Source organism: Ylistrum balloti, unplaced genomic scaffold (assembly GCF_031769215.1).
Source record: "Ylistrum balloti isolate Yb309-2 unplaced genomic scaffold, AGI_CSIRO_Ybal_v1 Utg369850, whole genome shotgun sequence".
Taxonomy (NCBI): domain Eukaryota; kingdom Metazoa; phylum Mollusca; class Bivalvia; order Pectinida; family Pectinidae; genus Ylistrum; species Ylistrum balloti.
Genome location: NW_026782003.1, coordinates 1,110,420 through 1,179,756, shown reverse-complemented (window position 1 = coordinate 1,179,756; position 69,337 = coordinate 1,110,420). Strand labels below are relative to the sequence as shown.

Below are 69,337 nucleotides of genomic sequence, written 5' to 3'. Positions count from 1 at the left end.
TGTATAAAAGGACATGAATGTGACTGACAATATAATGTTTATGTTCAAAATTTGTAAAAAATGGCAAAAATTAAATGCACACAAAAAAACTATGTTATACAGTATATCCAAAGTTTTGTACAATATTACTAACCAATGCCAGACTTCGGAAAATTTTTATGTTGGGGATTGGTAAATTTATTCTTGTGTAGAGGGTGGGATAGTAAGATCAATACATGCTGAAAGACCAATGCTGTAAACGTGATATGGTGCATCTATAAGGTCTTCATTGTGTTTGATTCTTATGCTTGTTACGGGAGCTGTTATGAATCTGTGATTATCATTGTTTTAGCTCTTTTTATTGGACTTACGATATAATTCAAATTAATAAATGATCATCAGTTACGATTCAACTTCATTATGTGTTATAGTTTTAAATCCTTTGAATTGTTTGAACGTAATTTAAGCCATTCTGTCCCAAACTTGTATTTTATCTGATCTGTTCACATGCTTGATTTTAATACTAGTATTTAGTATTGAATGCAAATGAAAATATTATAAATGGTTTCATTAAAGCTATGTATTTTTTACTTCATTCATATTTTTCTGGAATATTTGTGCAAGTTGTTGTGTCCATTGTCTACCAATATGAACCACTTGTTCTGAATCATACTAAATTCATATCAAATGTTGTAATTATAACGTCACACAGTTTAAATATGCTTAAATTTTCATCAGAATTTCTTTAATGGTATAAGTGTCAGTATAAAATGTGTAAATGAAATCCTCATCGTTACATCACATGGAATGTATTCCCATACATACATAAAATCTCAGTAATGTGTGGCATAAAAACATCAATTAAAACCTGAACGTCCCAGTGAATCTCGGATTACATTAGTATAAAACTGATTTCCCAGACTAAGAATTATGTGTAAACTTGATTTGAAATTCATTATTTTTGTCTGGGCATAGATTAACAGCCTAATCACAATGTTTCTAAAATTAATGCACGGGATATGATTGAGAAAAAAGGTCAAAGTGGTCTGTATCTAACATCTGTTCTGCAGCTAACAAAGAGAAGGTTTTAAGTTTATTTTGGCAAACTAGAAAATTCCTCACCCAGCATGCGTGTAGCTAGACAAATACCATGACTTCAATCCTTTAGATTATTGAAAAGAAGTTGGTTGAAGGTTTTAACACATTGGACTCCTGTGACCTAGAAAGTGGGTAAATATTATTAATTTGAACAAACTTGAAAGTCATTATCATGCCAACATATTATCAGAAAAACATCATGACCTTAGGCCTTTTGATTATTGAGAGGAAGCTGTTATTACACACCTGACTGTTGATGACCTTTAAAGTTTAAAGTCAAGGTCATTCATTTGGACAAACTATAACGCCCTTCATCCAAGCATGTCATGACCCTTGACATGTTGGTTATTGAACAGAAGTTATTTGTAGAATGTTAGAAAATGGTTATATAATACCAGAATTCATAATTTTAGGCTTCAAAAACTGCTATCAATGCAAATTTAACCATCAATCCTAAATTAAAATTAACATCACCATCATGCTGAATTCTACATGATGCAAAAACTGATTAAAAGAGTAAATTGTGAAATACAAACAGTTAGCACCCAGTTATCTACATAGGGAATCTAACATAATTTACATAAATAATATGAACCCTGTCAGTCTTTTTAAGTAAAGGCAGGAGAATTACATTATTACCAGTAAGAAAAATATCACAAATAAACACCAACAACTGAATGTATTGTAAAACAGTAACAAGGGACAAATATTGCCTGGGGTAGAATAAAACCATGTTTACAGCACTGATTACTAATGGTTTTATATCACTCTTTCTTCCTTGTGTTTAATGCAACACATAAATAAAATAAAACACTTGTATCTTATGATAATACAATGAAAATGTGTAAAAGAATTACAAGAATAGATTAACAATTCATTTCAATTGTACAACAATTAAATATGTTTGTCTGCTGCGTGTCAGGGCTATTTTGAGAATGGGTCTTTGTGTTGTAGCTGGTGACTACCTTAATGAACGATATACAATAGGACCATCCATCACCAGGGTTTAATATCCTATTGTCTCCAAGGACACAACCATGTCTGCACCTATTGGTTTGTTTCTTAACTTTCTGAGAAACAAAAACCACCACAGGTATGAGAGTTGTTTTATACATTCTGCTACAAACAGGAAAAATGAATCATTATTAAGAAATTCAGTTCATTCTGTATATTTAGTCCTGAATTCAGCCCAACACTAAGGACATTTGTAGTTCATTCTTCAGTTATATACAAATCTGTTTACCTGTACATCTCACTGTACATAAACATAGCCTATACATAACATAAGTAGTACATTAATAATAATATATTTAATACATTGTTAAATACTTTTATACACTGATTTTTACCTCCTTAATTACATGATAGGCATTGTAAATTGTAAATCCCATTACACAATATTCCTTTAAAAAATGGTAGACATTTTCTTAACTTAAATACATGCAGGAAATCATTACATGATTCTTGCATGGTAAAATACCTCAACCATTCTGACTAATACATTTTCCATGTTAAAACAACCCTCTCCTCCCAACAGGAGGTAAAATAAACAATCTGTCGTAGATGAGAGGTTGGTGACATGAATTAATCTCTTTGTAGTAACCTTATGGTATGGTGTCTTCTGGAGATCAACAAAAGTTTTTTTGAAACAGGAGTTAATCTCTTTGTAGTAACTTATGTTATGGTGTCTCCAGAGGATCAACATATACATATTATATTGGAAACAGATCCCTACAAAAAGTATGAAAATATAAAACAAATATAAATTTTATTGTGATTAGTGAAAAATAAAAATTGCATTAATATACATGTATATCTTTTGTAATATTTAAAGGAGTTGCACTCCAACATAACATGACACAGTAGAACACACTCAGTGCTATAAAATACAGATCTAGTGGATTGGTTTACAACAGATCTATATTACAAATATCACATAGGTATAAAAAAAGCTATTGTTTTTTTCAATCTCTGGGTAAGCCTTCCAAAACGAAAGTAGAGCTGCCATGTTGTATTATAAGGGGTTGAAGAAGAATTTCCAATGCCCTAATTATTACAATGTTAGCAGTATCTTAAGGTTGACAAACAGATCTACAATGATTCATTTACTTTAAATGTCACAACATGGCATCATACTATCAAGAAAAGGATTTTTTTACAAAGACCGACAAAAAATTTTCTTCTGACTAGATTATTGGGCGATACAAAGTAGCACTATAAGCAAAATGACCATCACATGGTTATATTTACCTAGGAGAAACACTTCAATATAACAGCTAATTTAATAAATCAAAATGGGCACATGCCAGTACATATAAAGCAGAAAAGCGTCTTTTGATTATTGAAAGCAGGTATTAACATTTATAAAAATTATTTCCATAGGTCATACCAATTGTAACCGTAATTATCCTTAAAATCAACTCCTTTCATGTTCAGAATAAAACGTAAATGTAATTAATTCTTAACTACACATATGAAACTTGGAGTTAAAATAAGGCAGTTTTTTCAGAGTTACCTGAATTACCACATTTTGTAAACACACTAAGCATATTACTGCACAAAAAAAAATCTTAAATAATGCATACACTACTATGCAAATGCAACTTTTGACAACAGAATCTTCAAAACAATGGAACTAAAAATGTGTGTGATCCAGCCTTTGTGAAATAGAATTTGAGTAGAATCTTCAGTCATCAATTTCAATACTCGTATTAATCTTACTGGTAAATCATTCTTCTTCAAAGCATGCATTTTTTGCCAACACCAAAAGCTCTTTCACTGCTGAGGTGAAATAAATTTCTGCAGAAACGGGGATACAGAGATAGTTCTAGGTACTATACACTGGTTCTAACAACAAATAATGATAGAAGGAATATGTTTGCAGGCTATCACAAAATATTATCTTTCGATTCTTAAACTACATGTTAATAGCAAAATATTTTCACACATCCCTGAACTTATAACCTAGTATCAATTTTACCTGATACAACTGCCATTTAGAAGATGTGTTAATGAGGAATCACTATAGCAACATATGAACACCTGACTCTTGGCATCCCTTATGAAAACTGTGTGCCCATTGTATATGTTTTGCTATCTTGTGAATATATTAATTAGACTACTATAGAGGTAAATATTTTCGAGAATTTAATTTTTTTGCAAAAAAGATTTCTATGAAAATGCATGCTTCAAACTTTAGATAAAACCATGAAAATTACAACGTATGAAAACAAATATGTTTACAGTATATTACTGTAACACTAGCTACGATGGCACCAGCTACAGGCTAGGATTATAGTGGTACAACAGTCGCTAGAAATGTATCATGAGCGTGAATCTTTAAGAGGATTGGTTCCCTTAGTTTGTAAGGACCAAGAAACTTCCCTTCAAACGTCTCCGTAATGTTATAACCACCTTCATTGTTCAAACCAAGATCGTTCAGTGTAATATTAATGGGTGCTGGCATTCCATAAGCAGATCCATTCAGTAGAGCGATGGCATAACTTCCTTTCTTCATGAGTGGTTTTACCCAGCCTGTAACAACTCCTTGCTAGAAAAAAAAGAAATCATAGATACATTGTACACAGTAATAACTTACATGTTCACAATGCAGCACATTTAAAAGCTCCTCGAGCCATTTTTTGTTTGTTTTTGTTTTTTTTAACTTAGTCAGATTTTGATACACTTTATGGGATGTCATTAGTTTTTTTTTTAAAGTTTCATATCATTATTTAGACATGAGAATAAATGTTCATAAATTCAGAAACAGTTCAAAGCTATTGTCATATAGGTGTCATACAAGTAAAGTTCCAGATTTTTTCAATACCGAGATTAATATTTTTCTATAAAATATTTGATAATTACATCAGTCCATGGACGCTGCCACACATTAGTTGCCTGAGCCCCAAGGGGGTCTTGATTGATATCAATAACACGCTTGTTCAGTAGAAGGTTTCGGGAAGATGATTTGATGTTTCTCAGGTCCACAGACATGAACAATGGAGCAGCAAACATGGCCCACATCCCAAACTGTGACCTTTCTTGTCCGTCACTCAGACTGTAGTCCCCAACTATCATCTATCACGGTAAAACTTATTAGTATTAAATGAAATACATGTTAGTATAAAATTGATAGTTTTTGTTGCATAAACAGCTTTATCAACAAAAACTTATTGTAAAAGACTTATTATAAAATGCAAGACTAATGGCATAATGTATTATGATATTTGCTAGTACAGTTGTAGTGTACATCGATTGACTAAAAATTGATACAAGGCAAAATATAATCTATATACCAGCAAGATATCACAAACCCTAAAGCATGTATTTTAGAACTTTGTAATTGGAACATTTAGTACATGTACTAATACAACGTAATCCCAAATTACATAGTTACCTCGTCTGGGTCATTCCAGTGACCAGGACCTGCAAACTTGGAGAAGCTGTATACGTCTTTAGAGTAGAACTTCATCACTTCGTAAACTCGTTCCCAGCTGTCGGTGATGTCAATGGCATTCCTCCATGAATTACACAATTTGGCGACCCCCGCATAATCAGAAAACTGGGGGTAAAAAAAACCCAAACAAACAAAATTCTATAAAAGCTTACCATCATTGTGCAATTATGAAAAATGAGACACTAAAACGTTCAAATTGACTTGGTTTTGTACTTACCTGTTCTCACCAAAATGTAGAATTATTTTGCTTCGGTTTTATATCATTAATTCTCATTACCTTTTCCACTAAGTCCTTTCTGTTCATATTTATAAAATTCTAGGTTATCTGAAAGATGCTGGGTTTTATTATAGTAAATGACTTACCATCTCGATCTTTTGTAAGATATTGTAACTAGAGATTTTTAACATCAAATTTTGTCCTTCACCTTTTAGGTTATTTAGTTGCAATAAAAGTAAATTTGTTTACAAGCAGATGTAACATATTTTTGTTATGGTGTCTTTGCACTACATTTCTTATTAATTAATAATTATCTGCAAGTTATTATATTCCAATAATTAAACAGATTTCCTTTCTGAATGATGCAATAAATTTCAATTTGACCTATACAAAAATATTCTCTTTTGATATGAAAATAACACAAGCACCCTAAATTGTTACATACCATATCACCAATACAAGCTGGATAACTACATGAAAATGCTATACGTCTCCCAGTTTGATTTAGGTAAAATCCCATCACTTCGTATCCTGGAAAAAATTACACCAACACATTAATTCATCTGTATACCTGCCAACAGGGGTTAGATATTTTCAAATATCTTAATTTTGTGGGGACAGATTATGCTAGAATTGTATCATAATACATAGTATATACTTGAAAAACAGTAAATTTGCAGACTTTAAACCATTGGACTTTATATGTGAAATACATACCTGTCACCATATCAGACCCTCCCTCACAACAGTCCATCTTAAGCATGTCAATTCCCCACTCTTTAAGGCTAAGAGCATCCCTCTGGATGGAGAATTTGCTCCCTGGAAAACCCTTGCAAGTTTCCAACCCCATGTCCAAGTAGATTCCAAGCTTCAGACCTTTAGAGTGAACCTAGTGTGACAAAAAAAATCAGTGAAGTAATCATGGCAACTGCCAAATTGTATGAATTTTCACCAAGCACTTGTGTTTCCTCCAATATTCAGACCCCCTGCATGTTTTCTCGGAGCCGACAAGAGCAAATGTATCTAAAAAAAGTTTTATGATTGTTTTAAAAGGAATGAAATTTAATTTCTAAATTCTGATATCATGAATGGAGTTATCATATCAGCCATATGATTAATACAACACACAGAAGTAATCTAGCATGGAAGAGATATCAAAATAAAAAATTACTGAAATAAGCACGGAGAGATACATACATAATCAGCCAGATATTTGATTCCATGTGGGAACCTATCCTTGTCTGGTTGTAAGATTCCCTGTGAGTCCCGCTTTGTACTCATCCAGCAATCATCCAGAGAGATATATGTATAACCAGCATCTCTATACCCATCCTTCTCCATTCTGTCTGCCATCTCCATTATTAACTTCTCACTGAAACCGTTTCAAAGTTTTAGTTGCTCTGTTGATAATTTCAGTTGACTGGGAAAAGTGTGGATATAAATTGACCCCAAAAGAAAATAAAATGGTCAATAATATTTCATTAATGAAAAAGTATTTATCCTGCATTAATCCAATGTCTAGTAGCAAGTCCATTGGTGTCTTCGTCAGCATCTCAGTAAAAATCTTAGCAAACACGTTTCATTACCTATAATAAGCTCTGGTGACCCATTACTCTGAGTCATCTTTCATACAAACTCCCTGTGCCTATAACAGGATAGGTATAGGTGTACAAAAACATATTTAATGTGGTTTTGATATGGTTTTCTCCCAAAATAACACATCTTTTTATGCTATAGATTTTGGCTTTGCTAAAGGAGGAAATTATCAGGTGAAATCATAGTTGAGTAGTATGCTTTGGCCACATTATAAGATTTCCACTAATATAATAATGTTATCTACGATATTATGTTAGAAAAGCTTACCTGATGCAGTTCTCTGGATCATTCTTACAGTCCAAGTTACATCTAAACCTTTCCCACTGCATCCAGCCCATGGGAGGAGTTAAAGCCAAACCGTTGTCTAAACAGCTGACAACAGGTGCCAGGAACAACATGATAAGCACACTTTGAAAAGCCATGGTAGCCCCAGATCTAGAAAAAGACATGTGTAATTGAATTATATATTTTTAAGCACATGTGGCTAGTTATATGTACATATACCAGTTTACATAAATGTTGACAAAATTTCCTTGTCAAAGCATGCATATGGTCTAGTGTTAATATGCTATCCTGTTGGTCGGTGGGTCACTAATTTAAGCAACATACTTTATTCTCTGACTGTTACAGTTGTCAGGCTGAGCTACAAATGAGCACATTGTTGGACGTGCTTGATATGTTGTGCACAAGCTGTGAGCATGAAATGGTAGTACTACTCCTAACATGATTATAACAATTTGAGACTGCTTTGAGATATCTATATTGTTGTCATATGGCAGTATGTAAAGACAAAAAAAAATGCTGATGCAACGAAAACCATTCAAACATGTTTTTTTCATTAGTAGTCAAGTTGTCTTTTAAGTTACTTCAAAAAATGCTGATGAAACGAAAACCATTCAAACATGAACTCTATATATTCTTCCAGATTTCGGAGTATATCGGATCTTCGGATTAACGGGCCTTCGGAGTAACGGGTCACGGGGTGTCAGCACTTATCGGGACAAACTGATTCATCTAGCTTATTGAAAATGATATAGGTATATATTTAATGGATTTGCGCATTTGATATCGACCTCAAAAGTCTATTTCTATATCATATTTGTCAGATACCTAATTTGACTGTGTACTTGCGACTATATTTCATAAGCAAACACATTTTATGCCATGGCACAACCGGCCAACTTTCTAAATGACAACTGCGCTAGGCCTGGAGGCGGATCGACACTGACACAATCGACCATTCACACAGTTCAACGGGAAAAAATATCTAAAGTAGCAAGTAGAAGGTTGTATTCACAAAAACGCTCATATTGCCAAGATCGCATATTTAAAGACAGGAATACAAACCACTGAAGTCAACTGCGGCAGCCTTCAACCGGAAGTTTACAATATTTCGGTCAATACAAATTTCAGATTGTATGTCGAAACAGGTACATTAGTCACGATTTACAAACAAATCAATCATATTATAAATTGGTACTTATGATATACTGATAATATTTTATTACATTCCAAGCAAATTTTTAATATTATGTGATTACTCGATATATTTTTATAATTTATATGTGTATTTTCTCCGCTAATTTCTTTAACTCTAAAATTTCGTCACATGATTATACAACGCACATGACTTGTGATAAAAATAACTCCGTAGACAACCGTCCTTTCCCAGTCTACGGTAGCGTAAGGTAAATGTCACCTAGAGTGCATTTCAGTAAATAGGCGGACCTGATTTGTCTGAAAAATAGAGTGCGTTACGCCCAGGCTTTATGCACTTTTGAACTGGCGAAAGGGAAATTGTTCCACCTAAATGCTAACTATAGTAGGCGAATCATGTGATATCTATGACTAGTTCTGTATTAGTAATTATACAAGCTCTCCGATTTGTACTCTGAACATCGCCGATTTTTCACGTGATGATAAGTCAAATATTTCCATCATAATGTACAAGAGGGAAGGAAATTAAATTTGCATAGGGAAGAGGGTTTATGTTTCTTGAAAATGGATGCAGATATATATAAATGCTATTCACACACCCCTATTCACAAACAATGCTTCGTTCTGTTGTCATGTAATGGATGCACTCCCTAAATCACTTTGAATCAGAATTTATATGTTGCCGCTATCCGTTTTATGAGAATATATACTGCAATACTGTTTAAGTTTTCTTGTGTGTTTTTATTTTAGCAGCAACAATTAAAGAAACATATATGATGCAGCTGTCATCTCTATTCCTACTGCTGTCGCTTGCCATCCTCTACAGGATAGGACAAGACCAAGTGCTGTCCCTGGAAAATGGCTTGGCCCTGACCCCTCCTATGGGCTGGATGCACTGGGAGAGATTCAGATGCATCACCAATTGCACTGAACAACCAAATGATTGTTTGACGTAATTACAAATTCTGTGTCTCAACAGAAGAAGCAAATCACTTATAAGAATTGTGTGCCTTGCTTTGTCAGCTAAATGCTATACAATACACATTGAAATGTTGATCTGTAAGACAATAATATCTATAGCACTGATGTATTTGTGTGGATGTTTAAATAATGTAAAAGCTGATATAGCAGTAAGTTCATGGTTACAAAGTTACGATAGGTATACTGGTCTGTCTATGTGTCTCTTTTTCTGTCTTTTGGAGCATACTTGTTCAGACAACTACTTACAATTATGGCTCCAACAGATCCTGACTCATTGGAACTTATAGTTCAACTGTATTAATATTAATTTTTCCTTTCTGTCAATGTACTTCCAGGAAGGATTAATGGCATTCACTCGGTATCACTCTCAGCTTTTAAAAACTTTCTGCATGTGCTCAGGGTCTGTCAATTTTTCTTTTGTGTCTTCTTTCATTTCATTGATGTGCTTCAGAGTTATGTCCCCTCCAGAACATCTTTGTAACAAGTTTATCAAAATTGATGCGGCTTCATAAACCAGTCCAGATAAAAATTTTTGTGTTTGAGATGTGCCTGAAGTAGTTGTGCAGTTTCAATTTATTTTTTTTTTTATTTAAGTTTTCTTCTACAGAATTTCCTTTAATGCATCATTCTACAGAATTTTTTAAAGGTTGATCTCCTCTTGCTAGTAATACTTGTGTTGCTAATGATTTTACATAATTTTCTTGCGGACTTCTATGAATGGCTTTGTACATTTGGAAGCTGCAAGTATAAGTGGCTTAACTGGTAATTATGAAACAAAATGTAAAAATACATTGACATTAATTTTTTTCTGTAGGGAGGACCTCATCAAGGGTCAAGCTGACAAAATGGTGTCTGAGGGTTACCTTGATGCTGGCTATGTGTATCTGTCCATTGATGATTGCTGGATGTCCAAACAGAGGGACAGCAAAGGAGCACTGGTGGCTGACCCTGTCAGGTTTCCTAATGGCATCAAGGCTCTGGCTGACTATGTATGTCTGATGATATGGTCTTGTTATAGGTTCACATTTAGAAGTAGTTAAAAAAAGATACTATGGTTCTGAAAGCAAGCCAGTTTAGAGAACTAAGTTTCTTTCATTATATGATTTAGTGTGAATGAAAGAACATCTACCTGTTGGTGTGTGTATTTGAGATTTATTTAAACTCAGTCAAGGATTAATATGCTGAAAAAGACTTATTTGAAGTAAAATCAAAATAAAATGTTAAGAAATGTCGGCCTGGGACTGAAGGGAAGCAACATTCAATACATAAAAAATGAATTTGTTTTATTTTTATTTTTCATGCATAACTGTCAAACTTCAAAAAAAGAAAAAAAATCACAAATTATTTTACACCAAAATTCTTCAATTTAACTTAAGTATCTCTCTTGTGATTTCAACACTGTCGAACAATTGATTATGTCTTTATTTAAATCAGCTTATTTAAAATTCATTACATGGATGATTAAATTCTGAACAAAAAGAATTAACTCTTTAATACTTGTATGAGCACATGCCAATAATATATATATGTATTTAGAGATACAGCTTTGTATATGATCAATGAAGTAATAATGACAGCACAGACAAGAAAATAGTTAAATTTCAAGACAGTCTGCTGCTTTATCAAGACGCAAAATTTTCCACAAGTTACATCATCTGATAACTGGTAGGCCGGTTGTATCCCTTATTAGGAAGACAAAAACCATCCTATGGTGATTCAGCTCTGTTATTATAAATACATGAGATAACTATTGATCTTTAGCTCTGCATGCTTTAATTGATTAAAGTGAGATGATTAAATATTGATAAGTTACATGTTTACTAATATGTTTTCATTTTAATAGATGTTGCAGAATAAATAAAGATTCAATTGAAAATTTATGTAACTTTGATAGATACAACTCAGATTTTACTTTTTCATTATTTTACTTTAATACACACATAACTCCCAAGAAAATAAGAAAAAGGTTTTGAAAGAGAAATATGCTAATTGTTTTGTGTGTTTTGTTATTAGATTCACAGCAAAGGTCTGAAGTTGGGGATCTATGAAGACTTTGGTAAAGCGACATGTCAGGGGTACCCAGGGAGTGAGTTCTACCTGGAACAGGATGCCAAGACATTTGCAGAATGGGGTGTTGACCTCCTTAAACTAGACGGCTGTAACTCTGATGTTCATGACATGAAAGATGGTAGAGTATATCTATTTTTCTTCATAATAGTAATATCATGCTATTTCATATTACAATATGTTGAAATATTCTTATAAGAAGGCCATATCAGAGCGATGTGACTTCAGACTTAACATTTTACCTTTTTATTATGCTCGTTAACAGTAATGCTTTGAATGTAATGGTCCAATTAAGTTTCCGTGTTATTTTTTTTCCCAACTTTTGTGTTCTAGGATATGAAGCTATGGGTGGATACCTTAATCGAACAGGACGGCCAATATTGTATTTATGCTCCTGGCCAGCTTATGTACAGAAAGATGCGGCTTTGGTAAATTTTTACTTTGCTTCTGGAGCAAAAAACAAATCGTTAACCATGTTTGCATGGAAAAACCGGAAGTAATAAGGCATGTGAATTTCACATTTAATGAGACCATTTAAGTCCTCCCATGATATTTTCAGAGAATGGTGTTAAAGTAAACTTGATGCAGGCCATCAGAAATAGTTCAAAGATTGTATGGTTTCATAAGTATGTAATTAATGCATACTGCTATAGTATGGAACCAGTCCACAAGACTTAATCTTTGTTACACTGAATGGCAGTGGTAAAGTAATTTTCATTTCTACTGAAACAGCAGTCTGTTAATAACCAGGCCAGGATTTACACCGTACACTTTGGCTCATAACATTGCAAAACTGCAAAATATAAACCAGTGATCTACAGTGCTTAAGGCTACCTGAATTAGCTTGTTTACTCATCAATTGAGTTTGGTGACTCAATAATCCAGGTTAAAAAGTCTATATTTCATCAAATGGCTCACTTGTTTTTACAATCTATATAGCACACACTGTTTCATTTGATGGTATTCACCATATCATCTTGATTTTGGTGCTCACTACTTCAACCTGACTTAAGTACTCACTATTTCAGCCTGACTAAGGTTCTCTCCAGTCTGGTACTCTCATTTTTAGCCCAATTTTGGTACTCAGTATTTAAGTCTGACTTTAGTACTCATCATTTTAGCTAGAAAAAGGTTCTCTTTATTTTAGTTTGCTACTCATTGCTTTTGCCTGACTTTTGTACTTGTAATTTTAGCCTCTCTTTTGTACTCGTAATTTTAGCCTGATTTTGGTATTCGCTGTTTCAGACTGATTTTGGTATTCACTATTTTAGCCTGATTTTAGTATTCACTATTTCAGACTGATTTTGGTATTCACTATTTTAGCCTGATTTTGGTATTCACTAGTTTAGCCTGATTTTGGTATTTGCTATTTTAGCCTGATTTTGGTATTCACTAGTTTAGCCTGATTTTGGTATTCGCTATTTTCGCCTGATTTTGGTATTCACTGTTTTAGTTTGGCTATGGTACTTTTTAATTTCAGTATGGTTCTCAGTATCTTTGCTACTCACTTTTACAGACAGACTACCCAGCATTTAAGAAGACGTGTAATCAATGGAGAAATTTTGATGATATCCAGGATTCTTGGGACTCCCTGTACAGTATTATAGACTACTACGGGTCAAATCAGTATAACCTATCGGCCTTTGCTGGACCTGGGTCCTGGAACGACCCTGATGAAGTATATTTGTTTTCTTTACACCATTTTTTATATGTTCTGAAAATTTTTATATCAATTTATGATATTGATTCTAGACCTCTGTTATCTCTTAAATCATCGATTTTTTTATAGAACAGGATTTGCTGCGTTTCATGATCTAAGATACAAAAATATAAGATATGTTGTTACATGTTATTCTATTATCCAAAGTTGAAAAGTACAATCACTTTAACATTTGAAATAATTTTGAGTAAAAAAATTTTGTGTGGCATTGTTTTCTCAAAAAAATAAGGAAAGTCTTATTCTGCTCGATTCTAACTGAAAATCAGCACCTTAATATTCATGCTGTAAGTTTCCAGTTAGTACTGAGCTAAAACTTTCCAAGGTATTTATCTTTTTTTTTATTTTAAGATCAACATTTAGTTATAATTTCAAACTTTCCATTTTGCAGTTGATTGTTGGAGGCTTTGGTCTGAGTCAAAACCAGGAGATGGTCCAAATGGGCATGTGGGCCATGATGGCCTCGCCCTTGTTCATGTCCTTAGATCTTCGTAATGTCAGACCCGAGTCCAAAGCACTTCTCCTTAACAAAAATCTCCTTGCTATCAACCAGGATCCTCTGGGAAAACAGGGTGAACGGCTCTGGAAGGTAAGTCCTATTAAAGGAAAGCAACCTCACATTTTTTACTTGGCAGTGTTCATTGGTGAATGTGTCTCAAGATATAATTTGAAACAATCAACATTGCTTAAAAGGGGTCATTGATCATTTTCATTTCACTGAATAATGGCCATACATGTCGTCATTGTGAACCAAAAAATCCATGTTATAATTGATATATTACCATATTTAATATCATTAAACCCATGTCTGATAATAAGCCCACCCATATCTATTGTTTTAGGACACCATCATTAGATGGTAGGTTGTTCCAATCACCTTTTGTCCATGGTCTGTCACCTGTCCATCATCCATCCTTGCAATCACTATTTAGCCCTGCCCACCACAGTCCCTAGTTGTTTCCATTCAATTCTGAGACTGATCAGTGAAACAAAATGACTGACAGATGGCTATCATTGGGATAACCATTTCTAGAAACCTCATATGAGAAGCATTGGAAAGATATTTTTCAATTGTTTGGTGTTCCCTTGGTCCTAAGTTGTGCTCATTCAATAATGTATCTGCTAAACAAATGAAAAATGGCTGACAGACTACCAACGTGGATTTTGATAGTTGAAGTTTGTTTTCCTGATTTCTTAGAAAGTTTTTACTTGGTCTTTAGATTTCTTGTGTATGATTCTTTTTTTTAACAAATGATTAAGAGGGAAAAGGGAACATTTTGAAAAGCAGAGAAAAAGATAAGTTTTTTCATAGAATTTATATAGGTCATTTATTAATGGGCGACTGTTTACTGGCATATTTGTTTGGATAAAAATCAGAAATAAAAGAATCCGCTGATGGACCGCTGGTTTCAGTGGTATTGTCATTTATTATAAAACTCAACTTAAGTGTAGACACTTCATGTAATTCTTAGCATGAATGAATAATTGCTGTTTGTAAAGACTATGCTGATTGGTCAATATTGTTTTCCTTGTGACTAAGGATTATCTTTCACCAGATGGAAAATATCACTATGTTTTGATTCTTTTTTAATTGTATGGAGATTAAAATCAGCTCAACATTACTTAGTGAAGGCAGGTATATAAGGACTGTCATGGTGTAATTTTTATTTGAACAGATAAATAAAGCAGAAGTCTGGATCAAGCCTCTATCAAAACCTGGGGCATCAGCTATATCCATTTTAAATACAGACAACCAAGGTGCCCCTCGAGTGTTCCACCTTTCCCCCGCAGAACTTGGACTACCAAAGGCTCAAAAATACAACATGACCGACGTGTTTACAAACAAACAGTATGGCCCTTACATGTACAGCCAGTCCATACAGTTCACAATTGATCCTACCAGCATGTTCATGGCCATTGCAGATCCTTTTTAATACTCAACAAGACCTTTAATGAAAAAAAATCATCACGTCTTCTTTGACGACTGTCATCAATCCTCAGTGTCCTGTGTTACCTCTATAAGTACCTGACTGACTGTTAGTGTTATAACTGAACTGTAAACCTTAATATCTTTGACAGACTCGGCTGACTGTTGATGTTGTTACTGTACTGTAAACCTTAATATTATCTTTGACTGACTTGTCTGACTGTTGATGTTGTTACTGTAAACCTTAATATTATCTTTGACTGACTTGCCTGACTGTTGATGTTGTTACTGTACTGTAAACCTTAATATTATCTTTGACTGACTTGCCTGACTGTTGATGTTGTTACTGTACTGTAAACCTTAATATTATCTTTGACTGACTTGCCTGACTGTTGATGTTGTTACTGTACTGTAAACCTTAATATTATCTTTGACTGACTTGTCTGACTGTTTATGTTGTTACTGTACTGTAAACCTTAATTTTGTCTTTGAATACTACCTCCCATACGTGTGCTAATCATAGAAATCACCTTTTTTTCTAAGTGTGAGTATAGTAAGATACAACATTCCAGCTGCCACTGTTATATTTGAAAATGACAATTTAAGGAATTTTTCTATATCCATTTACTCACTGGGAATGGCCATGTTTTTGTTTTTCAATTTTCTAGTAACCAAAGATTGTATGGTTTGTGAGCAGGAGAGGAGAGTTAGACTTAGCAATGACAATAACTATGTATGTTCTATAAGACCTGGATAATGTTTGGGATTATAGTACTAGTTAAATGTTGAAATATTGTGATAGATATCAGAATTATGATTACTTATTATCTACATTGTTTTTATTATTTGATGTGACATGATTGAAATATGATCATAATTTTTAGACGTAGACACTTTAAAAATGTTTATTATTAACATAGTGAGTGTGCTATCCAATGTTACTGGATTTCTGGATTCAACTCAAAAGTTGTCCTTATATAATTGATATATTTTACTATCAAATGGCTTAGCACCACCTGGAGTGGTAGCAACTTAAATGGTTTTTACCTGGCCGTGTAAAATACTACCTTCTTCACTATTTGTAGACATGGGTAAATTTATGATATGGTTATCATCAACATTTGAGGCGACGGTTTATTATTTGTAATTTACATTCTGTAAGAGGTGTTTTGATTGTATTTTTTACAACATTAATGAGAATACAGACCTATAGGTGTACATTCTATGTTGGGTTTTAATAATTCGGTATTTGGGTAATTACCTACAGTTTTAGGTTATTAAGTCTTTTTATGTGTATATATATGGCTTCAGGTTTGTCATAGTGTCAAATTTAGAATATCATTTGTCATCAGAATACAATTTTATTAGCACATAAGTTTTTTATGTGCATGTCATAAGTGTTTTAAAGTAGTATTGTATCTAAATTATTTCCATGTGAGTTTTTATTTCATTGAAAGATGAAAAACTGAGTCCAATATCCTTCTCAGTGTTTCAACTAATTTTATTGCTTTAGAATCTATAACTGAAAACTGCTGATTTAGCATGTCCTTCATATATAAAACAACATGTAAACACATTAGTAGTGTCAGGAGTTCTATTGAATGAATGGATTTTTTTGTCTCTGATAATTTCACTTTTACCCTAATGTGATGATGTGGAACTGGGGATATGAAATGTTTGATTTAGTACAAACCTGTCTGTAGTGTTTATTTCTTGTATAGATACTTAAGTACTATTCAGGCCTGTAAAGTTTGACTGAGATTCAAACATACAAACTTAATTGATTTATATCAGAGTAATTGCTATATCAACTTTCCATAACTTTTGATCAAGTTCCTAGGATTTTTTTCATGTCTAACACTACAATAAAATTTGCTTTGTTAAATCATTTTATCAGTATAGATTAGCATAAAGATGATATTGATATACATGTATTCTATGCAAAGTTATATTCACAAATAATAAATTGCTGTGTGTGGTTTTTGACACAAAATGCTCAATTTTTGATTGGCTAGGCCCATTAGTACACCGTTATATTTATAAATAGCATTACTATGTATACTATAGTGATATTACAGATTGTGGAACAAACAACCATTTTTATTTCCATTAAAAGTGACATGAATATAGTCTGAATTATTCTGATATTCTATCATTTTTATATATACATCTGGAGTCTGACTAGAGACAGATTTATAAAAAAAAGTTGACGTCAGAATAATTTTAACACATTTGTCACAAATTAACTACATAGAGACTATCAATACCATAACTTATATTACAGGAAAAATAAGTGACAATCCACAGATGTATTTCTCTTACAGTCTGACACCCATATATCACATTTCACTAGTCACCACAGTCATGTATTTACATCACGATGGTGTGAATACATCTAGATATATGTCTTACAATATCTTTGTTATTGGCAAATGACATTTAAGGCCAGACTAAACATTCAATACATTTATGTTATTTTAAAATCAGATTGCTTCCTTAATACCTGTTTCCAGAAATCAGCACCATTAGGCCTTTCATTACCTTGAAAACTTTTCATTATTTCAACTTTATCATATTGTTTGAATAACTTTGATAATGTACTCAAAAACTTACACCAATATACCATATCATTGCTTGACTACTCAACTGTGCCTGAATTGAGCACTGGACTTTTTCTTATCTTTATACTGTTTTGAACACAGAAATCAACTCCAGTATGATCAAAAATAAAACTTTGATTACCTGTATCCAGTAGTGAAGCACAATAAGCTAAATACTGGATTAATTGCTGTTAATAAAGAAGATTTTGTACTCAGAAATCAAACCTAATAGACATTAAACATTTTTCAATACTTTCATGATTATATATCTCAGGAATGGTTTACGATATAATTTACAATATGCTTGATCTAGATTCTTATAATTGATTGTTTTAATTGATTACAATATTAACATTTTTATCAAGTAATGAATATATTATTTATAAAATTATAAATGATGGAAATATTTTATATTTTCCTCTACCTTACTTTTGATATTGATGAACTCTTAAAAATGGGTGTTTATGACTTGGGTTATGGTATATAGGATAGTAGGACAGGGGTTGCTTCCCCTTGTGCCAGTCCACTATCATTCCTTGCAATGTCTTAATGTGATAATGGTTTTCAAATTAAATAATTATTTTGAGGAAGACAGCGTTTTTGTTTCTCTTTAAAGTGTTATCGCCTAATGATTTGCTGACATATTTGTGTAGATGACAAGTAAAAGATTGAATGACCTTAATATGGGTGGTAGTTACAACATATCTAAAAAAAAATCAGAAGCAAAAATATTTACACTAAAGTGCGAAAAATTGGTGCTTATGCTTTTTGTTGTAACTCAGTATATCTCACTAAATTTGTTTGTAGGGTTGATGAAAAGCAGTTGCTACAAAAGGCAAGTAATACATAAGGGGAAATTCTGTTTGACTCCATATGTTAAGACCTATAGCCAGGTGTAATTTGTAAATAAAAGGTTAACACATTGTTTTAATGTAAGCAGCATTAATATGAAACGTTTTAAGTATTGAATACAGTCAACTAGTAACACCAAGAAATGTAAAAAAAAACTATGAACTGACTAATCACACAAGAGAATATGAAAACAAATGCATATATAACACTATTACCCAATCATTTGTATTGTACTTGGTCCCATATACAACAATAGTATTCTTGGCATTACTTCAGTGCGAGAGGTGTTAGTGAGGCAGGGGTTCGCGGGGGGTGGGGGGGATACAGATGTTAGATATCTCCCGATGGTTGTTCTTGCTGTAAGACATCGGGTGTACTTTCCATGTTTCTCTTAATATCACCTCTTTTGCTTCCAGGGTTAGCGTCAAACTACACAGTAGCGGCTAATTGTGTCAATCACTAAAGTATAGATACTGATAAGGTCCCATTGGTGAATTCATTTCATAACACGTGTAGTTCCATTAAAAATGATATACAGTTACGGTATCTACATATATAGGAAAGTACTTCAAAAGTTAGTGACGTAGGGATAGCTGCACAACCAGATGTACTGAAAAATGGTCTGCATATTTTCAACTAACAAATATTATAGATTAACAAAGAATCATGCACGGAATTAGTACTAAGCCCCGTTAACACACTGTTATTTGTGGGATGTCGTTACTATTAACACGTACTGGTGCAAAATTCTAAAAACATGAACACACGATTTCAAACGTCTTGTAAATAAATTGCAGTGACATGTCATAAAATAACACATTTCCATAACTTTTAAAAAGGTTAACAAACTCATGTGTATACATTTGCGTATTACTCTGTGTATGGGACAGTACGCCTCAGTGATCCTACTCCTAGGAATGACACCTAGAAATGCAATAAAAATCACACTTTTCCCAACGTGACAGTGTGCAGGATTTATCAACACATTGAAGCATGGGGTTGCTACTTTTTTCTTTCAGTTGCCTACGCAATGAAAAAGATATCCAATGACTCATTGTGAGATCAAATACTATGATTACTACGCCAGACTGCTGTCAATATGACTTTAATAAGCAGGGTCTGAATTTAAACCTGCCTATCCCTTCCAGTACTATTCCATAGGGAAAAAAAGCGCGTAAATTACACCTTTGCTAATCATCTTAAACGAACCAGTAATTGTAAATCATTAAGGAATGAAAATTGCCAAAAGCATTAAAAAGGAGGCATTTATTTTGTGACAAAATTTTACAATATTAGAACAATTACATCTGAATCTGATTTTTAAGGAAGTTTTTAATTCATATAAATCCGTCTCATTTTCTGAGACATGAATTAACGAGACCAGGCATCAAGCGGGAAAGTGAATACGTTGATGTTGGTTCTAGTATTTGTGAACAACGTGGAGTTATGAAAATAAGGAGAGGAAGCCAAAGAATGATACTGAGGGAAAAAGAGAGAAATTTGCCTATTCACAGGGGGACTGTAATAACAGTGTATTGGACCAAAAACAGCCATTCAAATCCCTTGGGGCTGATAATGAAGTTTTGAACACATGGGAAAAAAATCAGCAGATTTTCATTATTTGTAAGCTATTTTTCATTGAAGGGTACAATTTCGGATGAAATAGTATTTAGAATACTTACATGCTTAATTTGTTCACCGGACCTACACGGATGAAAATCGTCCGTGTAGTCTCCGTGTATATCCGTATTGCAACCGAGTGATCCGTGTAGGCACCGACGTATCCGTCTAACGTCCGCGCTCATCCGTGTACGTTTATGTTCTACGGAAGACCACGGCTGTCTACGGATTATACACGGTTTGTACCCGGAAGCTTCACGTGCAGTCATGGTGTGATCACGGAGCAAGTACGGACACCACTGGTATCAATACCGCGTGTTCCCGTAGATGCCGGAAAGACTACGGTTTCTATAAGGATGTACACGGTTTACCTACGGTTATTATGAGTAGGGGAGCAATGCACGTTTTCGAAAACCGTCATTCTCTCTTCACTCTCGTAACAGATAATATCTTTCAACTACAATGACATGTTTCTGTGAGGCATGGGTTTCATCATCCAGGTTTTAAGCGCGAATGCATCATCCCCAACAACGAAATATGGCATGAGTCGGTCATCGTTTGGTAGGGGTTCTGGTTCTGGTAGTCCAATAGTTCCATTTTCAAGAGCATCTTTCAGTACTGTCTCACTGAAGACTCTAGCATCCGAACCTGCACCACTAGCTCCAATATCGACATAGAGGAATTTATAATGAGCATCGACTAATGCCATGATGACGATGGAATGAAACTCTTTATAGTTATAATAGAGTGAGCCAGCATGTTTTGGGCATTTTATATGTTTGCCGTCCATGGCCCCTACACAATGAGGGAAGTTCCATTTTTTGTGAAATCCTTTTGCCACTCTCCACCAACCTTTCGCCGTTGTTGGGCAAACCATAACTCCAGACTTGTAACTGTTACCTATAGCTAAATAACGCAGGGTTATAGCAAGCATTAACACAGGTTCTAGTGCCTTCCTCAGAAATGTATCTTTTTTTTTTTAAATTCTTAGCCCAACTCTAGCAAGCATTTCTTGAAAGGTGTCCGAGTCAATCCTCAGGAAATTCCTGTACCCGCTGACATCTTCCGAGGTCAATTCAGCCATTAATTTTTTCATACTGGCCGTAGAGTGGCCGTCTGAGAAGTCAGGGCTTGATCCACATACGCCTCCCTGCTTGCTTCTTACGCTGTTTCATCATTTGCTGCAAATGAACAGCTTTTGAAGCCAGTAAATTCAACTGCATATCAAACAAGTGCAAGCGAACCATATCCATATTTTTAATTTTTTCGAATACTTAAAGAATGAAATTAATATTACACCGTATGACCTTTCTATATATGATTGCAAAAATGGATGAACAATTTTGATGATCCGTGGCATACGTATATACATCGGGTATCTCCGTGAGACAATTGTGTAAAGACCGGCATAAGTCGCGATATTCCGTGCACACCGTGATCACTCCGATATCGTCCTGTGGATTCTCCGGAGACATCCGGGTACTGCCGTGATTATCCCTAGAATGACCGACGTTATCATTGTTAGCATCGTGTTCAAACTGTGTTGACACCGGCATCAATATGTAACAGGACATTAAAACGCCGGATGGTCCCGGATGATAAAAAGAATTAATCCGTGATGATCCGGCGTCTCATCCATGATGGGTGAAAGGGGCCGAAGTCCCTTATGCCGAATGCGACCAAGCGCTTTATCAAAAACAAAAGCAAAACAAAAAAACAAAAACCACACACACACAAAACATACGTATTTCTTTATGACTGTCTAACGTAAAATTAATGTCATGAGTGATAGCAAAAAGTTGATTAATGAGTGAATCGCCATGTCTAAATCTTGATTGGTGAGGAGATAGTAGGGTGTGTGCGAACAAAAAATTAAATATGTTTGAAAATGCACTTTTCCCCTGTAGATGGTTCAGAAAGACTTTTTCATTTTTTCTTGTTTATTTATCTATTTATTGATCTTTATTCATTTCTTGTTTTTGTGCACTGGAGTTACATTAGCAATCTTCGAATCTGTTGGGTAAATACCAGATCTGAGAGTTTTGTTGACGATTGTGCCTAGGGGGTTACATATCGCCCGATTCTTTAAGTAAACGAGGATTCACAAGATCAAGACCAATGGCAATAGCGTCTTTAACATCAGAAGCAATTACAGGGATGTGAGAAAGAATTTGGTTACACTGGGGGTCATTAGGAGGACAGCATTAGAATCATCAATATTTGACTGCGCACAGAAAAACATCGCTGAATAAACAAACTTTTCCGAAATCACCAGAAACAAAGTGTCAGCATGGAGAAGTGGATTTTTTTTCTTATTTGGTAATATCATGTATGCAATTTTCCACCTCTTCTTCACGCTGTTATTGGACGGTTTCTAAAATGTTCCACAGAGATATCCATATATACGGCTTTTGCCTTTTTTATAGTGTTAATGCTTGATGGAGTTTAGATAAGTGAGTATCAGTGAGCGTACGTTTGACTCTTTTATGTGCTCTATTGGACATCCTGGAGAGTTCGTCTTGTCTGAAAGTCAAAATTTTGTTTGGAATAGAACTTTTAGCAATGTTCAGCAATGTTTCTGCAACATTTTTAATCTCAATATTTATATCATTAACATCTATCAATGTATTTAATTTAATAGAATTCAATTTAACAGGGCATCTCTAAATAAGTGATAATTTCTACGATCAAAGAGCCAGATGTTACTCTTGAAACTGTGTTGAACCGGCTTAACGACGTAAAAATGCTTACTTAGATACTTTATAAAGAGGACTGCACTGAAACTTCATTCTAAACGCACCAAATCGATAATCTGATACTTTCATTCCCGAGCCCTTATATAACAGTTTTCTCAGCACTGTACCATGAGTGTTTCTCCAAAACACTGGGAGAAGGTCTTTAGCACCAATCTACATATTAAACATTATACTTTCCTTCTTAAATGCCAAATTGATCTTGCTTATTTGCCAAGAAACACGACAATGATGACAAAACAAAAATATGATGATCGAATTTGATATATCATTGTCACTCAACAAAAAACACCATGCAAGTTCTGTCAAATATAATCTATTGTATACTGGGCATTCTCGTGTCTGGGACAATAAACATGCCTTCGTTTCTATTAGAAATATATAACATCTTTAATTATTTTGCTATGAAATATTCTACCCTGGTTAAGATATAGTGAATGATTAAACAAATTGAACATAGACCTAAGTTGGGAGTTCACCTGTAAGTAATATATATGACAAGCATTGCTTTACAAGATCATATATCTTTGTATACGTTAGAGGGGGAGGCGTTTGTATAACACATGGGACATACCATATATTGTACAATATAAACTGCACAACCTGTGGCAAGACAATTAAACAGTGCTTGCAGTGGAGTCACGAATAGGCATTTTATATTAATGATAAAATTAGTTTTACTTTCTGCTCAACTATCATCAAAAGGACATATGCAGGAAGTTAAGCACCTACAAAGTACCCTGTAGCACTTGTCGTAATATTTTTCAGAGCCTTTTACGACTATTTAGACAGATCGGATAATTTGCTCTATAAATCAAGCAAACGACTTGTATACAGTAGAACAGCTGAGATGTACGGAATTACAATGCCAGGGTAAACTGATACAAATTGGTGTTCTGACGACATCTGGGAAAAGCTGTCATCAGTTACTTGTTTCTTTGTTAAATTTACGTCATTTCTTGCGCAAAATTATAGCTATTTCTGGACAAAGTGTGCTGGAGCTTATCAATATTTAATATCATTCTAATAAAACACTCTATCAGAGCAGAGTAATTACAAATACCAAGCCTGTTATTCCTGGGCGATGTATCAGCGCAAAGCACATTATCCAATTTCTAAACAAATAAATCAAAATTATTTTAAGAAATTAAATAAGAAGATATATATCACAGGAATCAATATTTCTTTCTCGTTTATGTAACAAGGGAAATATGTTGTAGCTTTCGTTTTGAAATAAATAACTGTAAAGTAGATAAGGTTGTTGAGCATACCGGATCTTTGATGTGCTCTGCAATTTTGGTTCTGTTTACTATAACTGAAACTGTTATATTGCAGAGTATAATGGCTAATGTTCCTATTCAGTAACATAGTAAGAAGACCGTATTTGAAATTTGCAAAGATATTAAAGAGTGATATAAAGGAAAGAATTACTGAATATAATAAATACTTCAAAAATTGTGCATGCTGTCAAAGTTATCTTTATATTTGGGACGAACTGGATAGATAAACTGACTAAACCGACCATATAAAATACACAAGTAATATCAAATGATAAAATTTTATTTGCATGGATTAACACGACGCCGTTTAAATCGTGAGCATAAACCAGGAACTAAATAACATGGCAATTAATGAGATACAGATTTTCTATAACTGCCACCAGGAAATAAGAATTTTTTAGATAAACTTTTGAGGGGAAGACAGGAAACAAAAATCATTCACCACCATGAAAACACCATAATATAACCAAAGTATTAGATAAACGATGAAACAATTTTCATTTTTGGAACATATTTTACATGTCCGGCTATTTGTTGTGGGATTGGTAAGAACTGGTAGGGGTCACTTTCTCATGTAACAAAAATGGACGCTGTGATTTGTAGGTGTCTTTGTGTGAAAAGATGTAGCATGTATATGGGTTTCCTTACCTTCTAGGCACCACATACATGTCTGAATTCAAAAGATTTCTAAAACAGAGAGATTCCTTGGTTCAAACATTACTTCAGTCAATGCTTTTACACGATTAATTTTCAGACCAATGCCCTTTTACGGAAGTCGTTTTCGAACACTTACCTGATATGAATCCATTTTAAACGTTTAACTCCATTACTGATGAGAATGAAGGATTGTGATTATTCAGAAACATGTGTGTCACACTGTTTACAATCAGTAATGCCTTTATCGCCTATTATCTTAAACGATTTTAAATAGAGCTGTTTCCAACCAATAACGCTTTACAACGCGCAATGAGTTTTAAACACACGCTGACATTCTGATCGTCGCAAACTTTCTACACTGTTAAGATTGTCGCCTCATCCGAGCTAAGGGATTTTACACCACAATAGATAACAATTCAAATTTTATTTCATTGCACTTTCAAATCCCATTTCTAACACCAGACCTGTTGTAAATTGTCTTGCTGTTACAGGAGGATTAACGCGAGGGAAATGCAGTGTTTGTCATTTCCATTTGGTCTTTTTTAATAACTCGGAGATGTTTGTACGGAATCACTGCAGGCACACCGCAGTCGTTTATAGCTCGACATTTTTCTTTGTTATCTTTGTCGGCTTTTGAACGTCGTTCATTAAATACACGTAAAGACGTTGAAAGTATGAGAAAACAAATTAGCAGATTCTTACCCTTCCGGAACAACAAACATTATTCTTGTATTTCATTTTTCCAGAGTCTCAGTGTAAAAAGAATTGAGTTGGAGTTACATTTTTTGCTGACAGGTGGGTTTTATCTTGTTGTTCTGGTATGACACACTCAAACAGATGAAGTCTGATCGAAGATATTATGTTATGTCCAAACTGGAACTGGCTGTTTTTGGTCATTTATAACGTTAAGGAGTTAAGATAACGGAAACAAAACAATATATATATATAAGTGGTCAGAATTGCATCCGCAGATTGAATCGGGAGAAAGTGACCAGCATTGAATCCGCAGATTGAATCGGGAGAAAGTGACCACAATCGAATCTGCAGATTGAATCGGGAGAAAGTGGCCACAATCGAATCTGCAGATTGAATCAGGAGAAAGTGGCCAGCATTGAATCCGCAGATTGAATCAGGAGAAAGTGACCACAATCGAATCTGCAGATTGAATCGGGAGTAAGTGACCACAATCGAATCTGCAGATTGAATCGGGAGTAAGTGACCACAATCGAATCTGCAGATTGAATCGGGAGAAAGTGGTTAGAATTGAATGCGCAGATTGAATCAGGAGAAAGTGACCACAATCGAATCTGCAGATTGAATCGGGAGAAAGTGGTCAGAATTGAATGCGCAGATTGAATCGGGAGAAAGTGATCAGAATTGAATCTGCAGATTGAATCGGGAGAAAGTGACCACAATCGAATCTGCAGATTGAATCGGGAGAAAGTGACCACAATCGAATCTGCAGATTGAATCGGGAGAAAGTGGTCAGAATTGAATCCGCAGATTGAATCGGGAGAAAGTGGCCAGCATTGAATCCGCAGATTGAATCAGGAGAAAGTGGCCACAATCGAATCTGCAGATTGAATCGGGAGAAAGTGGCCAGCATTGAATCCGCAGATTGAATCGGGAGAAAGTTGAATCGGGAGAAAGTGGCCACAATCGAATCTGCAGATTGAATCAGGAGAAAGTGGCCAGCATTGAATCCGCAGATTGAATCTCGGAGAAAGTGGCCAGCAATTGAATCCGCAGATTGAATCAGGGAGAAAGTGGCCAGCATTGAATCCGCAGATTGAATCCGCAGAAAGTGGCCACAATCGAATCTGCAGATTGAATCAGGAGAAAGTGAATCCACAATCGAATCTGCAGATTGAATCAGGAGAAAGTGGCCAGCATTGAATCTGCAGATTGAATCGGGAGAAAGTGGTCAGAATTGAATGCGCAGATTGAATCGGGAGAAAGTGACCAGAATTGAATGCGCAGATTGAATCGGGAGAAAGTGACCACAATCGAATCTGCAGATTGAATCGGGAGAAGGTGGCCAGCATTGAATCCGCAGATTGAATCCACAATCGAATCTGCAGAGAAAGTGGCCAGCATTGAATCCGCAGATTGAATCGGGAGAAAGTGGCCACAATTGAATCTGCAGATTGAATCTGGTTAGAATTGAATCGGGAGAAAGTGGCCAGCATTGAATCTGCAGATTGAATCGGGAGAAAGTGGTTAGAATTGAATGCGCAGATTGAATCGGGAGAAAGTGGCCAGCATTGAATCCGCAGATTAATTGAATCTGCAGATTGAATCAGGAGAGAGTGGCCAGCATTGAATCCGCAGATTGAATGGGAGAAAGTGGCATTGAATGGGAGAAAGTGGCCAGCATTGAATCCGCAGATTGAATCGGGAGAAAGTGGCCACAATCGAATCGGCAGATTGAATCAGGAGAAAGTGGCCAGCATTGAATCCGCAGATTGAATCGGGAGAAAGTGGTCAGAATTGAATCCGCAGATTGAATCAGGAGAAAGTGACCAGAATTGAATCTGCAGATTGAATCGGGAGTAAGTGACCACAATCGAATCTGCAGATTGAATCGGGAGAAAGTGGTCAGAATTGAATGCGCAGATTGAATCGGGAGAAAGTGACCAGAATTGAATCTGCAGATTGAATCGGGAGAAAGTGGTTAGAATTGAATGCGCAGATTGAATCAGGAGAAAGTGGCCACAATCGAATCTGCAGATTGAATCGGGAGAAAGTGGCCAGCATTGAATCCGCAGATTGAATCGGGAGAAAGTGGCCACAATCGAATCCGCAGATTGAATCAGGAGAAAGTGGCCAGCATTGAATCCGCAGATTGAATCAGGAGAAAGTGGCCACAATCGAATCTGCAGCCACAATCGAATCTGCAGATTGAATCGGGAGAAAGTGGTCAGAATTGAATCCGCAGATTGAATCGGGAGTAAGTGACCACAATCGAATCTGCAGATTGAATCGGGAGAAAGTGGTTAGAATTGAATCCGCAGATTGAATCGGGAGAAAGTGGCCAGCATTGAATCCGCAGATTGAATCGGGAGAAAGTGGTTAGAATTGAATGCGCAGATTGAATCGGGAGAAAGTGACCAGAATTGAATCTGCAGATTGAATCGGGAGTAAGTGACCAGAATTGAATCTGCAGATTGAATCGGGAGTAAGTGACCACAATCGAATCTGCAGATTGAATCGGGAGAAAGTGACCAGAATTGAATCCGCAGATTGAATCAGGAGAAAGTGACCACAATCGAATCTGCAGATTGAATCGGGAGAAAGTGGCCACAATCGAATCTGCAGATTGAATCAGGAGAAAGTGGCCAGCATTGAATCCGCAGATTGAATCGGGAGAAAGTGACCAGCATTGAATCCGCAGATTGAATCGGGAGAAAGTGGTCAGAATTGAATCCGCAGATTGAATCGGGAGAAAGTGACCACAATCGAATCTGCAGATTGAATCGGGAGTAAGTGACCACAATCGAATCTGCAGATTGAATCGGGAGAAAGTGGCCAGCATTGAATCCGCAGATTGAATCGGGAGAAAGTGGCCACAATCGAATCTGCAGATTGAATCGGGAGAAAGTGGCCAGCATTGAATCCGCAGATTGAATCGGGAGAAAGTGGCCACAATCGAATCGGGAGAAAGTGGCCAGCATTGAATCCGCAGATTGAATCAGGAGAAAGTGGCCACAATCGAATCTGCAGATTGAATCGGGAGAAAGTGGCCAGCATTGAATCCGCAGATTGAATCGGGAGAAAGTGGCCACAATCGAATCTGCAGATTGAATCGGGAGATTGAATCGGGAGAAAGTGGCCAGTGGAACAGATTGATCGAGAAAGTGGCCACAATCGAATCTGCAGATTGAATCGGGAGAAAGTGGCCAGCATTGAATCCGCAGATTGAATCGGGAGAAAGTGGCCACAATCGAATCTGCAGATTGAATCGGGAGAAAGTGGTTAGAATTGAATCCGCAGATTGAATCGGGAGAAAGTGGCCAGCATTGAATCCGCAGATTGAATCAGGAGAAAGTGGCCAGCATTGAATCCGCAGATTGAATCGGGAGAAAGTGGCCACAATCGAATCCGCAGATTGAATCAGGAGAAAGTGGCCACAAAAGAATCCGCAGATTGAATCGGGAATCGGATTGAATCGGAGAAAGTGGCCAGCATTGAATCCGCAGATTGAATCAGGAGAAAGTGGCCAGCATTGAATCCGCAGATTGAATCGGGAGAAAGTGGCCACAATCGAATCCGCAGATTGAATCAGGAGAAAGTGGCCAGCATTGAATCCGCAGATTGAATCGGGAGAAAGTGGCCACAATCGAATCCGCAGATTGAATCAGGAGAAAGTGGCCAGCATTGAATCCGCAGATTGAATCAGGAGAAAGTGGCCACAATCGAATCTGCAGATTGAATCGGGAGAAAGTGGCCAGCATTGAATCCGCAGATTGAATCGGGAGAAAGTGGTTAGAATTGAATCCGCAGATTGAATCGGGAGAAAGTGGCCAGCATTGAATCCGCAGATTGAATCGGGAGAAAGTGGCCAGCATTGAATCCGCAGATTGAATCAGGAGAAAGTGGCCAGCATTGAATCCGCAGATTGAATCAGGAGAAAGTGGCCACAATCGAATCTGCAGATTGAATCGGGAGAAAGTGGCCAGCATTGAATCCGCAGATTGAATCAGGAGAAAGTGGCCAGCATTGAATCCGCAGATTGAATCAGGAGAAAGTGACCACAATCGAATCTGCAGATTGAATCGGGAGATTGTACGAGAGAGCATTCAAGCATGCTTCAATATACACAAACAATCTTCTACAATATATAGTGATGTGAATTAAGTCGACTTCATAATATTTTAATGTCCATGTCATTATCATCACCAATTCGTCAGGTGTATAAAATCACGATGAAACGAAAAATCAATTAATTTATTAAAATAAAACATAGTCAGTCGATTTGGAATGTCAAACTTTAGTTGTGGAATCAAAAGAACTGCCATACACATTGTACACTGATAACACTGTTTGATACTCTATAATACTTTCGTTTTATGCAGTAAAGAAACTTGCGCCTGTGAGATGATTTACGTCCGGACTAACCTGATTTACGGCCGCAAAACATTATTAAATTACGGAGTATGTTGAAATGTAAGCGGCGTATTGGGAAGCTTTTAAGCTCAAGTTGTATGAGAGTTCAAGGTTGTTGAAGCTTTTTGCTATGTTCTATTGAGCGAAATTATATGGAATATCGGAATTTAGGGCAGTTTTGGCTTTCAGTACGTCTGTCTTTTGAAAGCATTTGTAAATTGTAGCATTTCTCATATATCTGGAGCATGATCTATTTTTTCTGTATTGTTGTATGTATATCAGAGTCGATTGTATGCAAGTGTTATGTATTGGTGTGGACTACAGCACGTAATCAATCCATCGTATGTTCACATTGTCATGTTCTGACTCAGACAAAATAGTCACTTACTTCTCACAGATAATATATACTAAATACGTGTCTAAACACATTGACCTTCCGAGCTCAACGCTCTGGCTATCACAGGCAATGCTGTGGCAACCTCTCCTCGTAAATAAAACAATTGATACCTTACTTTGATATATATGTAACCAATATCTTTGGTGAGTTCTTTCCAAGTCTGGTTTGTTTGTTTTGGCCGTCGGAGTTCCAGCATTGGTCCGAACCTGTCAATCAATCATCCTCGATTCCATTACTACATGTATACATCAGCTACCATAAACTACGATGTAAGATTTATCCCCGTGTTACGTTTCTGATTCCATATTTCTCTGTCAGAATTTGGTAAGGTCGTTAATGTACAAGTATGCGTGGCGTCGTTGTGTAAACAGTGAAGAGTATGTGATATTTCCCCATCATAAGCAATAAAAAATCTAATTGTCGTGGTTATTCATTACTGAAATAACATCCGCTTTATCACACGACACGCTTTCAGGCGGCTGTATCGAAGTTACGTAAACCTGCACTAATAATCTTTTCTTTGAAAAATGGAGTATCGTCTTCACAGAAGACTTCTTGGCGTCTTAGGATATTGTACCTATCATTCCATATTCCATGTGCATATATAATCTACTACATTCTGAGAACTCATAATTCATAATGGATGGAAGATGCCAAACTGCTATTTAAATGTATAAAAAAAACATCATAGATGCATTTTCCCCCTTTTAAATAAACGTACGTTATGTTGCCTTTAAGGTATTGGAATGTAAACATTGTTTAAAATTATTCACATGAATATTTATGATATATTCAATTACTGTCGGAGGAAGATGGTATGGCAGTTACGTACAACAGAATAAGTGCTTCGTATTGATTTTTAAAATACTAAACATATTAAGCATTTTAAACTAAGATTTGGATATACATCTTTAAACCAGTAAAGCACGTCATGGTATACTTACTTGGTTTGTAAAACATTTATGAAGATTGCAAATTGTGTAGGAAGTTCCACGAATCTTAATGTTATTAATCGTTATGTTCAAACACAACGATAAGTGAAGTCCGTTTGTTTTGTTTATTTCTAATTCCATAAAGAAATATGGTATCATATATATTTATAAGACTTGCAACATACCTAACGACTGAAAAGTTACCTAGTATTTAGTCGTTAGAACAGAAACTTATTGACAAGCTGTTATCGATGTGGTATTACACAAGACGATAGAGCGATATTTCCATTCACTTTAATCACTGCCAAACCAGGATAGTTCTACCGTGAAATCTGTTTGTCATTAGTTCACTGTATTCCTTCTTTACACGAATTGCGGTGTTTTTGTATACCGTCAATTTTTCTTAGCCCCTATAATCAGAATTTACATCCTTGGGGATAAATGGCGTCTGGTTTGCGCCATTCGGTAGACGTCTGTTTATCTGACTAGATGTATTCTACCATCATCCACTCCTACAGACGGGAATATCGTTATTACAAGGCTTACCACCATACTCCATTCCTTATTATGGTTACTGTATTTGTACTCTATCAAAAAAATGAAATTGTATTTGCACTTGATGAAAGACATCATAGAAAATACCGACATGTCAATAGAATCGTGTTTCTTGTCGACGGAACGATTGCAAAACGAAGATATACACGAAAACTGCTGTAACATTAAAATGATGATAAGACCAGATGTTCCAGAAGAGTTAGTGTCTCCTGCTTCATCTACGACGCCATTTCAACACTGAGCAATCCAAGTATGTATGGTATCACGTTCCCGGAAGAGAACAAAATAAACAACATAGGAACCACCAGCTAAACTAGCGAGCATTCAAACAAATCAACGTCGTATTGCACAAAGAAGTAGAATATTTCCAAATGATATATAAAACTTTCTCATAACCTTCACTAACCTGCACCTCTCGAAACCATGTGTTAGGAGTTAATATGTTAGTTCATTCACAAAAAATAAAATTGAATTAATTACGAATACATTTCATTGGCACAGGGATAAATAGCTAAGCATGGACTGTATCGCATTTTTTAAATGATGTTTGGTTTGTATGTCTATGCTCTCTATCCCCAAACAACGTTTTATGAACATTAACGAGCTCAAAGTAACTCAAAACGATGTTAATCAACTCTTAAGACAAAACAAACACAGGAATTAATTGAGACATATATGCCCCAACTTGTTAGGCTTTTGTATTAGGTTCGATGTAAACACACAAAAAATAAGAAATTATCGTTCTTATGTATTTGACACTGTGTTACTGTCAACTGTGTTGGTAAGTTTTTGATAGCTATGGAATCGACAATATTTCGAGCGCAAACTGTAAGCACATGTGCAAAACAAAGTTCTCTGGTTAATGTCTATCTAAAAGTCTCAAAGCATTTACAGAAAGATATAAAGGTGACTGATTGGAGGCACAAATTGTCTTGGAAAGCAATCTTCCTTTAACAATGCAGAGAAGCTAAATTTATATAAATGTTTTAAGTAAATGCCATTTCTTCCAACTGCCTGTGTTTATAATAGCTAATGTATTTCATGGAATGACACAAGGTAAAAAAAGAAAAATATCTTAAAACCACAAAGACATCAATCTGATCAATTAAACGCATGGAACTGCTTTATTTTTGTGGCGTGTTAAAGTAATTTGTTTCCATTAATATGTTCCAAAGGGAAACTGTTCCGGTCTATTCTTGATACTGCTCCCGCACAAAATGGAATTTGTTTCAACGAAACTTTGTCAACAACAATCATAAATGTTTAAGATCATGCATTTCAATCTACAACTGTAAAAAGGTAGCACGTTTTCGGGTTATTGGCGTGAATTGATATATCAATACTGGTTATAATGTAAATATTGCGTGTGTTTGTTTTCCAAACAATCGCTTTCAAAACTGATAACGCAGTTAATACAACAACGGCACTGTCACACTATTACATCAGAATCACAGTGTGTAAATGGTCGAGATGGTTGTTGTCACACATGCTGTTTCCATCCATATTCGAACGTGTATAAATTTTAGATTATAAGAAAAAACATATATTTTGTCATGACATGTTCAAGGAGTGCAAACAGCGATAGTGAGTATAACCCCTGGAGTATCGAGGATGGCCTAGTAGTTACAGTAGAATTCCTGACTAGTGAATGTTTATTGAGGGTGACGTAACTCCTTGCCCCGCGTTGTATAATATGTATTTCAGTTTCACATAATGTCATTTTAAGGCTTCACAAGGACCAGTACGAGTTACTCTTTGTTTCATTCTAATAGATATAAGACTTTCAACAGTTACACATTACAAGTTCAATTATACTCTATATGGCAAAAGGATAAGAAAACAAGCAAAAAGTCCATAGTGATCATTCTCTCCTAGGTAAATTAATTAAATTTGTGGTGACCTTTCTCATTTTCTTATTTTGGCTTTGCGCTGTCCTGTTTCTCAAATGAGAAGCCACACTTGTTAAAATTTTCAACCATATCAAGAACAACGTGTCTGTAAATTGAATGATTTATGCAATTTTATTGTTCTATCCTTTCCTAATTTTAGGATGGAAAAAAAACACATTGAAGACATCTTGATTGTCGTCCATTTGCCCAAAAGGTCAAGAGAATGAGAATGAAGATATAATGAATGTTAAGGTAGAGGAAAGAAAGGACAAAACAACAAAATAGCTCGATTAATCTACGTACATTTATCATACTAAAAATGACATTCTGAAATATATCTTCATTGTCCGACCATGATATCCTTCTTTGTATCATTTCTAAGCAATAAGATGGTAATTTTAAAATTTCATACTCACTACTCCTTCACATCTTGTTTTGTCAACTTGTACTTCTCTGAGTGTCTAATCTGTAAACGAAAGTAATACATACACAGCGTGTTCTTCTACCATGTAAAATAGAACCATTATCGTTCTATAACGCCAAGTTCTAGACAGGAAATGGAAGCGTTTCCGGTCGTATATCTTCTTAACCAGGCTAACGGGACGTAAACACCTGATGAAGGGTACATGAGATGCACGTGTTACGCGTTGTATCAATGTTCGTGTGAGTTAAACATTCTAGGCCCGGTCAATACGATCTTACCAAAAGGTTATATGTCCTCTTTAATGGATGCAATGCTTGTTTGTTTTCAAAACTGTATAATCATATATCTTATTAGCTCTTCTCTTTTTTATATTGAAAGTAGTTATTAAAGACATGCAAGTTGCATTTTTTTAGGCATTTTGTGCATGAAAACTGCTCTGCGATAAACGCTAAGGCTAACACTGTTTTTGCGATGATATCAATGTCACGTGAAAGCCTTCATGTTTTGCATCAGATGTGTTTTATTAATCTATGTTGCCTTACTACCATCATCACATGACATCGAGTAGATAATATAACACGTTACTGAAATAGCATATATACCCTTTTATCACTATAATAACACATACAATTTTGTTTTCACTCATTACCTTATAAGGCAATGGGCAGTTTAGTATTGGGGAAGATCTAAAACAAGCTAACCCATCATTTCTAGAGAATCGAGGCGTAAACGTGTACATTCATTGACGTTAACGCCTTTTGATAGTGTCTTCGTTCTAAATACCGATAAATCACGTCACTCGATCTGTCTGTATGTAACCTGGGCAGTGTAGCAGTTATCGAAGCTAGACGAGACCATTGTTCCCTAGACACTGAAGCCAGGCACAGGTGATGTTACCCTTCCTCGATAGACAGAGCTGCTGACGAGCTAATGGTCGGTGTGCCAAACGTCCACATGACACCGACTACACGGCCATTACACATTGTTAGCCCAATAAAGTATTGCTCTGTCTTGCGTGCAATTGAAGTGGGGTTATCTCGTGCAGCTTTCAGCAAGCGCCTTGATGATAGAGAGGAATTGTTTCCTGGTTGTCATGGATAACACTCACTCTGTCTGCTGAAGAAGTTTCTCATATCTCTCCTGGGGTACACTTATATAGAAGTACAAGGCCATCAGGACACACAACACGATAATCTTAATTTATATATAACCATTTGGGTTTCATTACTGTAAATAAACAAAATAAACAACAAAGAACTGCGAAGCAAAATCATTTTTTATCCCTATCTTTTAAAATCAGATTAGAATGTTTTAGAAATTTTTGAACGTCTAACGTCGTTAAATCATCAGAGATCGAGAACGTCGATGCATAAAAACTCTATCATCATATTTCATGAACGATCCATCATGTAGGGAAAAGTGTCAGACAAGAAAGATGTCAAATCAATGAATGGTGCTGCGTAAATAATGAAATGTGTTACCATAAATATGTGATAAAATTAATTGAAAGACTGGTTTAAAAGAATCTTAAAACAATTATTAAACTTGTAATTGATATAAATGAGCATAAGAATAATTGCTATTTCTCAAAGTCTTCAAGAATTTGAAAATTATTTCAAATGCGACATAACGTATCACGTAAACGAAATAATTACATCCAGAAAATGAGTCAAAACATGAAATTCTCCTAGAATTGTAACATTGATAGGCAATAAAAAGCTGACACAAGCAAATGTACATTCCTATATCTTAATTGTCCCTAGGTTCAGCTGGTTCGTAAACAAGACATCACTGACAGATTATACGGGAGATTGCTGACAGATACGGAATGATCCGTTATTTTGTGTCTGTGTACATTTCCATAATAACTTGATTATTCTGGAATGACAATAGCCCAGGCAGCTGCTGCAGTGACATGTTGTATCGGTCCGGGTATATTGGAGTTGACATTCTTACAGTGCACTGATTTATATATTCGACGATGTCTGGCTGGAAAAGTCTATTCCATACTAAATGATCAGGATGCTATAACACAAATAGGTGGGTCCAGGGTATTACTATGGAAATACAATAGTAATGATCTATACACGTCTCAAAGCTCTTTTGTATTAATCAGTATTCGATCCATCTGGGATTTGACATTTTTCGTTCTTAAGACGAGCAGTATCTATACGAATACAAAAGAATAAGCCATTTGGTTTCGTGGTGTTGCCAGCCATTGTCATATCTCATAACGTCTTCCGAAACGGAAAATATACAAAGCTATCAACTAAATATGCCATTAAATGCAGAAGTCTCTGTGTAGTTCTTTGCACTCGTCAATGATTTGTTTCTCAAAGAATAAAAACATGTTTACATTTCCGAAGAAAAAAAGTATTGTTGTAGAGTCGCTAGCTTTCTTCTACAGCCACATTTTATTACCCATCAGATATAACGGCTCTAACAACTGTACCTACTGGGCCCTGGGTGCTCAAAAAATTCAAAGGGTTCATCATAAGACAAATTAACTGAATTTGTTTTACAGCTCTGATTGTAAATAAAATGTTCATCTTTCATTAAAACTAGAGAAAATATTCCGAGTTTGAACTTTTTCTTCGTTTGAACAATGGTTTGTCTCTTGAAATGATTGCTCTTCTCTATCACATAATACCTACTAGTACATCTAGTACATACATTTCACCTGAACAAATCTACTCTATTCAAAAGATGTCACTCTAGAATCATACGGAGCTTTTAGTTTTCTGTCTATGGTATATAGAAAAATTAGATAAGAATTATAGTCGCCTAACTGTAAACCAATGAACTAATGAGACAGACCAAGGTTTTTTTTCTACCTGTTTGACTAATGTAATGTTAAGCCAAGAGTTCTACTTACTGACCAATCAAATGTTAAGCAAAAGCTTTTCTACCTGCCGGACAATAAAACGTTAAACCAAGGGTTTCTACCTGTTTACCAATAAGATATTAATCCATGATTTACTACTTATTGGCCAATAAAACGCTAAACCATATTTTTTCTACCTGTTGATTAATTAAACGTAAAGCCAAGGTTTGTCTTCCCGTTCGACTAATAAAATGCTAAGCCAGTTTTTAACCTGTTGATTAATTGAATGTTTGCCAGGTTTTTTCTACCTGTTGATTAATAAAACGTAAGCCAAGGTTTTTCTTCCTGCCGAAAAATTTAAAGTTTAGCCAAGGTTTTTCTTTCTGTAAATCAATTAAAAGTTAGCCAGGATTTTAATACTTGTCGACCAACAAAACGTAAACCCAGGATATTTCTTGCAGTTCACAAATAAAACGTTAACCAGTGATTGGGTTTCTAACTGTCGACCAATAAAACGTTTAGCCAGGGTTTCTCTACCTGCCAACCATTCAAACGTTTAGCCAGGGTTTCTCTACCTGTCAACTAATAAAGCGTTTAACCAGGGTTTCCATCAAACGTTTAGCCAGGGTTTCTGTACCTGTCAACTAATAAAACGTTTAACCAGGGTTTCTCTAACTGTCAACCAATCAAACGTTTAGCCAGGGTTTCTGTACCTGTCAACCAATAAATCGTTTAGCCAGTGTTTCTCTATTTGTCAACTAATATAGCGTTTAGCCAGGGTTTCTCTGCCAATCAACCAATTAAACGTTTAGCCAGGGTTTCTCTACCTGCCAACCAATAAACGTTTAGCCATAGTTTCTCTACCTGTCAACTAATATAGCGTTTAGCCAGGGTTTCTCTACCTGCCAACCAGTAAACGGTTTGCCAGGGTTTCTCTACCTGTCAACTAATATAGCGTTTAGCCAGGGTTTCTCTACCTGTAAACCAATCAAACGTTTAGCCAGGGTTTCTCTACCTGTCAACCAATAAAGCGTTTAACCAGGGTTTCTCTACCTGCCAAGCGATCAAACGTTTAGCCAGGGTTTCTCTACCTGTCAACTAATAAAGCGTTTAACCAGGGTTTCTCTACCTGCCAACCAATCAAACGTTTAGCCAGGGTTTCTGTACCTGTCAACTAATAAAACGTTTAACCAGGGTTTCTCTAACTGTCAACCAATCAAACGTTTAGCCAGGGTTTCTCTACCTGTCAACTAATATAGCGCTTGACAAGGGTTTCTCTACCTGTCAACCAATAAAACGCTAGACAAGGTTTTCTCTACCTGTCGACCAATACAGCGTTTAGCCAGGGTTTCTCTACCTGTTAACCGATAAAAATATTAAGCCAGGGATTGTTTCTACCGTTTGACGAATATGATTTAAGCCAGGGCCAATCAAATCCCAAGCCTAGATTATTACCTGTTTACTCATAAAATGTTAAACGACGTTATTTTGTAAATGTTGATAAATAAACAAGTTATTCTGAGTATTCTGTTGAAATGCCTGGAATTTCTGTCTTTGTTTTCAAATACCCTGGTCATACAGGCATTTAAACGAATACGATTTATACACTTAAGCATGTGCATTAAAACGTCGTTTCTGCAAAGAATATTGATTTTCTGATCCTAACAAATGTGTCAGCAAATGTAAGGCTTTCAATGATGTTCGTCGCAAAGTTCAGCTGTTATATCATCGTTTGCAGACGAATGCATTTCATTTAGAATAAAAGTGAAATAAGGTGCATGGTCAACTCAACAATAATTGTTATTTTTATCAAATTGTTGACGGAAAAACCATTCACAAGTTACCCATGAAAACACAGAAAATCGCCGTCACAAATATTTAGATGTTGAATTCCGTAGAGAAAGCGTTTCGCCAAAAAGAACAAGACTGTCTTGACTTTTGACAATTAGGTTTTGTAAACATTATCCCACGGGACGAGATGTACCGGCAAAGTAATTTATTATTATGTACAAGTTTGTCTGGAGGCAAAATGCTAAATATAAACAAATATTGGTATTTGTCATGCCAGATGCAGTTTCAAGACAATATGTCTGTTGATGTATTTATATTTTTTTCTATCGGTACTAAATAACAAAACTGGTTATTGTTCATTTTAGTTGTACAAATTCAATGTGACATCTGCTGGATCTGATGTTAATTCTATGGACGTCAAAAGTTTGTTTTCCGAAAGCACTTGTTACGAAAGAAAACTGATCAGACCGTCTGAAGAATGAAGCATGATATTTTTCACGAAAATCACTTAAGCCTCGGGAGTATCTCGCTTATGATGTTAGACAAACTCATTTATAAATACAATTAAATTTAGAGTTGTCTTAACGTGCACAGGAACCCCAAAATGCTACCTTTGCAATATATACTGACCAAAATGAATATTTAAGTCGACAACCACAAACTATAAAGATGGTAATGTAATTGTTTATCTACCGGCATAGTTGCTAATAGATGTCTTATACAATACGATTTCAAATTACATGCCAGCCGTTTCTCGCTAAGTAATATTAATTCTACTGTAATGGTAAACATTGGTAGTATATGAAACATATTTCAAACCAAATTACACACCACAAAACGTACGATCTTCACTTTTCCAATTTTAGTTATGGGAATGAAGAAACATTCTATTCCCAAATCTAGATTTTGCTGGTTTTTTTCTTTAAAGAAATTATTCCTGCTTCAGAGATTACATTATAAAATTGAATTCCATTGCAGTTCGTGCTTCCTGGTTTCTGTCGGTGTTTGTGTGTAGGAAGAGAAATGACAATGCTGGTAATGTTGTCGGTGGTAAGAAAAAAAAAAGAAATATAGACAGCATATACTGGCTGAGATAGTTATGGTTAACAAAACAAAGTGTGTGAAGATAAAGGATATAATCCTAGATGTTGTTTTCTCGACTCTCGCAGTACTTTACTAAATGTTCTTGTCGCAGACCTACACATAATTTTCGCTTTTCTCAACACAACGTGATTTCTTGTCACTGACATGCGTGTACCGAATGAAAGGCAATGTTCAGATACAAAGTTACATTGTGTGATGCGAGTACGTCGTTATAACCTACAGAATGGAGGGCAGGTATTGAAAAGTGACAGTATAGTTTGATATATCATAGTAGTAGCATTCTGACCCTCGGTAGGTATAGTTTGGTAACATACAGTTTTTATTTACATAGTGGTTATTATAAATAAAATAACTAATCTTCCCTTTTCTAACAAAAATATTATTGTTTTCTAAAATTCGAGCCAGTGTCTCATTCACCTTTTCAAGAAATTCTAATGCAATAGTCTTGTCGTAACAGGTCACAAAGATCGAAAATACAAAGTTCTTCGATTTCATTTCCAGATATATTGATGATATCTTGTTATTAGATATCAAGAACATAATTGAGTTCATTGTTTATACCCACCTGAATGAACAATTAAAGGACACGACACTCCTTTCTACATCAGTCGGTTACTTCGAGCTTTTCCTACAACGAAATCAACAGGAACAATTTTTTTTACCAAGATTTGTAACAAGCCTGATGATTTCAATTTTCCTATTGTACATTTTGTGTTTAAGGAGACCAATAGTCCCTGTACTTGATTCAATATTAAAATGCTTGCAAAAATAAACCATGGGGTTTCTAGAGAAACTTTACTGTCGTCATAAGGATCTAAGTAAGCAGTATTATATTTCTTTGTGCGATTTGCAGTTACGAGTTTGATGTTAATTTGTGTAACGATTGGTTCCATTGCATACCTTGTTTTCAAGTGGGAACGTGACATTACTTATTTTGATTGACAAAGCGGTTGTCGCAGATGCAGCAAAGGACGTTTTCTCTTCTGGAGCACCTCATCTTATCTCCGTATATTTTGAGTTTAAAAATAGGTTAAGCTAACCCTTCAGGAACGCTTGGTCTTATTATCCTTTTACTTTGTATGAGTATTTCTTTTGTTGATATTTTGCCATAGTGTAATCGAATTCGAGATTGAATTAAGATTCTTTAGGTATATTCTTTGTTTCTTTGTTTTGTACATTACCAAATAAAGCACGTACATTAAAAGGTAGGCCTTGTTCATATCTTGAACCTCTCTCTGATGTGATGCAGTGTTTCTAATGCACCTATCCAACCATACATTTATCAATTTTTTAACAATTCTGATGAATCTATTCCGTATCGCTCCAGCTCTATGATACGTCACTTCCTGTCTGTATTATCAAAACAGTAATAAATTAAACAATGTTTGTTGCTCCATCTCGACCAAACGAATGTGTTTCGCCGAATTGGGAGATATGACATTAAATGACGGGATATTACACATGACTCGACCAATCTAATCAAAATCACCACTGATTACAGCGATGCTACTGGACCAGTGGGAAACTACAGCTCAGCACTGACCGCAGAAAAGCAATAAATATGTTTTGATGGTATGACATCTTCGACTTGGGATTTGGTCCATCAGCAAATTGTTAATATATCTCGTTTTTGGAAATATCGATATTTACACTTGGAGTGCTGTACAGAGCGATAAAAGTATACGATGATGTTATATATTAATCAAACTTCTGATACACATTAATTAGTGTTATCTGGCGTCCATTTTCTGCTTACCATATAGATGTAGGTACTACCGCATTAGCCGTCATATAGAATCAGAGACACACAATCTAAAACGAGGTCTCAGATTGTTATCTCTGATAGATCTGAGATTTGTCCATCAATATCACTATGATCAGAGATTTGACTCTATGTTTGTGATAAATGCAAGACACGCTTCCAGCATGCTTTAGTGTAGCCCCGGGTAGCAAAGTTAATTGATACATAGACCATCAGGATATGTTTTAAGTCAGCTTTACAGACTTCTAAAGACTGTCACTGACAAATGAGGATAAACGAGGCGTATTAAGTCGTAAATGATCTAAAATATTACAAGTATTGGTCGAGATGATAATAAGTCTTTTGAACTACAGGAAAGTGGCCACCACTACCTGGAATACCTCTTGTGATTTAGTAGACTTTAGCATTGATATGGTCACATTTTTAATAATCAGTTATTTTCAAGTGTTGAATTGATACTGCAATTACATCTTCTTTGATAACAACTTGGTTTGGAGTGTTTAACATATGCTCTATGATTGCTGAAGACTAGCAGTATCATACACCATCCCGAATACGTGGTCGTTATAAGGAAAAAAAGTATAAGAAAAATGTCTGTGTTTTCTGTTTTTGGCAAAAACAATACCCTAGAAATCTCAATGTTTACTTTGCTAATGTTTATACAGGCCGATGTCAAACATTCTCTCGACATCAATCTGGGATGATGGTGGTCGCCATGCCATCATTGGTTTTGGCTATGAAATTTATAAATGCTCACTAATATCTGCAAGCGTCACAAACTTTCACAAAAAACATCCATGAGATTAAGTGTTTCAGACAAGTATGCTATTTCTCTGAATGTGATAAATGCATTGCTTTGACAGATATTGACTGAAGTCTGTGTTTGTTTATTTTTTCCGATTTTTTTTTATACCTCACGCAAACGAGTTTGGGGGAAGTTAGTTACAGAAATCACTTTATCTGTCCATCTGTCCAGAACCTTATACAAGCGCATCTTCTCCGTCACTGCTCTGTGGAATTTCATGGATATCTGGACTTGAATGTACAATAAAGACTTCCATTTCTAAAACTCAAACAACATCACAACAGTATACTACATCACTTACACAACCTGACACATGAATATAAACCGTTCCCTAAACAATATGTAGTACTTGAGAAGTTTGTGCCAAAAAAAAAATCTTATCCTACCGACCCTTCAGTTTTTGGACAGAATAGGGAAACACGTATTTTTTCCCGCCAGCTCATCAAAGTGTACATTGCGTTAATCTATAACGCTTATAACGATAATACATGGAATATCATTAGTTGTAATGATATCTGAAATAAGTCAGTTCACTGCTTTCCGTTTCCCATTTATGACATTATTATGAGAGTGATAAATTTCGACAAACAAGTCACGTGTCAACTTCCGGTTCTATGTACAAATACACGAGTTCGTTATTTGACTTTCGGAATGTTTTATTTAAACTTCATATCAGGCATCAACCTCAATAAAACTGATCTACAATTAGTTAACAAATAGTATCATCATTTATACCAAAAAGATGCGCACCTGTCGCTACACATATATCGACAAGACACGCTAAGAGATGTAAGTCACTACGGAAGTAGAAATGTATTGATACAGTGGTACAAAAAGACCAACATGATCTTCAATATGTAAATATCGATCAATATGCTCTTTATAAATAGAAATTGAAAAATACCTTTCATAAGTGCAAATAAATCAACATCTTCATTCAGAAGTACAAGTAAACCATTGTTTCAACAATACACGTGCATTGCACTAAAGAAGTGTACTCAAGTGCAGAAGAAAGTAAGTGTATTTATAGGAGGGAAGATTGAATTTTACAAAATAAATGAGTAAACGATCAGTATTATTTTTAGAATGTTAGTCAGTTGTAATAATGAATGTGATTAGCCAATACAAAGCATATCTCTACGTTCCAAATTGCGTGTTAGAGTTCAATTTCTGTGCCGGAAAATATATATAACTTCATAGTATACTTATTTTCCACGTACACTAATGTAACGAGTTTCAACAGGTTGTTACGAAAGTACAAATATATCGACGGGTTGCTAAACAAGTACAACTATGTCTCAACAAATCTCTTCATCAGCAGAAATGTCTCATGCAGCTCTCTATAAGCTAAATCGACTCTTATAATACAAATATGTCGTGTCAAGTACATAAAGTTACGTAGGAACATATTTATAAACAAATCACTACATCGGTCATATATGTAAACAGATAGGTCGTATATATCAACAAGTCGAAATACAAGTCGTGTTTATGAACAAGTCGCTATATAGGTCGTGTATATAAAAAAGTCGCTATATAGGTCGTGTATATAAACAAGTCGCTATATAGGTCGTGTATATAAAAAAGTCGCTATATAGGTCGTGTATATAAAAAAGTCGCTATATAGGTCGTGTATATAAACAAGTCGCTATATAGATCGTGTATACAGACAAGTCGCTATATAGATCGTGTATAATAACAAGTCGCTATATAGGTCGTGTATATTAACAAGTTACTATATAGATCGTGTATATTAACAAGTCGCTATATAGATCGTGTATACAGACAAGTCGCTATATAGATCGTGTATAATAACAAGTCGCTATATAGGTCGTGTATATTAACAAGTTACTATATAGATCGTGTATAATAACAAGTCGCTATATAGGTCATGTATATTAACAAGTCGTTATATAGGTCGTGTATATAAACAAGTCGCTACGTAGGTCGTGTATAGAAACAAGTCGCTATATAGGTCGTGTATATAAACAAGTCGCTATATAGGTCGTGTATATAAACAAGTTACAATATAGATCGTGTATATAAACAAGTCACTATATAGGTCGTGCATATAAACAAGCCACTATATAGGTCGTGTATATAAACAAGTCGCTATATAGGTCGTGTGTATAAACAAGTCACTGTACAGGTCGTGTTTTAAACAAGTTATGTATATTACAAGCCACTTCACATGTCGTATATGTATTATAAGTCGTTTAACAGGTCATGTATGTATATAGCAAGCCGTCATACAGGTGATGCATATAAGCAATTTAACAGTTCGTAATATAACTAGCTCGAAAATACAACCATCTCAATCAGTTGTGATAAATGTAGCAATATAATCTAATATCCGAAAGTTAAAGTAAAATAAAGTAATCGTTCATATCACAAGTGGCTTGTTGCTGTGCATTCCCGAGAATTTCATACAGCAATATTACAGACTTTGATAAAATTTTACTTCCATAATGTGACACAATTGGAGATGTGGGAGACGCAATCATCTGTACTATCTAACAACTACAGCACTTGTCATATTTTCCTTTCCATAAATCGTCCGCTAATGACTTCAATGGGACTTCAGTACTGTTTCCCACATTTCAGACTTCATCTCAGAAGAATTCAAGACTTTATACAAATGAAATTTAGAGTTATCAACATAAAACGAAAAATGAATTTTACAAAGTATTCTAAACACGAATATGGGAAGATTTTCGGTATTCAGAGTCTTGTTCCTAAATACCATGACCAGTAGAATATATGGAAAAGTCCAAAAGATCCCGGGAAAACAAGACGTGACGTCAGATCTATTTTACTGACACTATTAAGATCTGTACGCGCTGACTTCTGAGCACGGTACGATCCCACAATGCACCTCCAGAAATTCACCAGGCAATGGCTATGAGTGTTACTCTTGTAGCTAAAAATACTTGACGTCACACGCCCGTTTCCTTGGTGATCTGGAAGAATCAACCGATGAGGTGTCGTCATCACATCCTGCAATAGGAAATAGAAATATGTTTATATCAACTAACACACAGACTAAACATGAATAAGAAACGAACAAAGAAAATGGAAAAGAATAACAACGAAAGGCAATGAAACATTTTTTCATCATTCACAGATTGTACAAAAGATACACAAGTCAAAAAACATCTTTCGTTACAGAATTAGAGTTAGATACGATGAATTAAACCGTATCACATTGCCGTTTCGTCTGTTAAGGGCTCTCAGTGATGCTAAGGGCTCAAATTTTGAAGCTTAGGACTAAGAAGTAATTCAATTGTGTGCCTTTCATAAAATCATTCGATCTTTCTTACAACCAGATATTAGATTAGAAATAAATACGGCAAAATTGTAAACTGAAAGCACGATTTATTATTCATGTTAAGTCAATTATGCTCATTAGACTATTGTAAAAACTAATCCACTTTGAAAATACAACAAACCATGTTTGAATGTGCCGAAGTAAAACTTTCAGGAATCGGTAAACACATACAAAGACAGATTCTGTATTGTTGGGTTTTATCTAATAAGACGATACTGGAGTACTATGATATTGCAATGTGAGAAAAGTAACAGCGGATTGCTTTACTTTCTAAATAGAAATCGAATTTGACTACGCGCGGAAAGATTTAGATATAAAACCATAGGAAACGTAATTCTTCAAACTAGTTTAAATGCAAAGTTTCGCCTTATGGTGACATGACAAAAATTGAATGGCTTTCAAATGAAAATATTAGACACTCTTCACCACGTAAACTCGATTGATTCAATTAATTCTCAGAACGTTCCTGCCATATAATTTAAGTTTGAGATGTCAATTCGAAGGCAATTTGGAATTCTATCACATTTCATTTTCACACGATCTAGACATACGTACAACAATGACAGAAACGCAGAATTAACCAAAAGGCTTTATTGATCTTGTTTTTTTTTCAACACACAGTTTCGATATGGTATCTAACAAATTTGTAGAACATTTGCCTGTATATAATGTGAATGAATGGGCTACCTTGTCCATGTTATATTCCAGTGTTATGGCACTTGACGTGGCCAATTGAGTGGTTCTATCATCCTTTAGCACGTGCAGTAGTTCGTACGTCATTAGATGTTGCTAAAACGTAAATCATTCCATTAAGGCACCAAACAGACTTTCCTGTTCTCACTTTGACTGCCTTTTTTACCCTCTATTCCCCTTTCTTTTACTGTTTTTCCCTTCCGTTGTCGCTTTCCTACTTTATCATCGAACCTTTCCTGACCTAATTCTTATCTTTGTCCCTATTTGCTGCTTCTTCTGCCTTCCTCGCCTCTTCACTTTTTCAACCTTAAAGAACAATCAATGTTAGCTCTTTCATCTACTTCTCCTGTATGTTTAGCGTTTCTTATCACGACTGCCCTTTCTACTTGCACACTGTTCTGTTTCTGTCTCATTTCTAACCCCTGCCTCTTCACTTTGGTCCCTCTGTTTTTATATTAGCTATCGCTTATCTCCCTGTTCGCGTTCTCGTGTTTGCTGTTCCCTTTCTAATGCCACCTCTTTGATTTCTTATTTATTTCTCCAATAGTTTTTCTCCTCTTTTCCATCTTCTCGTGTTTGCGTACACGCTGAAAAATCATACGCCTTCCACGCGCTGCTGTTGTTTCAATATTACCTGTCATAAACTCTTTCTGTGCCCTCTCTTAATTTGAGGGACTGAAGTACTGAAGAGACAATACAAATGCAAGGAAATAGATATAGAAGAAAAAACTCGAGGTCTTCTTGTGTTCCTTAGTGTATATGCTGCGCTGTTGTATAATTGTATTCTATCTTCATTGTTGGGGATAAAATGTCTACTTTTATAATATATAAAAAAACATTTTCTGTTTTACGATATTGCGACATCATGAAACCTTCATTTCTAATTACCGCCGTCAAAATAGAGCTGTACCAAGTCTCCAGCATCGTTGGAGGTCAATGTTTTAAGTGCACGATGACAATAATTATCATTCTATATTACAATGATATGTGTCTATAGTTGAAGACTCCGCTATCATAAATTACTATATCGTGCTCGTTTAAATTCTCCACCAAGGGGCAAACTCAGAGCCAGCATCATTGTCTGTACTGCTGTTTCTAAATTGGTGGGCCCGCGATCTTTAATTTAATCAACGGCTATTCAAAGATTTGCAAAATTGGATAGAAGGCACAGAATCTAATTAAATTCCGAGCATGGGAGGAGATAGTAGGATCGCTAAATTCCAGGATTTCGTGCAGATAAAGTGAGTTTTTACTAGCAGAAAATTAAATCGCTCGACTTTAAAATTGAAACCAATATCCAGGACGTAAAAGGAAATGTAACCTTTACCTGGTATAATGAAAGTCGAGAAGTATCGGATGTGTTATACTAGTTATACAACACTCGGTAATAGGTGGAGCACGAGAGTTTCCGGTTTTCGGATATTTGTTACACATCACGCACGCAAGTGTGAAAATAGATTTCAAAATTTAGACGAAATTAATTGTTCACGGACACAGTATTAGGACAGACGATATAAAGAAAGAAAAAATAAAAAGAAAGAAAAAAACGTGAGGAATCTTTAATTCAAATTATGTTGAATTAAAGGTCATTGTATGATAAGTAAAGATGGAGATGTAATAAAATTATAGTAGACCAGTATCACCAATAGAGATTATTCCTACCTGTGTTTCCTCCTCCTTTCTCTCTTCACGTGGCTTCGTGTTGACAATGATTTTAGTGAAGGAGTTGACGGCCGCGTACTGGATCATGGCGGCTAGGTTATACACTAGACATACGTACAGGTAGACGTCCAGAGCGGTGGCATACGGCACGCGCGGAAGTCCGTCACGTTGTAACATGCCAATGGCTGCCGTCGACAAGATCGTCGTCATTCCTGGAAAGAGAAATAACCATACACGTGTAAATTGTGCCGAGGTACAAATCATTGGAAAGTGTTCTCTTTCTCATTTGATGAGACATTCTGAAAGTGTCTGCCAATAATATTGATAAAACTTCAATTACTTTTAATTGTTTCGTTTAAATATAAAAGGTGCATTTGAAATTATCCAGAATATCACTCACCCAGTAAAACTCTAGCTGGGGCGGCATCTCTGTTGATCCAGAACGAGACCCAGGACAGACATACTATCAACGTACAGGGGAGATAAGTTTGTAGAATAAAAAAACCCAGATGGCGCTCCAAATGAAAGTCGACAGCCAAAATTGAAAATTCGCCTGTAATGTAAATGTTGTCAGGAAATTGATGCTAAGTTATTACAAAATCAAAATCAGATATTCAAGTTTTAATGGAATTTGCCCGGTGTCAAAAAGAGGATTGTGGTTCTTGCAGCCCCGCATTGAACCGAACTTTTCTGTGATTGTTCGGAAGGATACATGAGAAAAAGCCAACATTATGATGCCTCCATCAGAGTAAGGAGAATCAATCAGTATATGTTGTCCCGAACCGAGTTAGAAATATAAAACAATATATGTTGTCTCCAGTCGAGTTAAAAACATCAAATGGTAAAGGTTGTCCCGAGCCGAGTTAGAAATATCACTATAACAGTATATGTTGCTCCATGCCGAGTACAAAACACACCAGATATTACTGGCTTTCCGTACTGTTGTTACCACCATTTAAACTATATTTCCAAATAACTGCTATTGTTTAACAGCACATAACGTTAGCGTAGCTTTGACTGGAAAATGATACGATACTTATATTACCGCTGTCGACTCAAGTGTTAAAATGGGACGTTTGATTAGCAATTAGCTCCATTTATAGACCTAAACCAAAAGTTAATTAAGGCCTCTGAGGTTCTACACAAGAATTGTTATTTAATTTGTTTCCCGGAGATGATAAACGCCTTAAAATCTCCTTTCGTTGTTAATCAGCTTTGTCGTTACAGCATGTGGGATTTGTCCCCAGTATTATTTACGATCGATTTACATAAAGAGATTTATTGACAGAAGGGCGTGTAGCTCGAAGTGATGATTTGACTGTACTACAGCTGGCTGGTGTTTGGAAACAAAAGTACAGTATATCCATAACTGAGCACGCACGAGGCACTCCAGTACGTACCAACGTCTATACTTTATGCATTAAAACACTATATACACCGACATGTAAAACAGAGAAATCCCACACGAAAAATGTTTACGTGAGGTTTACCAAAAAGGGAAATATTTTGCAATATTCAATCGTAATTGAAGCTTTCGTCAGTTTTCTGGAAAATTACTCTGTTCCGAGAATTGAACTATATCGCACAACTAAGGTCACCTAAAGACAATTTGTTTCGGCAACGAGCAGTAAATTGTAACAAGATTAACATGCCTTCACATATCAACATACTCCCACACCACACATAAAATTCCCTTCAATAGGGTGTGTTTGGACGATTTCTAAATTATTTTTTTCGTTTCCATATACTTTTGTCCAAATCTAGCGTTATTGATAAGAGAGAAAAAAACTAAAAACATGATACGATTTGATAGAAATTTCGAAAGTGGTCAGAGATAAACCGTAAAAATGCGTTTGGTTAACAATATGTTAAGTACCATCCTTCACGTTTTAGTCTAGTTATCTGGACTCTACTGTATAAAATATCACAAGAATCAGGTAAACCAGGATTTCTAAAATAAAGGTGGTATCTTTATGTATGGATCGCCCAACTCCATTGCTGTGCATTTGATTCACAGAAAACGTCGCATTACTCTGTAGGAAACTTCTGAGGATCATAAATGGCGTGTGGGTCAGAGCCAGAAAATTGATTTAGATTAAAATTTAAAATGTTCGCTTCCAATAACTGACGTGTCCCATACAGAGCTCCTCTTTTCCTATTGCAGACGCAGTTACTGGTTTTGGAAGCCTTTTGCAATATATGGCTTAAAAAGAATATGCTTCTTAAAGTGCATGAGACATAAGTCAAGAATTGTCTATCCAAGTCACGTGTGAGAGGATTACGACAGTAATTTTCGTAATTTCGCTTGACGTGTTTTTTTAAACCATCCCGCACCTAGTCTGGCCGACCTGTACAGCGCTAACCGATTACCCCGACCGGCAAACTGTATTAGGCGCAAAAGAAAACAGCGATGGGAAATTATTTCGTAATGGCGGACGCCATTAAAACGGCGCCAGTTCAAAATACACAAATAGAAAATAGGAAATATGGATTCTAATTCTAAAGGCAATCTAATTAGGTCCGTTGAATCTAAGATAAGCTTTCTTAAATTTCCAACGCGAATTTCAATAATAAATTGTAAAACTGATTGAATGATACTTAGTTACACACATAGTGAAAAAATATGAAGCCATCATATATTTATCATGTAAGAACAAAGCATTAAATGACTTAAGTGGTTTAAAGAGTATCGGTAGGCCAAGGAGTGTAACTGTCGAATTGTTGTACATCCTTTCGTAGTTTTGAAGAATATTTTGCGATTGCATAACCTAGATGTTGTGGTCATAGGATTCTGACCACAAGATATGGCTATGTTGTATTTTGTACATGTATTCGGTTAATATAGAATAAGTCACTAGTAATGAGATCCATCTGGATTTTAAAAAAATCAAATTCAAAATGTCTGTAGTATTTTAAAGAACGTTTCTAGGTCCCATCAAGTTTTAACAGATGTTTCTATGATTGTACGAATACAGAATTAAATAAAACATGCTTAATAGAGGAAATTAACCTCGATCACCTTTAGAAATGCACGCAAGATTCCGAATGACATAAGATTTACAGCGGAAAAGAATGCTACTTTATCAAGTCCTGTCCCGAATATAACCTAACGCCGCTGTGATTCATTTACATCGTACTTCCATAGACTGTTAAAAATTGCTCCTTACTCTGGAGTACTTTACAAACACGACGGGAACACCACGAATTCCATTTATTTGGCGATATATGGTGTCTCTTCCGTTGTTTGCGAACTGTTTTTAAACGATTTATGTTCGAACAGAAATTTTAAAGTACAAAACACTTGAAGAGATAGCATCAATTCGATTAATTCATATCTGACAGACGTCGTCACATGAAAGTTTGAATGCTACACGGTTGTACATGCTGACTGCAGTTATTTGGTTAAGTATATTGGATTAAAACCATATCTCGTTTCCGCGTCATGTTGTTCCCATCTCTACTACCTCGTTCCCGAAGCCAAACATCTAGGAATATTTATAGCAGCTGTGATTCGGTCTTCCATAACGTGTACCCTCTTCATTCGTATCTCGTGACTGTACTATATTTGGTGTTTAATTTCAGTTTTTTTTACTGAAAGCCTTATTTAGACATCCACAATTTAGCGTATTCGGATGAGGGCGTCTATTGAGAGGCCAATGGAAGGTAGTTTATGTCCTGATTGCCAATAATCAAAACAATGTTATTTTGCAGGTCACATATGGTGGCACTAATTGTTTATATTAAAATAATTATACCTACTCGTAACAGCTACACGATCAGTGGCAAGCTAACAGTTTTAGTAAGGATGGGAAGGAGGGTTAGGTTTAGAGAATGCAACTGATGTTGCAATGACCGGTTAAGAATGGCGTTGAGGACAGCAGATTAGTGGTGATTTCATATATATCTCCCGAGATGAAAACGTAATAAGTATGTCGACAATATTTGTTTTCACAATACAGATCTAGCTAACAAGGCTAAAATGACGATATTATGATATCACCCCTAATTTTTTTTCATTCTTGATTGATTGTATTGAACATAAGTATATCTCCCATGCTTGCTTTGTATATTTCCTTTCTGGTGCGCAACACATATGACTTTCATTATCCAGTAAAGTAATACCGAAACAGACCTAGTGAGGTTGGAATCTATGATGGAACAGCGCTTTCCCTATGGATAGTGGATATTATGAACATGTCACGATTTTGAAAAAGAATTTTAGAAAAGTACTCACCCATGTGATTGCTTTCTGTAAAGTTCATTGATTGGATGAAGTCCATGTCAAACTGCGACATGGTGAGATCATTATAGACTTCGACTGGAGAAGGTGCATTGCCAACCTTCCATATATACATAACATCCTTAGTGGTGTAGCCGTCTACAACGAGGAAATAAATATATAAATATAAGTTGTGATTACTAAAAAAATCATGCATGGAAACGTTTTGAAATGTTCAGATCATTTCAACTAATGTTAGTTCATCTTTCAAATTTAAAACCGTTAATTTTAACATGTTAACAAATTTGAAATGATATTTTAAATATTAGACCACAAAATGTAGAGTTATAACCCTTGGTGTTACAGTATACTAATAAGACTTACATATGAACCCTTTTTAATCTGATGTTCATTGTCTCTGAAATAACAAGTGCTATTCTTTTCATGCCATGTTTCAATCCCTTTGAATAGTGGTTCAGATTATACTCATACTCATACTGCTGAAACTTTCAGATTTTTGAAAATTACGAAATTTGTAAAATCATGCTACTACTGCATCTCCCCATAAAGATTTTGATATTTCTTTCGTTCGATTTGAATTTCCTCAGTTGCCTCCTTGACTTCATACTTAAGGACTTTGACATCACTAACGAGTTCTAGAGGAACGAAACAGTTGTATGATGTAGTTTTATGAATTAGTTTCCTCTGCTTTATCTAACTCTGTTTTGTCATTCAAAGATCATAACTATCGTTCAATGCAAATGATTATGTCTGATTTTTTAAAATACTAGACTAGACGAGTCCATAGGATAGCATCATTACATAAAATGGACTGTACAAAATATAGACGATGTAATGGTTATGTTTTCAGTTATATTCTTATTGGAATACTACTTACAGGACTATTTGGATAATATAATTACCCTCTCTGTTTACCAAACTAGGGAACTGTTGGCATATACACTAACTGAGATATTTTTGCCCTAAATTACACACGAAAAGGAAGACATTCAATAATAGTCACAGCAACTGACAGAAAACTGTTGGTGAAATCCCTAGTGATGCAACAGTAGAGATTCTTTATATGTAGGATGAACGTATCAAATGAGAAAATTGTCTAGACTACAAAGGTCTAGAAGCACGTTAAGATGATCACTAGTCATTGCTCGTTGGACCGAATATCCTTACAGAACAATATTTAACCTAACGTCTGTGAATGTGACTTTCTAACCTGCGGGTCTCTAAATGATTTTACTCACATCCACCAATTATTAGAGGGCACACAGGGCGATCCATGGGGTAATTCACCAACTTCATAGGACAGCTCGCTCGGATAGTTATTCTGTCAAAGAATGTATAATATTTCAATTAATGATGTTGTAATATTTTGCTGTGAATGTTTAAAACATCAGGTCAGCGTGACCTAGCAGAGGATTTTCTGATGCTTGCTTCATCTATTCTCGGACAATCCTATATGTACAACAAAAGGACCAGGGGTGGGGTGGGGTGTTACTACAAGTAGCATTAAAACATAAATCTATCCTTAGAAAAGACACAAGAAAATCTCTACTAGATAATGCTGACCTGATGTTCCAATTAAGATGGTATTAGTTTATATAAATAGCATTGATTTATTTTTATAACCACATGAGAGAGACCATAGCCGGGAGTTTATAAAGTTTTATACATAGGTTTAACACCATGGCAAATAAGTACAACGCACCTTTGTAAGTTATGCAGCGTGTAGATCAGCTATACAAGCGCCTACTAACCGTTTTGTCTTCTTGATAATATGTGGAGCTATGATATTGTATATTAACCGATACTTGTTCTGTTGCTTTTATCGAGTTGTTTTCCAACACTGATTTGAACTTCGAATGTCACTATGAGTTGCATTAGATTTCGATGTATCTATTGTGGTGTGAGAAAAGTTAATAAAATTCTTCAAAAAAGTTCCGTGAGCTATAAGCTGTTTAAGTTGTAAAGAACTGATCTATGTTCATCTCCACACTAGCTGGTGTATCTGAGACTTGATTGCGTGTCTGATTACCTACATTAGAGTAGAGTGTACGTATTATCAAAGGTAGCTATCCGTAAGATAAATGACTAATCAAACATATTTCATACGACCAAATGTTCCGGAAGTGTAAGCGTCGTCTGCTTCATCGACGAATGGTTGATAAAGGTATTACTTAAGTTTGATCGTTTTTTCGGACATTAACAACGTATGATGAATTAACAAGTCAGGACAAATAGTGCAGAAAGGTACCGCTCCTTAATTAAACAGACACGTGTCTTCTCTCTGTTGTTAGCGTATTGTACTTCTCTGTGGTAACGTTAGCACTGATAAAGGTCACTCCAATGCTGCACATAGACATATTGGATAAAGTTGAATATAAATGAGATCGTCTCCCTATAAAAATTTAACAAAAAGCATATTGCTTTCGTTATTCTCGATATGTCGTTCACACACGCCCAGACAGACAAGTGTATTAATTTCTCAACATAAAAGGATTAAATGACTGGATGTGGTCCATGGTAAGGTTTTAAACAACTCGAGACTTCAAACCAGTCTGACTTTTAAGTTAGTTATATTTGTATTAGCTTTAGTCTGCAGACGCTATTATTACATTACGACAAAAAAACACGTCGCTTCACTGTACCGGTATTTCTCACTGCCGCAACTCGTGGAGGAGGTTCGGGTAAACCAAGGACCACATCACAAATGTCTGACAGCCACATTGTTTACAAAAGTGTTTAATAGCAACCTAAGTGTACTGAAGACAAAGATGATTGTTAAGTCGCGAAAGGCAATTCTAGTGTTTCTGTGTAGTCTGCTTACTTTGATAAAATGATTTGTGATGCGGGAGGGGAATTTCTGACTTTCTTGATTACACATGGTAGAAGGTCCTATCCAGACAGTGTGGTTAGGTGTTATTACATCTGCACTGCACGCGATCCGTGATTTTGTTTCCTCGGCGGTGGGCCATTCCATAAAAAAAAACCCACTTATATTTTCTGTTTGACAACCGATTGTACGTCGTTTCAAATTCAAGGAATTCTTCAAAAATCGATAGTAAACATGATTTTGCTTAGATTTATCAACCTGATATCGTTTCATTCCGACACATATCACCAGAGATGTTCTTTATGCAACAGGTATAATAGTGCGTTGTCACAATCCGATCGGCCAGTCTGACCTCGTTGTGTTAGTGATTTCAAGATAGAAATTGTAGCATCTTGTAATGGTATTTCATAAAAAAAAGTCCGGATATATCATAAAGATCATAAATCTAGAAATATATCTTAGTGATGGACCCTCCCCTGTACACTTTGATGAAAACTTAACTCATTATTTGTTTCATTTACCACATCATCGTGTACTACATCATTTCTTCAGTTGAAATAAGGAACATGAAGACTACTTTCACACAATTCCAAACATTCCGTGCTCCAATGATCCTGGGTTAGATGCTAATTAAAACTTTTCGTCTCTGATAAAGCATTGTAGGACAGACACCTGGCCTTATTCGCCTTGTGTGTTTTAGGACTCAATGTGTAAATCTTTAATTTTTTTTTTTTTTTAAATTTTGCCCTAGTTTTATTGATATTGAGTTTGGATTTTAATCATGTTGACATGTTGGTATTTTCTTGAGTTTTTTTATCGAGTTGCCCCATATAAATTTTAAGAAATATATAACACGGATACAACGTGATATTTAGTACGTATTTGGAGCACACCATTCCAAACATCCTGTACTCCAATGGTTCCGTGTTAAATGTTAATCTAAAACGTACGTCTATGCTGAAGCATTGTAGGGCAGCGAGACTCTAAAGTATGGTGTGGAAACATCTACCTTGGTATAGGCATATATAAATTTATCCTTCCATCATAGACCATTTCCATCGTCGATTTTTCTTTTCCCTATAATCACTTTGCTTCCCGCTGAAGCAGGGATTTTTTTCGCCAAATAACCAAACACCAGACCCCCACTATTCGTCTACATTCGTAAAAGAAAAGCGACGCAAAGGGTTACTGTTTGAATATTATGGCTCTGCAATCACCAGGACAACGGTCCCATCAGCGGCAATAAGCCGTATAATTAAGATTGATTTGAATAAAGCAGAACATCCGGTCAAGTGTGGTCACTGATTGGTCGACAATAGAGTGGTTAGTGGAACTGGATGGACACTGACCGAATCTGGTTTGGCAATCAATAAAACTTAATTCGACTACCAGACAGGTCGTGTTGACAATTTTTTTAAACTACCTTTGTCACTTTGTTCTGGCAACAGTTCACCGTAACTATACCTACTCCAACGAAATATATATACGGCATAACAACATAAATTGTGAAGACGGTTGAATATAGAAAATGAGACCAAAATTAACTCCAATGAAGAGAGACCAAATCTGATCGCATGTATTGCTGTTGCAACCATGTATGAAAATGACATTACTGGAGGTGTTGATGACCAGTAGCGGCGACATAAAAACCAATATATGAGACCAATTTACTGAGGAATCCAATTTCATTTCTTCCAAACATAAGTTGTCAGAATAACGATGGTACGTTATCGGTCTACTGATGGTCGGGGTTACTAGAAGTTCGAAAATAAATTGTCAGTATAATTCTAGTCGTTTGGAGATAACATGTCAATGCTGTGGGGAGTCATGTCCCGATCTGTTCCAATAATGACTACTATATTCTCCCTACTCTACAATTATCCAAATTATTCAATAAAATTATATTAAACTTATTTTCAGAATACATTTTTGGTAAGGCATACATATGACGTGGTTATGTGATAATATCATGAATGCAAGTTTTCGATGTCAGTGGTTACACTCCTTAACGATATAACCAAGGTATTTGGTACATGTAAACTATACCAGTAACGATCCTCTCTAATACAATCCGGGATATTTAGGTGGCCGTTGATTCCGTTGTGTCTCCCTAAAGCATTATTTGGCTTCTGTGGACTCATTGAGTCTTTGTTGCTGTTGGATATTGCCGTAGACAGGTCGTTAATTCAGTGAAAATTTCTTGTATTCTGACGATGATAGAGATGTATTGGGAGTCGGGAGGTTAACCAGAAGCGTTGGCGCCGAATACCATCTGGGAACTAAATCACATCAGGGAATCCGGATTCTGGACTGTTTTCCTTTACCAGTCATAAATGACATACGGGTTTTAAAACCTTATTTTTGCAAGGACAACAAACAAAATGCCTTTGCAGGCATCTGAAATTAAGGAAACTTTTTCGAAGCCTGAACAATGGAATGTCTTCCTGTTGACAGCGACGCGTGTGGAATCGGCATAATATTCAGTAACAAGGCTTGCTTCCGTCAGTTAATTGTACTCTCGAATGTCATTACACTCAGACATCCACTGTTGGCTAAAATGGCAATGGCATAAAGCTATATCTGATTTCAGAAACTGGTGTTGATATGTGAGGTCTCGTGTGCTCCGTAATTGAACGTAACTCAAGCATACCCTCTCCGGAAGTCAAACTGCGTTTTTGATACGCCGCAAGTGCGGATAACCGGATGTGTGATTAGGGTAATGCAATATTTCGTCATTTTACATGGAATTAGATATGAGTTTATCATGGACCTCAAGCTTTCGAAACCGGAATGTTTACTTCACCTTGCATCCGTAATTATAAAAAAGCAACTTGTCGTGACCATGGTAAATTGATTCTTTTTTTTTCTAAATATAAAATCTGAAGGGATATGCTGTATGTAGGGTATCTTAAATGAGGTTACGTTTCACATATCAAATTCCTTTTCATATTTCGTTTATGAAAAAAATATTTAATGAAATTCGTGACGAATTGCGTCAGTAACATATAAAATGGAAACGAATGCAAGATTCTGTTTATCACAAAAATTGAATACTTTTTTTTTTTTTTTTTTTACGTGCAGAAGATGCTGTAAAAATTTTAACGTCGAAATCGAAAGAATATTGCACTTTAATCAATCACAATCCCGTTAGTGTTATTACATGTTTGGAAATAACAGGAAAATTTACGAAATGTCATTACACTAGTTATAGACTAGTCACGTGATAAACCATAAACTCTCAAAATTGTGTAGTATTTATTACATCGGCTGGTCGGTTTCTGTGTGTTACGAGAAAACCGGTTCGAGTTTAGACTGATAAGCCTTTCGAAATACTAAGATTAGAGAGGACTTAGATGGCGACATTGAGCTTCAAATGTTACACGTGGAATCTTCAGTTTGTACGAAACAGATTTTTAAAAATACATGAATCGTATGTCAAGCGTTACTACCATAAATTCAGTAGATCATAACGGTAAAGCGAAAGCGTATTTTCTGAAAAAGAAATTACCGTAATTTATGTATGACTTCCTGTTTTGCTCCCTTTCCTTTGCTATCTGCATGATCGTTTATTTGATTTAAACATATTTTATTATCAGTAACAGATAAATGGACGTTTGGTGATGAAGTCAAACGTACCTCTATCTGACAACCAGAAATCATGACTGTTGAAAAAACATAACTTATTGTTGCTTACGAGAATTCAAGGGAAAAAAATATGCAAACACTTCAAAGATCCAGTTTTCCCGTGATGTAGTATAGTCGTCGACAGGCAGTTTCGTACTCTCTCCAAAAACGACACACAAATTTACTTCTGTACTTTAAGATTCGGTGTTGAACATGCGTGATAATTGCCCCCGGCTACAGCGGAAGTGAAAATAACGATCTGTTAAGTCTTACTCCGAATGCTTTCAGTCATGAAGCATCACAAGCAGGCCACTCAACGCTATAGTGAAGAATTTGCGAGTGATGCTTGCAATTTTGGCCGTTAGTTAAATGATGCTAAGGTTTTCAAAGTGTTTCTCCATAAAACTCTTTCACGAAAGTCACTTTTAAAAGATTTAAGGCAGTGCTATTTAAGGAACTCCTCACGGACATTATTCGGGAAAAATCCGAATAAACAAAATGTAAAAGTACGTGAGTTTATCACGAGACGTGCCTGCGCGTGCTTACATTTGACTGTCTTTATTGAGACAACAAGCCTACCAGCAGCGAAACGTTTGACATCATAAAGGCAATTCTTGGTCAACATGTCGCTCGCTTGGAAATAGAATTAGTCATAATTATGATGTTACAAGTAGACCTGGAAGCATCTGTCTGAAGCAGATTTTCTTTGTAGTCAAATTTTATTAACTTAACAGAGACAAGTACATTAAAAGGACATGAAAATACACATCGTCTCCAACATAATCCAGTAACTAATGAACATCTGCACGACATTCCTCAGAATCAACAGTTTTATAGCAGAAAAACCTTATTAAAATTTTGAAAAAAAATTTTTTTTATTCCGTCTAATCAAATAGTGTATACAAATACAATAATGGAAACAGATAATCAAGTGATCCGTGAAAGTATGTCACACGTGACAAGCATAATACAGCATAGATCCAAAGATTACATTAGCATTGGTGTCGCCATGCCAAAAAAAATCCTTGTTCACTATCAACAGGATATCTATAAAAATCCTCTTTAAACATGGTGTATATCTTACGGAAACAGACCTAGTCAGGGACAAAACAAAAATATGTTAAATTGTAGTGTATTGAGCTTAATATTTCTCATTAAAAATCTGTAACTTCAGCGAAGTCTGATTTCCATACTCCTCATGCTAATTATTGTTAGAAATAGGAGTGCTTACGTCACTGCGACTTTGCTCTTCTGTTTCACTCACACGTTTGGAAATGATTTTTCATGCACGGGTTTAGTGTTTGGTCAAAAAAATTACGGAAAACTTTTTGTTAACATAAATCCCATTTCTCTGTCACGATTACATTATCTATACAGTTGATTGCTTCGTCTATATATAATTATTATACGATTGCCTAGTTAAAAGTACTGATGTCCTTACGATAACTATAAGTCTTTGAACATGGAATGACGTCACAGTCCCAGATTGCATTGTGACGTATGCTTTGGTCGGTTATTTTTGCTGGAGTAAAATGTTTGCTCCAGAGAGGCTTTTAATGTGATCGGGAAAATTAAATCCGTGAATAAGTCACGTGCATGGTTCATCCGCGACATTAAGTGCTACTAAAGTAGCCGACGCAGCCTTCTCCAATTCTCTAAGGGTATTCCGAATGTGATAGTTGTTTCGATAGGATTAAATGTGATATTATTTATGAAGTTTTTTTTACATGGCACATCATACTTTTTAAGCATAAATCGTTTGGTGTTTGACTGATATTTCCCAACTCTTGTAATAGAAACGTCATATCAGAGTAATATTCGCGAAAATTAGATATCTTTTTGTATTCAGATCTCGAAATCTTAATTCATTGAAATCAATATCCCTAGTTAAAATAAATATCGCGGATAAATTGATCCTGGAAAACTATAACAATGAAAGTCTAGAGCGGTAGTAAGATTGACCTGCACATTAATGAACTATTTAGGGACACTAATATCAATTGCCGTGATAGACAGATGAAACCCTAGTAAATACCAGCCGTTAATATACCGCTCTGCCAGTGAGAACTTCGCTTTAGCTCGATCGGTTGAGAGACAGACTTGAATGTCAAAGGTCCCCGGTTTGAATCCTAGCGGAGGCACTGAATAAAAATACTGAATCTGTTACACTATGACGAAAACGTATAACCGATAGTAAAACGTCAATCGATGTTACGCATTACCGACCTTCTGGACATGTAGATAGATCCATCCGCGCTGATGCGTACGAAAACATTAGGCGTAGTAATATTATGTTGTGTAGAACGTCTTCCGTTCAGGAAATAGGTGTTTGGCTTCCATATGTACTTCAGAAAGGCTGTACTCAGTGTTACCTTGGTGATGTTTTCTAAATTGAATTTAAGTCTTTCGTCGTGCCATCTCTGCCGAAGATAACACTGCATGGAGTACGACTGTGGATAAAAAGACACCATAACATGCAGTACGACTGTGTTAAAAATCTACCATTCAATATACAATAGGACTTTGTTTTAAAAGATACCACTGAGCATGCAGTACGACTTTGTTTAAAAAGATACCATTAAACATGAAGTATGACTTTGGTTAAAAAGATACCATTATATATTAAGTGCAACTGTGTTTAAAAATATACCATTAAACGTGGAGTTCGATAGTGAAGCAAGACCGTGGTTTAAAAGATACCATTAAATATGAGTCTCACATGAACTATAGGCACGTAATACTGTGGAGAAACAGCGGCCATGAGTTATTAAGTAAAGAGACAGCAATGCGTAAGGCATGACGTTTGTAACACAGAGACATGTAACAATTAAGAACAAAACTGAAAGGATAACAAAGCGGTGAGTTCTAACGTTATTGTCATCGTTGAATTATGTAGTGTTATCTCTTTTACATGTTAGATGCTTACCATTTCTGTTTCCAATACCGGGCCCATACTCCTGACCAGGATATCGGTCTCTATTCGGAGTGGATCGCCTGCAGTGAGAAAATAACATGTGCTGAATTTTTAAATCTTAGTTATTCTGACGTCATAAAATTATAATGAAATGATGTCACACATTTGCACATTATGTTAGTACCTTATAACGGTGAATTCGGTTTAACTCGCACAAGATCAATGAACCTATTCACCAATGTTTATTTAAACAAATGATTCTATTACTTTTCCCGTAAATATCAGGATAAATAATAAACATTATATAAGGCTCTATATATTTTTTCCACTATGACGTAATTACAGCCCCCAACAGACGGCATTGTTTCAACACAATCAAACGCTCTATTATATCAATTATATTCAAAACGAACCAATATCAATACACTATACTGGGTTCGTATTGAACACTATGGCCTATTCTTGGCATTTTCCACTGTGAAATCGACATCAAATATTTTTAAAATCTGCCCATTCAGCTGTCTTTTATATGGAACCAGTTGGGAGAATGCTCGGCGCCTTTTGCTCTGTCGACCTTGACATGTATTCTATTGATTTAGTGAGCCGTCGAAGCTTTCCTTTTTTAGGAAGGAATCTGATTGAGATGTGGCGAATTACCCAGAAACTATCTATTTCAGCCGGATTACAATGTAGATGTTATCTGTGCCTCCAATAGCCTCCATGCTTTGTCCCCAGCCGTTCAGAGTCACACAGCAGTCAGTCTTTATACAAATCATTTGTTAAACGTGATAATTGTTTGAACGTTAAATGGAATTAAAAAAAAGGTTTATGATATTGTAATAGCATACGGATTGTGTTAAGATTATTAGGTCTGCACTACAGACAAAGCATTATATTCTTAACTGTACAACATGTTATTGATATTTTTGTTTTCCTTTTCTCCTTTAAAGTCAAGGAATTGAATAAAAAGCATGGTCCCATCATTTTGTTTGTATATATTGTGTTGTTACAAAACTTTACTTTCTCCTTGTGTAACAAGTACATTAGAAATGTTGACAATTACTTAAAAAATTGCGGGTCTTTAAACAACTGGTGTTTGATATCACATTTAGAGGGGGAAAGGAATAATTGACACTTGATCATTACAAGAAATATCATGTACATTGAATAGTTTCGCTATGTAACGGGAGAGCACATACATTGTAGTCCTTTGAAACCTTTTCTAAAGCTCAACAACACGGCATTGTCGGTTTGCTGAAATATATCAGTCGTTATCCTGACAAGGGATTCCGTGATAAAGGCAACGTGTGGCGACTTGTCGCAAAGGTGCTGAACCTTTTTACTATTCCGTGACTGACATGACATAAGAAAACCTGCATAGGACTGATATTTGAAATGCATGAACCACCCTGTAAATGAGTCGACAGACAGATTCCAGGGCAGAATATATAATAGCAATTTAGCTTGGCTTCGTGTAGCCGAGGCTTTCTGGATATCAGTAGTTAAGACTTCTCGTTCCGATTTGGTAGCCCTGGGGATTTACCAATGAAATCGAAAAATCAAATGAAAAGTGGTTATCCCTTTTGAATCTAATTGTATTGTTTCCCATATAACGCCGAAAGAGATCCGTAGGCTATCTTACCTTTTCATCTCATATGGATTCACAGACGGTAGCTTAATTGGAAAACTTCTTTTCCAAAGTAAAGAAATTGTAATGCTATCAAATATTCACATTGCCTAATGCTGTATACTAAAGGGAAATCACTTTTCACCAATAATAGAAAACAAAGCTTTCAGACATCGTGCTCCTTTGAGACGCATCAAGACGATATGATAAGTTGAAATTGATACGATCGTTTGATCATAACCAAAATAACACTATCATGGGATTTTTGGATTTAATCTAGATTGTATAGATCCTACAAAGACGACAAACAAAAAAATAAAACATTATTTGAAATTTGTCCAAACTTACAGCTTTAAGAGTAAAGGAAGTTAAACGTTATCAAATAAAAGATAACATTTATTTCTTTATTTATAAAAATACATGTCGTATCTTGTACAATTTTGAAATTTATTACCAATAATTTGAATGACAGCATCCCTGTTCTTTTTTTTTTGTACTTGAAATACATCATACATATAAATAACGTTTGATTGCATTAATCGTCTGTTGTTAGGTTGTTAGGTAACGTATTGTTTGATGGGTTTTTTCTATTGTGTTCTGTTGCTATAGAAATGATGATGTGATATACCACGTTACAGAAATTAGCTTAATTTCTATCGGGACAAACCCGATACATATGCTGAATATATTAAATTAGCTTGAAATAGTGTCACCATGCATATGTTACGATTTCTGATCGATTGATTGATTGTTTGATTGATTGATAGATTGGTTGATATTTAGCATATTATATATATTATGATGGTTGTCAAGACGTTTTGGTAACGTGCTATCAAATTTCCTGATCGGACGTGAAAAGGTCGGGAGCCACCAGACGGACTGACTGATAAACTGATAGCTTGTTTCGCAATTGTTGTAAAATAAATAAAGTTATGATATATAAAAAAGAAATACATATGCACATCTCTATAAGGATCGTGATGTGTAGTGAAAGAGTCCTAGAGCAAAGTCAGTGCACATCAACGGTCCTAAATGACGATTTCAATATTGTTTGCTAAAAGTCCTCTCAACATTTAAAACAACATGAACACTTGTCTGTGGATGATCACCCGCATGTCAAACTGAGCTATCGTATTCTGGCCAAAAGAGCGTGTCACTTCAATATGTTACACGATATCAGCCATTTACTACCAACTCTTTCATTAGTAAACGTTTACCAGTGAGAAAGAGGTATCTATTTCAAACCGTTAGGTTATGGACAGGAAGCAGAATACAGGCTTTGTTGGAGGATGTTTAGAGAATGGTGAAAATAGAATAAAATAGATATGTTCTATCTGGCTCGGTAGATGATATCGATTTTTTTTCTTCGTCTCATGAAGTAGAGGTCACGAATGGAACGCACCAACTGGGGCGTAGGTTTTCACATTAGTCGCCTCAGATGACATAGTTAACAGGTGGTTTACACCAGCTAAAATAATCTTGATATTAATATATGTGATGTAATCTCAATATATGAAGTAATTCTTTGTTTATTAGTTCTGTGTGATAAAAACTGTTTTTAGTTCAATTCATTCCAAATTGGTTTTATAGCTCTACGGGAAAAACTTCGGTTCTGAATGTGTAATAAAAATCCGACAAGATGACAGGTATTTGAATTCGCTTGATATTTTATTCCTATAGCTGACCTTCACAGAAAGAAAAAAAAAACTTGTCGATATTATAATGGCAGACTACCCAAGCTTATGTGAAATAAAAAATAAAACCCGTCTGAGACTTGACGACGTCTCAAACAAATTAAATACCTCGTGCATTTATCCACATGTTTTATATGTTGATTCAACATCCTTTGGAGAATAAAATGTATACAGAAATCCAAAACGTTCTATATTATCTTAAATTTTGTACAGTATGAACATGCAACCCCATCGTTACTCGCGTCGGTTGTTACCATTACATATCTACATGATACTAAAGTACGAATACATGTCACTGCCAGCCGGGTTCCGATGAAGAGTACGTTGACTTGCAATAAAATCTGAATCCAGGGTCTAGTAAAGTATATAACTATGACAGACTGCTGGCCAGCGTGCAGTTAACATGGCCAGGCACGGTATTAAAAGACAATAATATCTATGGCAATAAATTTTCAATGTAGATATAAAAAGGACATTTGAGAGAATGATACAGTTTCTTACACATCGATACCAAATCCCTCTACGAGCCTGACCAGAAATATTATTGCTGTTTCATTGCTTATAGATATAATCCGGTCTGTGGTTACAGACTTCAAAAGATTTTTGAAAAGCTCTGCAAACATTACACAGATTCGTACATAGCAATTCATCAGGTTGAGCGGCAATGGATACTAGTAATAACACCCAACGCCATTGGGATTATGATACAATAGTTATATGGGAATGATGAGTCAGCAGATATGGGGCGAAAAAAGACAATTACATAGACTGTCATTCTAAGGCAATCACAATTATACATAGTCCATCCGTGATGGCGTAGGTCACAAAAACGGTAATGATGACTAGAACTGTTCGAGACAGAACACTGATATTGGTCACCTAACCCACATAACCCTTGTCGAAATTCTCAATCACAAACGGCGTTATGCAATCATGACCGTCACAGGAGAGAGTCTTCTCGGAATTGCTCATGCCTGTTTGTTGTCTTGAAAGGTCGAGCCGACGCCAGGGCACCCATAACTCTTCGACACCAATTCCGAAAGTTAAAACAATGAAGAATTCCATCAAAGCGATAAAACAGCACTTGTGTCTGGCAAGGGACGGTATAACATGTCCGATACGGCAAGAACCAATTGGATTACCCTTTCTTAAATACCTCAAATAGACCAGAGAATAATTCTCTCTTTCCTTATGATTGAAAGCCAATTTGAGCTGTACAAAGCTAATGTCGATAGGCGCGCTGTGCCAATATTGCTTCAAAGCTAGCGAAATTGAATTTACTGTAGTTCCGTTAGCAAATGACAAACCAGAACAGATCTAACTGAAGGAATGTAGGATCCACAGCGAAGATGTGATGGATGGGTGCATGCCGAGCAAGCGCTCTAACGACGACTTGATGGCGTATGTAAATAACCCTGAAACAAATAGATACATTTCCAGCCAAGACTGGATGATTTGGTAGGAAGGCGGTATGCGCGAGACAGAGAACCACGTTTACGTCAATAAAAACACGAATTACACAACATTTACCCTCTTTTTTCATCACAGTCTTTCAGAAAATAGATTATATAAGGTTTCAGTTGATGTTAAGTGACAATTTGGAGTATTTTTAAGACGTAACTACGGATTATTTCCATATTGGAAGTGACACTTCATTAAATTTTCATTCCACTGCAGTCGGCCATGCAGGATGTAAACGGTAATTTGGATCAATGTTCTGATTATACAATTACAACCTCATCTTTGACAAAATTCCACAATCTTTGAAACTGAACATTCTGAAGACGAGAAAATTGAAAGTGTCTTACGGAATGTATTTTTTAGCATATGTAATATAGTAAAAACTGAACAAAATATCTAAAAGATTTCCTGTCTTAATAGTGGTTTACTTTTGGTAGTTTTCCTTGTTTATCAGTATACAGGAATTAACAGGACAAAACAACGCTTTTTCTTCGGTTGATGGAGCAAATTATAAAACATTTCAGGAAGAATCAATTACGACAAGGAAACATGGATAACATGGAATAAAAAAGAAAGAAGAGAAAAAAGGAAAATGCTCAAGGGAACACAAAGAAACAACGCTAACATTGTTCGGAGTTCAGGGCAGGTAACGTCAATATTGTTCGGAGTTCATGACAAGATAACGTCAATATTGTTCGGAGTTCATGAAAAGATAACGTCAGCATTGTTCGGAGTTCATGACAAGATAACGTCAATATTGTTCGGAGTTCATGAAAAGATAACGTCAGCATTGTTCGGAGTTCATGACAAGGTAATGTCATCATTGTTCAGAGTTCATGACAAGATAACGTCAGCATTGTTCGGAGTTCATGACAAGGTAATGTCATCATTGTTCGGAGTTCATGACAAGGTAACGTCAGCATTGTTCGGAGTTCATGACAAGGTAATGTCATCATTGTTCGGAGTTCATGACAAGGTAACGTCAGCATTGTTCCGAGTTCATGACAAGGTAATGTCATCATTGTTCGGAGTTCATGACAAGGTAACGTCAGCATTGTTCGGAGTTCACGACTGGTAACGTCAGCATTGTCCGGAGTTCAGGGCAGGTAACGTCAGCATTGTTCGGAGTTCATGACAAGGCAACGTCAGCATTGTTCGGAGTTCATGACAAGGTAACGTCAGCATTGTTTCGAGTTCAGGGCAAGGCATTGTCCGGAGTTCAGGGCAGGCAACGTCATCATTATTCTGAGTTCAGGGCAAGGTAACGTCAACATTGCAGGTCAAAAGACGCGGCAACGAGTGAATGTTCGGAGAAGAAAGAATGGTTACTTTGAATGCATTGTACTGTATTTGTAATCTTTTTGAAATGTTGTAAAATATAACTGCTGATTTGCATTATTATTGAGAACGTAGAAAACATAGAGGAAAAAAACTTACCTCCAAACCCAGGACGGACTTCCTTATGATAGTTCGTCAGAAGCTGGTTTAACAAACGTGTGACATTCTCCATCGGCGACAATGACATCACTACGCTGAAAAAATATGAAATAATGAGAAAGAAATGTTTAGAAGTGCAACCATAAATAAGTGAGCGAACGTATGATAATAGTGTAAAATAGTTTGTTGATATTAAAATTTATATTTGCGTTGAATAGACTCCGGGTGAAGCTTACCGACCCCAATGATTATATTTAAAGACAGAGGTACAGAAAATAAAGTTAATAATTAAAAATCCTTAATTACACCTCGTGTATACTGCAATAATTACGCCGTGTGTTTATGATTTATGAAGTATTGAAGAGACATATCAAGGTAGCTTGTAAAATCGGTAACAACCCCTTAATCACATAATAACAACCCCTGTAACACATAACGATAACATTAGAGCTTCATTGAGCTACACACAACATAGAAGGCAAAGCAGGAGATAACGTTTGATTAGCACGAGGAGTTCATTGAAAAGCTTCATTATTTGATTAAATTTGATTGATTATTCCAAGAAAATACGTAAACATCGCATGTTGTTTTTGTCTGCCCACCCAGAGGGTTAAAATGTAATCTGATCTAGTGTATTTTGTATCCAATTGTAGCATTTGAAAACATAAACACCCATATTGACTATAGGGTCGTATGATCATGCTACTCCCGGTATTGAAATCTCATTGATTTATTTATTTGTTTATTACTCTCATTATGACTTTCAGTTTGAAGTAATGGACATCGATCAGTCTTCACATTACCTTAGAGATTCCAGGGTGAGAAGAGAATCACCACCAAATAATCTCTGGATCACATTGAGCACTAGTCCCTTCAAATCAATTTTTGATTAACTTAGTTCATTGGTCTTTTTCCCCAATTTCACTTATCCATATAATTCGTAACTGATATACCATTCTACAGAAATATGTTCATATCCTTGCAGGATTTATTAAGACTTAGCC

General features: G+C 35.6%; 4 protein-coding genes across 4 annotated transcripts; 1 reads left to right on the top strand and 3 right to left on the bottom strand.

Annotated features, from left to right (window-relative positions):
• Positions 1–2,833: 2,833 nt before the first annotated feature.
• Positions 2,834–8,720, bottom strand: LOC132545520 (alpha-N-acetylgalactosaminidase-like). The gene is made up of 8 exons (XM_060209203.1): positions 8,694–8,720; positions 7,614–7,781; positions 6,948–7,122; positions 6,468–6,639; positions 6,196–6,281; positions 5,474–5,638; positions 4,942–5,154; positions 2,834–4,627 (listed from the first exon to the last, which is right to left on the bottom strand). The coding sequence occupies exons 2-8, from the start codon at positions 7,766–7,768 to the stop codon at positions 4,370–4,372; spliced, it is 1,224 nt and encodes a 407-aa protein (XP_060065186.1). The 5' UTR covers positions 7,769–7,781; positions 8,694–8,720; the 3' UTR covers positions 2,834–4,369.
• An 839-nt stretch (positions 8,721–9,559) lies between these two features.
• On the top strand, positions 9,560–16,193 carry LOC132545598 (alpha-N-acetylgalactosaminidase-like). Its single transcript, XM_060209294.1, has 7 exons — positions 9,560–9,735; positions 10,579–10,753; positions 11,778–11,952; positions 12,165–12,259; positions 13,348–13,509; positions 13,940–14,137; positions 15,225–16,193. Exons 1-7 carry the CDS (start codon positions 9,560–9,562, stop codon positions 15,480–15,482), a joined length of 1,239 nt encoding a protein of 412 aa, XP_060065277.1. The 3' UTR covers positions 15,483–16,193.
• A 4,811-nt stretch (positions 16,194–21,004) lies between these two features.
• Positions 21,005–21,424, bottom strand: LOC132545500 (putative nuclease HARBI1). Its single transcript, XM_060209182.1, has one exon. The coding sequence runs from the start codon at positions 21,422–21,424 to the stop codon at positions 21,005–21,007; it is 420 nt and encodes a 139-aa protein (XP_060065165.1).
• Positions 21,425–45,547: 24,123 nt separating this feature from the next.
• LOC132545499 (gamma-aminobutyric acid receptor subunit alpha-6-like) lies at positions 45,548–68,421 on the bottom strand. Its single transcript, XM_060209181.1, has 10 exons — positions 68,334–68,421; positions 62,127–62,194; positions 61,427–61,650; positions 53,988–54,070; positions 52,744–52,887; positions 48,910–49,062; positions 48,510–48,721; positions 47,079–47,153; positions 46,842–46,943; positions 45,548–45,823 (listed from the first exon to the last, which is right to left on the bottom strand). The coding sequence occupies exons 1-10, from the start codon at positions 68,419–68,421 to the stop codon at positions 45,548–45,550; spliced, it is 1,425 nt and encodes a 474-aa protein (XP_060065164.1).
• Positions 68,422–69,337: the final 916 nt, after the last annotated feature.

Coding starts and splice junctions, on each gene's coding strand:
- LOC132545500 (XM_060209182.1), bottom strand. CDS start 21,424: ATGGTTTGCCCAACAACGGCGAAAGGTTGGTGGAGAGTGGCAAAAGGA.
- LOC132545598 (XM_060209294.1), top strand. CDS start 9,560: ATGCAGCTGTCATCTCTATTCCTACTGCTGTCGCTTGCCATCCTCTAC. Junction 10,754..11,777: donor TCAAGGCTCTGGCTGACTAT/GTATGTCTGATG, acceptor TTTTGTTATTAG/ATTCACAGCAAAGGTCTGAA. Junction 12,260..13,347: donor TACAGAAAGATGCGGCTTTG/GTAAATTTTTAC, acceptor TCACTTTTACAG/ACAGACTACCCAGCATTTAA.
- LOC132545520 (XM_060209203.1), bottom strand. CDS start 7,768: ATGGCTTTTCAAAGTGTGCTTATCATGTTGTTCCTGGCACCTGTTGTC. Junction 6,640..6,947: donor TCAAATATCTGGCTGATTAT/GTATGTATCTCT, acceptor TTGTCACACTAG/GTTCACTCTAAAGGTCTGAA. Junction 5,639..6,195: donor CAGCTTGTATTGGTGATATG/GTATGTAACAAT, acceptor TTTTACCCCCAG/TTTTCTGATTATGCGGGGGT.
- LOC132545499 (XM_060209181.1), bottom strand. CDS start 68,421: ATGTCATTGTCGCCGATGGAGAATGTCACACGTTTGTTAAACCAGCTT. Junction 61,651..62,126: donor CGGTATTGGAAACAGAAATG/GTAAGCATCTAA, acceptor TTTTATCCACAG/TCGTACTCCATGCAGTGTTA. Junction 46,944..47,078: donor TAAGAATTAGGTCAGGAAAG/GTTCGATGATAA, acceptor TTTACGTTTTAG/CAACATCTAATGACGTACGA.